General features: G+C 45.0%; 1 protein-coding gene across 1 annotated transcript; it reads left to right on the forward strand.

The window, feature by feature from the left end:
• Nucleotides 1–517: 517 nt before the first annotated feature.
• On the forward strand, nucleotides 518–12125 carry LOC147982707 (uncharacterized). The gene is made up of 4 exons (XM_087540535.1): nucleotides 518–1006; nucleotides 10214–10602; nucleotides 11170–11913; nucleotides 11960–12125. Exons 1-4 carry the CDS (start codon nucleotides 518–520, stop codon nucleotides 12123–12125), a joined length of 1788 nt encoding a protein of 595 aa, XP_087396661.1.
• Nucleotides 12126–72089: the final 59964 nt, after the last annotated feature.

Consider the following 72089-nt stretch of genomic DNA (forward strand, 5'->3'; position numbering starts at 1 on the left):
TGGGTACTCCGGTTCCTTCGCAGAAGTCGAAGGTGAAGCCATGGAGGGGACCGTTGCCAAAGGACGGGCCGTCGGCCATCATGTTGTCCGATTTTTTCCGTCCCGAGTGCTGGACGAGAGTGACCCGGCGAAAGAAGAAAGATGGTTCTTTGGTGTCACAGCGATCGCCGGCGGTGGCCGTGCCGTGTGACATTCGGGCGGCCAGATCTGAGCGTTTGAATGATCTATTGGGCTCAGTTGGGCTGCCTGTGGGTGCCTGCGACGTAGGCTTGGTCAGTACTGGGCTAGAGGCCCAGGGGCTGGTCAGGCAAGCGACGCAGCGGGTGCGGGCGACGTGCATGAGGAGGCCTCGGTTCGGTCGCCCCTACATGCACGTTCTCCCTCTCCCCCACCGCCTGTTTCTGCTAGGGTTCGGCACCACTGGAGAGTTGGTTTCCCATCCGCCTCCTCGCGCCGTTCTTCCCTGCGTTTTGCCGGAGCCGACCGGCGCCCGCCACCTGTTTCGCTTCTACTGGCCATGCCGCCCAAACCGCCTCCGCCGCGAGTGCCGCCGGTGGTGAGGAACCAGACCGGAGCCGCGGGCGGCTCGGCCACTCCGGCTGCGGGTGCTGCTGCGCCGGGCCTGCGCGTGCGGCACCTCCGCCCCGGGCGGTTCCACCGTCGCCTCGGGGGGCGCCTCCACCGCCGCCAGCTAGGGCCTTGCCTCCGCCGCCTCAGCAGCCTAGGGCTGATCCGCCGCCGCCTTGGGCCGAGCCGCAGCCGAACCAAAGGCCATGGCCGCGGCAAATGGCGGGCGGCCGCCGTGGCCCTGGCCAAGGCTCGATCGGCCGTGGGGCGGGTGCGTCAGCGGGAGATGATCGGAATCCTCCGCGTGGTCAGTGGGGTGATGATGGGTATGATGCTTACGGTGCTGGGCTGCATCGGGGTTCTTCGTCTTCCGGCGGTGGCCGTGGATATGTTTGGACGGACAACGGCAATGCCAAGCGGGGTTTTCAAGGGCCGCCCGGTAACTTTGTGGAGGGGGCGGTCGCCCCTAATAACCGCTCTTTTCGGGGCCGTTTCCGCGGAGGTCGGGGCGGGAACAGGCGGAACTATCCGCCTAGGCATCCGAAGACTACGGTTGAGACTGAGGTGGTGGCCGACGGGGGATCGGTTCTACCACAGGTGGCGGTGGAGACGGTTCAGGCCCTGGCCGAAGTCACGTTGCCGGAGCCCATGCAGACTGGTGATTCTGCTTCTGAGCAAGGTACGGATATATCAGAGTCTGACAAGGTGTCCATGTGGGCGGCGAAGAAGAAGAAGCTCACTTGTTTCCGCTGTGGTGACACGGGTCACTTTATGGCTGATTGCACTGCGGAATTATGTGACCTGTGCCGGAAACCTAAACATACCGCTGCCGAGTGTCCTCTTATGCTTGGGCCTAAGCCTACTGTTCAGATTTACGGGGTCTGCTGCTTAGAGTTGATGTTCTTCGAGTCTCTCAGTGTGGCACCCTTGGCACCAGCGGTAGAGACTGTTGGGGAACGTAGTAATTTCAAAAAATTTCCTACGCACACGCAAGATCATGGTGATGCATAGCAACGAGGGGGAGAGTATGATCTACGTACCCTCGTAGATCGCAACGGAAGCGTTGACACAACGTAGAGGAAGTAGTCGTACGTCTTCTTCCCGGTCCGACCGATCCAAGCACCGTTACTCCGGCACCTCCGAGTTCTTAGCACACGTACAGCTCGATGACGATCCCCGGGCTCCGATCCAGCAAAGCTTCGGGGAGGAGTTCCGTCAGCACGACGGCGTGGTGACGATCTTGATGTTCTACCGACGCAGGGCTTCGCCTAAGCACTTCAACGATATGATCGAGGTGGAATATGGTGGCAGGGGGCACCGCACACGGCTAAGGAACGATCTCAAGGATCAACTTGTGTGTCTTGGGGTGCCCCCTGCCCCCGTATATAAAGGAGCAAGGGGAGGAGGCGGCCGGCCAAGGTGTGGCGCGCCAAGGGGAGTCCTACTCCCACCGGGAGTAGGACTCCTAGTTGGACTAGGAGAGAAGGGGGAGAATAGGAGGAAGAGAGGAAGGAAAGGGGGGGACGCCGGCCCCCTTCCCTTGTCCTATTCGGACTAGGAAGGGGAGGGGCGCGCGGCCACCTCTTGCCTCCACTCCTCTTCTCCCTTAAGGCCCATGTTGGCCCAATAACCCCCCGGGGGGTTCCGGTAACCCCCCCGGTACTCCGGTAAAATGCCGATTTCACCCGGAACAATTCCGATGTCCAAATATAGGCTTCCAATATATCAATCTTTATGTCTCGACCATTTCGAGACTCCTCGTCATGTCCGTGATCACATCCGGGACTCCGAACTAACTTCGATACATCAAAATGCATAAACTCATAATAACTGTCATCGTAACGTTAAGCGTGCGGACCCTACGGTTCGAGAACAATGTAGACATGACCGAGACACGTCTCCGGTCAATAACCAATAGCGGGACCTGGATGCCCATATTGGCTCCTACATATTCTACGAAGATCTTTATCGGTCAGACCGCATAACAACATACGTTGTTCCCTTTGTCATCGGTATGTTACTTGCCCGAGATTCGATCGTCGGTATCCAATACCCAGTTCAATCTCGTTACTGGCAAGTCTCTTTACTCGTTCCGTAATACATCGTCTCACAACTAACATCTTAGTTATAATGCTTGCAAGGCTTATGTGATGTGTATTACCGAGAGGGCCCAGAGATACCTCTCCGACACTTCCAGTGACAAACCCTAATCTCGAAATACGCCAACCCAACATCTACCATTGGAGACACCTGTAGTACTCCTTTATAATCACCCAGTTACGTTGTGACATTTGGTAGTACCCAAAGTGTTCCTCCGGTAAACGGGAGTTGCATAATCTCATAGTTATAGGAACATGTATAAGTCATGAAGAAAGCAATAGCAACATACTAAACGATCGGGTGCTAAGCTAATGGAATGGGTCATGTCAATCAGATCATTCAACTAATGATGTGACCTCATTAATCAAATAACAACTCTTTGTTCATGGTTAGGAAACATAACCATCTTTGATTAACTAGTGACACTCTGTTTGTCTATGTATTCACACATGTATTATGTTTCCAGTTAATACAATTCTAGCATGAATAATAAACATTTATCATGATATAAGGAAATAAATAATAACTTTATTATTGCCTCTAGGGCATATTTCCTTCAGTCTCCCACTTGCACTAGAGTCAATAATCTAGATTACACAGTAATGATTCTAACACCCATGGAGCCTTGGTGCTGATCATGTTTTGCTCGTGGAAGAGGCTTAGTCAACGGGTCTGCAACATTCAGATCCGTATGTATCTTGCAAATCTCTATGTCTCCCACCTGGACTAGATCCCGGATGGAATTGAAGCGTCTCTTGATGTGTTTGGTCCTTTTGTGAAATCTGGATTCCTTTGCCAAAGCAATTGCACCAGTATTGTCACAAAAGATTTTCATTGTACCCGATGCACTAGGTATGACACCTAGATCGGATATGAACTCCTTCATCCAGACTCCTTCGTTCGCTGCTTCCGAAGCAGCTATGTATTCCGCTTCACATGTAGATCCCGCTACGACGCTTTGTTTAGAACTGCACCAACTGACAGCTCCACCGTTTAAAGTAAACACGTATCCGGTTTGCGATTTAGAATCGTCCGGATCAGTGTCAAAGCTTGCATCAACGTAACCTCTTACGGTGAGCTCTTTGTCACCTCCATATACGAGAAACATATCATTAGTCCTTTTCAGGTATTTCAGGATGTTCTTGACCGCTGTCCAGTGATCCACTCCTGGATTACTTTGGTACCTCCCTGCTAAACTTATAGCAAGGCACATATCAGGTCTGGTACACAGCATTGCATACATGATAGAGCCTATGGCTGAAGCATAGGGAACATCTTTCATTTTCTCTCTATCTTCTGCAGTGGTCGGGCATTGAGTCTGACTCAACTTCACACCTTGTAGTACAGGCAAGAACCCTTTCTTTGCTTGATCCATTTTGAACTTCTTCAAAATCTTGTCAAGGTATGTGCTTTGTGAAAGTCCAATTAAGCGTCTTGATCTATCTCTATAGATCTTAATGCCCAATATGTAAGCAGCTTCACCGAGGTCTTTCATTGAAAAACTCTTATTCAAGTATCCCTTTATGCTATCCAGAAATTCTACATCATTTCCAATCAGCAATATGTCATCCACATATAATATTAGAAATGCTACAGAGCTCCCACTCACTTTCTTGTAAATACAGGCTTCTCCAAAAGTCTGTATAAAGCCAAATGCTTTGATCACACTATCAAAGCGTTTATTCCAACTCCGAGATGCTTGCACCAGTCCATAAATGGATCGCTAGAGTTTGCACACTTTGTTAGCTCCCTTTGGATCGACAAAACCTTCCGGTTGCATCATATACAACTCTTCTTCCAGAAATCCATTCAGGAATGCAGTTTTGACATCCATGTGCCAAATTTCATAATCATAAAATGCGGCAATTGCTAACATGATTCTGACAGACTTAAGCATCGCTACGGGTGAGAATGTCTCATCGTAGTCAACCCCTTGAACTTGTCGAAAACCTTTTGCAACAAGTCGAGCTTTATAGACAGTAACATTACCGTCAGCGTCAGTCTTTTTCTTGAAGATCCATTTATTCTCAATTGCTTGCTGATCATCAGGCAAGTCAACCAAAGTCCATACGTTGTTCTCATACATGGATCCCATCTCAGATTTCATGGCCTCAAGCCACTTTGCGGAATCTGGGCTCACCATCGCTTCTTCATAGTTCGTAGGTTCATCATGATCTAGTAGCATGACTTCCAGAACTGGATTACCGTACCACTCTGGCGCGGATCTTGCTCTGGTTGATCTACGAGGTTCAGTAGTATCTTGTTCTGAAGTTTCATGATCATTATCATCAACTTCCTCACTTATTGGTGTAGGTGTCGCAGAAACAGTTTTCTGTGATGTACTACTTTCTAATAAGGCAGCGGGTACAGTTACCTCGTCAAGTTCTACTTTCCTCCCACTCACTTCTTTCGAGAGAAACTCCTTCTCGAGAAAGTTTCCGAATTTAGCAACAAAAGTCTTGCCTTCGGATCTGTGATAGAAGGTGTATCCAATAGTTTCCTTTGGATATCCTATGAAGACACATTTTTCCGATTTGGGTTCGAGCTTATCAGGTTGAAGCTTTTTCACATAAGCATCGCAACCCCAAACTTTAAGAAACGACAACTTTGGTTTCTTGCCAAACCACAGTTCATAAGGCGTCGTCTCAACGGATTTTGATGGTGCCCTATTTAACGTGAATGCGGCCGTCTCTAAAGCGTATCCCCAAAATGATAGCGGTAAATCAATAAGAGACATCATAGATCGTACCATATCTAGTAAAGTACGATTACGACGTTCGGACACACCATTACGCTGTGGTGTTCCGGGTGGCGTGAGTTGCGGAACTATTCCACAATTTTTCAAATGTACACCAAACTCGTAACTCAAATATTCTCCTCCACGATCAGATCATAGAAACTTTATTTTCTTGTTACGATGATTTTCAACTTCACTCTGAAATTCCTTGAACTTTTCAAATGTTTCAGACTTGTGTTTCATCAAGCAGATATACCCATATATGCTTAAATCATCTGTGAAGGTGAGAAAATAACGATATCCGCCACGAGCCTCAATATTCATCGGACCACATACATCGGTCTGTATGATTTCCAATAAATCTGTTGCTCTCTCCATAGTACCGGAGAACGGTGTTTTAGTCATCCTGCCCATGAGGCACGGTTCGCAAGTACCAAGTGATTCATAATCAAGTGGTTCCAAAAGTCCATCAGTATGGAGTTTCTTCATGCGCTTTATACCGATATGACCTAAACGGCAGTGCCACAAATAAGTTGCACTATCATTATCAACTCTGCATCTTTTGGCTTCTACATTATGAATATGTGTATCACTACTATCGAGATTTAATAAGAATAGACCACTCTTCAAGGGTGCATGGCCATAAAAGATATTACTCATATAAATAGAACAACCATTATTCTCCGATTTAAATGAATAACCGTCTCGCATTAAACAAGATCCAGATATAATGTTCATGCTCAACGCTGGCACCAAATAACAATTATTTAGGTCTAATATTAATCCCGAAGGTAGATGTAGAGGTAGCGTGCCGACCGCGATCACATCGACTTTGGAACCGTTTCCCACGCGCATCGTCACCTCGTCCTTAGCTAATCTTCGCTTAATCCGTAGTCCCTGTTTCGAGTTGCAAATATTAGCAACAGAACCAGTATCAAATACCCAGGTGCTACTGCGAGCATTAGTAAGGTACACATCAATAACATGTATATCACATATACCTTTGTTCACCTTGCCATCCTTCTTATCCGCCAAATACTTGGGGCAGTTCCGCTTCCAGTGACCAGTCTGCTTGCAATAGAAGCACTCAGTTTCAGGCTTAGGTCCAGATTTGGGTTTCTTCTCCTGAGCAGCAACTTGCTTGCCGTTCTTCTTGAAGTTCCCCTTCTTCTTCCCTTTTCCCTTTTTCTTGAAACTTAGTGGTTTTGTTAACCATCAACACTTGATGCTCTTTCTTGATTTCTACCTCCGCAGCTTTCAGCATTGCAAAGAGCTCGGGAATAGTCTTGTTCATCCCTTGCATATTACAGTTCATCACGAAGCTCTTGTAGCTTGGTGGCAGTGATTGGAGAATTCTGTCAATGACGCAATCATCTGGAAGATTAACTCCCATCTGAATCAAGTGATTGTTATACCCAGACATTTTGAGTATATGCTCACTGACAGAACTGTTCTCCTCCATCTTGCAGCTATAGAACTTATTGGAGACTTCATATCTCTCAATCCGGGCATTTGCTTGAAATATTAACTTCAACTCCTGGAACATCTCATATGCTCCATGACGTTCAAAACGTCGTTGAAGTCCCGATTCTAAGCCGAAAAGCATGGCACACTGAACTATCAAGTAGTCATCAGCTTTGCTCTGCCAGACGTTCATAACATCTGGTGTTGCTCCAGCAGCAGGCCTGGCACCCAGCGGTGCTTCCAGGACGTAATTCTTCTATGCAGCAATGAGGATAATCCTCAAGTTACGGACCCAGTCCGTGTAATTGCTACCATCATCTTTCAACTTTGCTTTCTCAAGGAACGCATTAAAATTCAACGGAACAACAGCACGAGCCATCTATCTACAATCAACATAAACAAGCAAGATACTATCAGGTACTAAGTTCATGATAAATTTAAGTTCAATTAATCATATTACTTAAGAACTCCCACTTAGATAGACATCCCTCTAATCCTCTAAGTGATCACGTGATCCAAATCAACTAAACCATGTCCGATCATCACGTGAGATGGAGTAGTTTCATCGGTGAACATCATTATGTTGACCATATCTACTATATGATTCACGCTCGACCTTTCGGTCTCCGTGTTCCGAGGCCATATCTGTATATGCTTGGCTCGTCAAGTATAACCTGAGTATTCCGCGTGTGCAACTGTTTTGCACCCGTTGTATTTGAACGTAGAGCCTATCACACCCGATCATCACGTGGTGTCTCAGCACGAAGAACTTTCGCAACGGTGCATACTCAGGGAGAACACTTCTTGATAATTTAGTGAGAGATCATCTTATAATGCTACCGTCAATCAAAACAAGATAAGATGCATAAAAGATAAACATCACATGCAATCAATATAAGTGATATGATATGGCCATCATTATCTTGTGCTTGTGATCTCCATCTCCGAAGCACCGTCATGATCACCATCGTCACCGGCGCGACACCTTGATCTCCATCGTAGCATCGTTGTCGTCTCGCCAATCTTATGCTTCCACGACTATCACTACCGCTTAGCAATAAAGTAAAGCATTACATCGCGATTTCATTGCATACAATAAAGCGACAACCATATGGCTCCTGCCAGTTGCCGATAACTTGGTTACAAAACATGATCATCTCATACAATAAAATCAGCATCATGCCTTGACCATATCACATCACAACATGCCCTGCAAAAACAAGTTAGACGTCCTCTACTTTGTTGTTGCAAGTTTTACGTGGCTGCTACGGGCTTAAGCAAGAACTCATCTCACCTACGCATCAAAACCACAACGATAGTTTGTCAAATAGACTCCGTTTTAACCTTCTCAAGGACCGGGCGTAGCCACACTCGGTTCAACTAAAGTTGGAGAGACAGTCGCCCGCAAGCCACCTATGTGCAAAGCACGTCGAGGGAACCGGTCTCGCGTAAGCGTACGCGTAAGGTTGGTCCGGGTCGTCTCGTCCAACAATACCGCCGAACCAAAGTATGACATGCTGGTAGGCAGTATGACTTGTATCGCCCACAACTCACTTGTGTTCTACTCGTGCAAATAACATCAAACCATAAAACCTAGGCTCGGATGCCACTGTTGGGGAACGTAGTAATTTCAAAAATTTCCTACGCCCACGCAAGATCATGGTGATGCATAGCAACGAGGGGGAGAGTCTGATCTACGTACCCTTGTAGATCGCAACGGAAGCGTTGACACAACGTAGAGGAAGTAGTCGTACGTCTTCTTCCCGGTCCGACCGATCCAAGCACCGTTACTCCGGCACCTCCTAGTTCTTAGCACACGTACAGCTCGATGACGATCCTCGGGCTCCGATCCAGCAAAGCTTCGGGGAGGAGTTCCGTCAGCACGACGGCGTGGTGACGATCTTGATGTTCTACCGACGCAGGGCTTCGCCTAAGCACTTCAACGATATGATCGAGGTGGAATATGGTGGCAGTGGGCACTGCACACGACTAAGGAACGATCTCAAGGATCAACTTGTGTGTCTTGGGGTGCCCCTGCCCCCGTATATAAAGGAGCAAGGGGAGGAGGCGGCCGGCCAAGGTGTGGCGCGCCAAGGGGAGTCCTACTCCCACCGGGAGTAGGACTCCTAGTTGGACTAGGAGAGAAGGGGGAGAATAGGAGGAAGAGAGGAAGGAAAGGGGGGGGGCGCCGGCCCCCTTCCCTTGTCCTATTCGGACTAGGAAGGGGAGGGGCGCGCGGCCACCTCTTGCCTCCTCTCCTCTTCTCCCTTAAGGCCCATGTTGGCCCAATAACCCCCCGGGGGGTTCCGGTAACCCCCCCCCCCCCCCCCCCCCCCGGTACTCCGGTAAAATGCCGATTTCACCCGGAACAATTCTGATGTCCAAATATAGGCTTCCAATATATCAATCTTTATGTCTCGACCATTTCGAGACTCCTCGTCATGTCCGTGATCACATCCGGGACTCCGAACTAACTTCGGTACATCAAAATGCATAAACTCATAATAACTGTCATCGTAACGTTAAGCGTGCGGACCCTACGGTTCGAGAACAATGTAGACATGACCGAGACACGTCTCCGGTCAATAACCAATAGCGGGACCTGGATGCCCATATTGGCTCCTACATATTCTACAAAGATCTTTATCGGTCAGACCGCATAACAACATACGTTGTTCCCTTTGTCATCGGTATGTTACTTGCCCGAGATTCGATCGTCGGTATCCAATACCCAGTTCAATCTCGTTACTGGCAAGTCTCTTTACTCGTTCCGTAATACATCGTCTCACAACTAACATCTTAGTTATAATGCTTGCAAGGCTTATGTGATGTGTATTACCGAGAGGGCCCAGAGATACCTCTCCGACACTCGGAGTGACAAACCCTAATCTCGAAATACGCCAACCCAACATCTACCATTGGAGACACCTGTAGTACTCCTTTATAATCACCCAGTTACGTTGTGACGTTTGGTAGTACCCAAAGTGTTCCTCCGGTAAACGGGAGTTGCATAATCTCATAGTTATAGGAACATGTATAAGTCATGAAGAAAGCAATAGCAACATACTAAACGATCGGGTGCTAAGCTAATGGAATGGGTCATGTCAATCAGATCATTCAACTAATGATGTGACCTCGTTAATCAAATAACAACTCTTTGTTCATGGTTAGGAAACATAACCATCTTTGATTAACGAGCTAGTCAAGTAGAGGCATACTAGTGACACTCTGTTTGTCTATGTATTCACACATGTATTATGTTTCCGGTTAATACAATTCTAGCATGAATAATAAACATTTATCATGATATAAGGAAATAAATAATAACTTTATTATTGCCTCTAGGGCATATTTCCTTCAGAGACCTCTTTCCCCGGGGTCGTGAAGGTAGTTCATGGACCGTTGACCGAGGCACAAATTATTCAGCAGCTGCGGGAACTCGCTCCAAGTAATTTTCAGTGGTCGTTGCTTAAGCTAAATGATACATCCTACAAAGTTGATTTCCCATCTAAGGAGGATCAGATGAGAATCCTCAAGTTCGGTATGAGCAGGGTCATAGGCACTAGTTTTGTGTTGCATTTTGATGAGTGGCAAAAGAAGGAGCCGCAGGGCACGCCGTTGCGGCAGATTTGGGTTCGTTTCTCCGGGGCGCCATCTGATCCCCTGGACAGCTTTTTGGTGACGTGGAGCTCGGGGTCTTTGATTGGCAAGACTGAGCAGGTGGAAATGCCCTTCACTCGGGTAAGGATGGCAATTTTACCCATGGGTACAGGTACCCACGGATACCATACCCGCATGGGCAGGGTATGGGCATAATTTTATACCCACGGGTAGTACCCATACCCTACACGTTAAGTTATGGGTAGGGCACGGGTATAACCTTTTACCCATGGATATACCCATACCCTACCCATTTCTACTGACATGTGAACCTTACCCGTGATTTACATATGTAACTATGTGAAAGTTGTGTCGTGAGTTTGTGAATCTATGTTAAAATTGTCACCAATTGTCAATTTGCATTGACATAATTGTCATGAGCTCAACTATCTATTATTGAGTTATGATCAATGTTATTTTGTCAAATGTGTTATAAATGAATGTAAAATTGTGAATAACGTGTGTACCGTTTGGTCTACCTGTTGGGTACCCAATGAGTATGGGTACCCGTCGGGTATGGGTACGGATACAATTTCATACCCATGGGTACGGGTATGGGTATAATTTTGTACTCATTGACTACATGGGTATGGGTATGGTATTGCTCTACCTACCCCATACCCTACCCATTGCCATCCTTACACTCGGGCTAACGGGGTGGCGCATTTACTTGCCAGTGTTGCTATTATTGAGTTCTTACCGAACGTGGTGCCTTGGACTTATGAAAGTGTTCTGTATCAGCTAGACGTTCAGTATGAGGATCCTAATTTGTTCGATGATTTTGAGGATGATAATCCTATGGACACGTCTGAGGGAGGAGGTGCCCCGGGGAACCAGGATGATTCGGCTAAGGGTGATGATGATAAGGCCAAGGAGCCGGCGGGTCCGTCGGATTCTAGTGACATTGCTCCTGTTCGGTCATCTAGTGCGGCTCCGACGTCCACCTTGCAGCTTGGGTCCTTGGGACCGTTCTTTGCTCCGCCTCAGCTTCGGGGTGTCTGTCCGGGTTCCGTGGATCCTGCGGTTCCCATTTGTGCGTCGGCGGTACTTGAGTTGGGAGATACCGAGGGGCAGGTGGCCCTTCCCACGTCTCCTACCTCTCCTATGACCACCGTGGATGGAGCTACGTTTGTGGCTATGGCTAGAGGTGACGGGCAGGAGGCCCGGTCCTCTGAGATGCTGACGCCGACGGCGCCCACGGCGGGCTCGGTGTTCCTCTCCACGTCACCGCACGCGTGCGGAGGAGTGGCCGTGCAGGAGGCCGCCGTCACACCGCGCCCCATTGCGGTGGGTGGGTCGGGTGGCGCGGCCATCTCACCGGCTTCCTCTCCGGAGCACCGCGCGATGGTTTCCCCGGTCCCTGCTGTCGGCGGGTCGCCCGTGGACAGGCCGCGGGAGTCGTCGTCATTTTCTTCTACTGCCCTGGTGGCTTCGGCCCGGGGCGCCGCTGTTGGGGGACACGCAGGAGGCCTTTTCCCTAGCAGAGCTTCACGCGAGGAGGTCATCGCCTTTGGCGGTATCCCGGATCCTATCTCCCAGGGGAGGCAGATCAGCGGGAGGCTGCAGGAGCAGTCTGACGTTGATGACATGCAGCTGAGATGTGCCATGAGGGCTGCCAAGTTGCGTGACGTCGAGATATCCACTGGTATGTCTGTTAATAAGTTGAATTCCATTTTGCATTTTACCGATGATGAAATTATTCATAATGCAAATCAAATAGGAGTTTCACTTGGTAATAATGATATTGAGATATCTAGGTCGGTTAACGACATTCTTGATTTGGAAGCTGAACGAGCGGTAGATATGATTCGTCACATTGCTGCCGTTAAACCTATGAACGACTCGGGGATCGATGCGCTTGGGGTTAGGGTTCTTGATGGCTTGTGTGCCGATCTTGACCCTGCGTTACCTGAGACGGAGGAGGACGAGGGGTGTACCAATCCTGAGATGTCTCTTCATGTAGATGAGTCATTGGTGATTGAAGCAGAGAATGAGTGTTGTGACCAGGTTGATGGTCACATTAAGCCAAAACGGACTTGGAAACGGAAGGTTTATCCAGTCTCGCCAGCGCGTAGGAGTGCTAGGATCCATACCGCCAAAAAAATTCATGATGAACTATGAGAGGCATTTTCTGGAATAGCAGAGGTCTTAGAGACTTGGCTAAAAGAAGGTTTCTAGCGGATGCTTCTCTTGAACATCATTTGGATTTTATTGCTTTGTCTGAGACTGGAAGAAGCAACTTCACTTCACAATTTCTTACCACTTTGTTCGGGGGGGGGGGGGGTAGATTTTGACTGGCATTGCCTCCCCCCCGAGGAAGATCCGGTGGGGTTTTACTTGGGGTTAAGTGCGAAACTTTGGAAGTTCCGAGTGTAGTTTTGGGAGAGTTTGCTGTCAAGTTTCGAGTTAGAACTAAGGCAGATGGGTTTGATTGGGCTTTGGTGGCGGTTTACGGAGCTGCGCAACCATAGCTCAAGCCAGATTTTTTGGCAGATCTGGTTCGCATTTGCGGTAACGAGCAGCTCCCTCTCTTAGTGGGGGGGGGATTTCAACATTATCCGAAGAAAAGAGGAAAAGAATAATGACAATTTTGACGGCAGATGGTCGTTTATGTTCAACACTATTATCGAAAGCTTGGATCTTAGAGAGATAGAGCTCTCGGGTAGGAAATTCACTTGGGCTAATTCGTTACCGGTACCGACGTTTGAGAAACTTGACCGTGTTCTAGCTAGTGTCAAATGGGAACAGAAGTTTCCTTTGATAACTGTGCAGGCATTGACACGAGGTGTCTCTGATCAGACACCGTTACTAGTCGACTCGGGCGTTCAAACATTTGTGGGCAACAAGAACATTTTCTTGTTTGAACTTGCCTGGTTTGAAAGAGAAGGGTTCCTCGAGTTGTTAGCTCGGGAGTGGGCTAAAGACTCAGGAGGAAGGACACCTATCGAGTGATGGCAATGCAAGATTCGTCATCTCCGAAGGTTCCTTCGTGGATGGGCTAAGCACACGCATGGTATTTATAAGGCGGAGAAGGAGAGACTTCTTCTACTTATTCAAAACCTTGAAGTTAAAGCAGAAACTTCTATCTTGGATTCCAGTGAGTTGGAAACGAAGATAGAGGCAGAGATGCGACTTAAAAAGCTTCTTCGCGAGGAGGAATTGAAGTGGGCGTTGCGAGCTAAGGTTCGCAAAATAGTACAAGGCGAGGATAATACTCAATTCTTTCATATGATTGCTAATAGGAAGCATCGTAAAAAGAGAATTTTCCAACTAGAACAAGACGAAGGGACGATAGTTGGTCAAGACAATCTGAAAGTCTACATTACCAATTATTATAAGCAGTTGTTTGGTCCCCCAGAAGAGAATTTTGTGTCGTTAGATGAGTCTAGGGTTGACGATGTTCCTCAACTTGAGACTGGCAAGAATGAGATCTTGTCTGCTCCTTTCACAGAGAAAGAGGTGTTTGAGGCCATTGCACAAATGGAGAATAATAAGGCTCCAGGACCGGATGGGTTTCCGGCGGAGTTCTATAAAAAGTGCTGGCATTTTATTAAGGGAGATTTGATGCCCATGTTTCAGGAGTTTTTTGAGGGACAGCTTCAGTTGTTTAAGCTGAATTTTGGAACGATAACTCTTCTTCCTAAGAAGACAGAGGCTGTTCGCATTGAGCAGTTCAGGCCTATATGTCTGCTTAATGTGAGTTTCAAAATATTCACCAAGGTCGGGAAGAACAGACTTACGCAGATTGCGCACTCTGTAGTTCATCCGTCCCAGACTGCTTTCATGCCTGATAGAAATATCCTTGAAGGGGTTGTTGTCTTGCATGAGACGCTCCATGAGATCCACTCAAAAAAGCTTGATGGCGTAGTTTTTAAAGTGGATTTTGAAAAAGCATACGATAAAGTTAAATGGCCTTTCCTCCAACAAGCTTTGCGTATGAAAGGTTTTGATCCGGCCTGGAGAAACCAGATTGATTCCTTTACGCAAAAAGGGAGTGTAGGGATTAAAATGAATGACGACATAGGACACTATTTCCAGACACACAAGGGGCTAAGGCAAGGAGACCCGATGTCACCGATCCTGTTCAACATAGTGGCTGATATGCTGACTATTTTAATAGGGCGGGCAAAAGATGCAGGGCAGGTAGGTGGCCTGGTTCCACATCTAGTTGACGGAGGAATTTCCATTCTTCAGTATGCTGATGATACTATCATCTTTATGGAGCACGACTTGGCGAAAGCAAGAAACATGAAGCTGCTGTTATGCTTATTTGAACAATTGTCCGGGCTCAAAATTAACTTCCACAAGAGTGAATTGTTTTGCTTCGAAAGAGCTAATGATGACCAGGAGGCGTATAAACAATTGTTCGGCTATGAATTGGGCTCATTACCGTTTACGTACTTAGGTATACCCATTCATCATCGTAAGCTGACTAACATAGAGTGGAAATGCATCGAGGATTGTTTTGAAAAGAAACTGAGCTGTTGGAAAGGGAAGCTCATGTCATACGGAGGACGATTGATTCTGATTAATTCGGTCCTTACCAGTATGCCTATGTTTCTCCTATCCTTTTTCCAGGTTCCGGTGGGTGTCAGGAAAATGTTAGACTTCTACCGATCTCGATTCTTTTCGCAGAGTGATGAGCTAGCTTAAACGAAAGTATAGGCTTGCTAAGTGGGATATAATCTGTAGGACGAAGGACCAAGGGGGTCTAGGTATTGAAAATCTGGAAGTCAAAAACATATGTCTCCTTAGCAAGTGGCTATTTAAACTTTCGTCTGAGACGGAGGCTACTTGGGCACAGATTCTACGTAATAAGTATCTTTATGCTAAAACCTTGGCCCAGGTGAATGTGAGGCCTTCCGACTCACCTTTTTGGAAGGGTTTGATGAGAGTTAGACAACTCTTTTTCAAAAAGACAAAATTTATTGTCGGGAATGGAGCTACTACGAGGTTCTGGGAGGATACGTGGCTTGGGGAGACCCCCCTTGCACTTCAATATCCTACTTTGTACAACATTGTTCGACGTAGAGAAGCCTACGTTGCAACTGTTTTACAATCCACTCCCCTCAATATTAGTTTTCGGAGGACGCTAGTTGGAAATCGTTGGGAGGCCTGGCTCCATCTTGTAAGACGTTTAATGGTAGTCCAGCTGCCCCAGCAGCCAGATCAGCTGTATTGGAAACTTACTAAGAACGGTGTGTCCTCTGTCAAATCCATGTATCTGGATGTCATTAACTCTAGCGTTATCCCTTCCTCGATACACGTTTGGAAAGTAAAGGTACCCTTACGAAAGTGTTTATGTGGTTTGTGCATAAACAAGTCATTTTGACTAAGGATAACCTGGCATAACGCAACTGGGTGGGTTCTTCTAGGTGTAGTTTTTGCGATCATAACGAAAACATCAAACACCTCTTTCTTGATTGTCCGTTGGCTAAGATTCTGTGGTGGTCGATTCATATTGCGTTTAATATTAATCAGCCCACCTCTATCGACATGTTATTTGGAACATGGCTTGATGGGGTTGATTCCGATGCTGCGAGACACATTCGTGTTGGCGTTTGTGCTTTATTTTGGGCAGTATGAAACTGCGGAAATGATTTTGTTTTTAACAGATCAACAAACATTCACTTCTTGCAGGTTATTTTCAGGACCACGGCGTTCATCCGTATGTGGTCGCTACTCACTCCGACGGAGGCCAGGGAGCGTTTGGTTACTGCGTCTACCCGATGGGAGATGGTAGCTCGGGATATTTTCAACCGATTTGAATGGCGATCATGTAATAGGATAGGCATGTAGCGCTCCTATTTTATTTGCCAGCCGGTTGTGGCTTTGGGCTTTAGCTCTTATGAGCTTTTGTTTATTTTTGCACTTCGATACTTGGAGACTTTGTTGCTGGATTTCCTTTTTAATAATATGAGCCGTATGCATCTTTCTGATGCAGAGGCTGGGGTAAACCCCCTTTTGGAAAAAAAACATTTGTATTTGACTAAAGTTTCAACGGTATAATCATTATGACATATGACTCATGTATTACTGCTTAAAGTTGAATCACAAAATATGAAAATGTAATGTAAACTATTGATGTTTTAGGCCAAGGCTTTGGTCAGCAATTGCTCTACTAACATGTATTAATTGATATATGATATATATGATGTCTCTTTGTTTTGGTGATCAGCAGGTACAAGTCATCAACTGAACTAATCACTGCCAAAGCAAACTAAGCGTGCATCCAAGAGTAAAAACAACAAGAGGCCAGCTGCAGGTCTCCCGCCGGTGGCAAGACCAAGCAAATTAAGCGTGCATTCTGTGAAGCAAAACCAAGAGTATAAACAAGACTAGACCAGCTGCTGGTATCACACGGTGGCGTTGCAGTCTTCAAGGCGCTGGCCCGCACAAGCGCACAAGGACATGCCATGTGTAGGAGCTTGGTAAGCGAGTTTTAAAGGGCAATGGGCGCTAGCACCTAGACTCAAGTTGATCATACTATACTTGAATTGACAGTAGGCACTAGGCAGCTGCACAAAGGCCAAAAGTAGTTTTTGTTCTGCAGTAGTAATTGATCATTTTAGCTCCACTTCTTGTCACACAGGTTGAAAAGCAAAACAAGGACAAGGGGCTGTCATCAGCTACAAATAACTAGTAATAACCAATACTAGAAACTACTCCCGTCGTCCCAGAATATACTCTATACTTACCGGGGAGAGACATGGTGGTCTTGTTGAGAAAATGCAACGAGTATTGATTTCGATTCGTGAGGCCAAGGCTCTGGTCGACAGTTGTTCTACTACCATGTAATCTATATCTATGAGATTTTACCATTCCATTGAAAACAGAGTAGAGAGAGCACGCTCATGTTTGTCAGTGCTAACAACAATGGGCATCCAGTCGACCTATGCCGCTATGCCTTGCCTGGTGTTGATACAAGAGCAGGATCACAGTTGGTTTGGCTGCTGGACGAGCAAGCAAATGGGCTCATTCAGTATTGAGGAGGTCTCTACTGATATACGTATGCCCATCTATACGTTGCTCCGACCAAATCTGATCAACCAAACATTTTTGGGGGTATTTAGTGAGGAAATGTGCACAACCACAGTTCATCAACCAAAGAGATGTGTACGTGTATATCTAGACATGAGCTGATTACTTTACATACTATGATATGATGTTTCTCAATCTGTATTGGTGATCAGCAGGTACAAGTCATCAACCGAACTAATCGCTGCCCAAGCAAATTAAGAGTGCATTCCGTGAAGCAAAACCAAGAGTATAAACAAGACTGGACCAGCTGCGGGTCTCGCGCGTGGCGTTGCAGTCCTCAAGGCGCTGGCCGGCACAAGCGCACAAGGACATGCCATGTGAACGAGCTCGGTAAGCGAGTGTTAAAGGGCACTGGGCGCTACCACCTAGACTCAAGTTGATCATATTATACTTGAATTGACAGTTTGACACTAGGCAGCCGCACAAAGCCAAAAGTAGTTCTGTTTTGCAGTAGTAATAATCAGGCTATTAGCAGCACTTCTTGTCACGCAGGTTCAAAAGAAAAAACAAGGACAAGGGGCTGTCATCATCTACAAACAAACCAGTACCAATCAATCAGACTACTCCAGTCGTCCCAGAAAATACTCTGTATGTATCGGGGAGAGGCTCCCTGGTTTTCTTAAAAAAATACAGTGTGTATTTTGATTCATTAGGCTCTAGTTAACAGTTGTTCTAACATGTACAGTAAGATTTTACTATTTCACAGAAAGAAAAAACTAAGTAACGTGCAAGGTTGCACAAGGCTCAAGCATTTGAGTCCTAATTAACAACCACTGGGCATCCAGTCAACCTGTGCCGCTATGCCTGGTGCTGATGCAAGGCCGGGATCAAAATTGGTTTGGCTGGATAAGCAAGCAAATGGGCACCTTCAGTATCTAAGCCTCTACTGATAAACTGCTAGAGACATGAAGGAGTCTCAGTTGTGGCGCACCTGAACAAGTGATCAAGCTCACTCGCTCAGGCGGGACGAGCCAGCGACATACTTGAGCCAAAGATGTGTATGTCCATCTACACATTGCTACCACCGAATCTGATCAACCGAACTAATCGCGTCCCATCCCTTGAAGCAAAACCAAGACTAGGCCAGCTGCGGATCTCACGCCGGTGGCATTGCAGTCTTCAAGGCGCTGGACAGAACAAGGACATGCCATGTGAATGAGCTTGGTAAGCGAGTGTGAAAAGACGGGCGCTAGACTCGATATGATCGTATTATACTTGAATTATCATTAACTCGTTCACACTGAGATATCACAACTTCTCCACCCACACAACAAAGAGAGAGAATATTGTGTTGTAGAAAAAACTCTCAAAAAGAGGGATGATATGGTACTATTAAAACTTGTTGAGAACTGTGCCGGTGTGTCGAAAAAGTACTTTGGAGCACTTGTTAATTAATTAGCTATTAAACAGAGCTAATGATACTATACATCTGCTTTGCCTGTAAAGCACAGCGAATGCACTAGGCAGGTGCACAAAGCCAAAAGTAGCTCTGTTCTGCAGTAGTAATAATCAGGCTATTAGCAGCACTTGTTACCACAGGATTGGAAAAAAAATGACGAGGGCTGTCATCAGCTACAAAATAACTAGTACTAACCCCATACTAAAATCTACTTGTGTCGTCCCAGAATATACTCTGTGCGTATCGGGGAGAGGCTCGCTGGTCCTCTTAAGAGTAAGAGGAATACAAAATGTATTCTGATACATTAGGCCAAGGCTCTGCTCAACAGTTGTTCTACTAACATGTGATCTACAGTATATGTTATAGATTTTACCATTCCATTAAAAACAGGCAAGTTTGAGAGTGGTCACAACACTGGACAGCCATTCGACCTCTGCAGCTATGTGTGGAGTTGATATGAGGGAGGGTGGGATCAAAGGATTACATTTGGTTTGGCTGCTGGACTTGGCAAGCGGATGGGCTCATTCAGTATTGAAGTCTCTAGTGATATAGTACTAGTGCTACTGAACTTAAGGAGCCTCTGAAGTGATCAAGCTCAGGGTCGGACGGGCTCAAGCTTGAGCCAAACATGTGTATGTGAGTATGTCCAACTACGCATTGCTACCACCAGATTTGATGATCGACCGAACTAATCGCATCCCATCCATTGAAACAAATCCAAGAGTAAAGACAAGGTTGCGGGTCTCGCGCTGGTGTCCTCGAGGCGATGGCTGGTGCAAGGACATGCCCAGTTTGATTCGTTTCAAGCTCAAGCTCGTCGTCTCTTGATGTATGGTGGCCATTACTAGTTAATTTTTGGGGACGCGCTGTATTCCACGCGGTCGGTTGGTGACCATGGTGCTCGAGCTAGCGGAAGGAACCTGGTGCTGGTGGGAATAAACGCAAGCACCTGCAGAGCAGCTGAGAGCAGCTGAGAGCTGAGAGCTGACCTCCTTGTGGGTGCCGCTTGCTTCCAGCTCCAGCTCCAGCTCCAGCTCCAGCGGACGGAGGAGAGGCCGGCTGGGAAGCAGAGCAGCTTGAAGACGAGGCGTCTCCTTGCCGTGCCGTCGCCGGCGTGGTCGGGAGCAGAGCAGAGGAGGAAGGAATGGTGGTGGTGCTGGCTTAGAGTGCCTTGTATTCCCTCCGCAAAAAACTCTAAAAACTACTGTAGTAGTGCATCCATTCGTAGGTGCTAGTTAAATAAACTACATACGGAGCAAAACGAGTTCATCTATATTTTAAAATACATTTATGTATATTTGTTTGTAGTTTGTACTGAAATATCTAAAAAGAATATATTTAAAAACAAAGGGAGTAGATAACACCTCGCCCGTTGTCGCAGGAAAACTAGTATACCAAGTTGTTAAAACTCACTATGCGTAGAACATCCCCGCGCGGACGGATACGGTCTTGGGTTTATGGGTTAGCGTTGAAGATGTCCTTAGTTCATTTTTAACAGATCTCATAAAAAACCCCGACCTGTATAATAACCGCCATTTTACAATATAAGGCGGAAAAAAAGCTCCATATCAGATGACCACAAAAAGTCCTCGTCTTGTAAAAATTATACAACCCTCTAATAAAGGGATCTCGTCCCATGGATTACCGAGATTGGAGGCAGTTTTTGCAGGAACCTATAAAACAAACAAAGAAAACGGTTGGGGGAGGGAACTTTCAACTCCCGCACCTTCCTTCCTCCCCCGCCGCCGCCATAGTCCAATCTCGATTCCGAACATCCTTGCCGGGAGGAGACCTCCAACCGATTCGACCCTGACGCACCGCCGCTGTTTGGGCTGGCGAACATTCGCCGCAGGCAGCTAGCTACTACTACTACCGCGTCCAGGCTGCTGGTGCCACGCAAGCTGCCGCCACTAGCATTACATGTCTCGTCTCAGAGGGGACGTTGTCGATGAACACAAAGTCGCCACTCTTTCTTGCACTCGCTGCGAGCTCGTGGGTCAGCTTCTTGTTGATTCCGCTATTGTCACCAGTAGAAAACAGAGCTTTAAAACCGGTTCGTAAGGGCCTTTAGTGTCAGTTCCATAACCGGCACTAAAGCCCCCCCCCTTTAGTACCGGTTCGGCACGAACCGGTGCTAAAGTGCCACCACGTGGCATGAGCTCGCGCCCTGGTATGGGGGACCTTTAGTACCGGTTGGTGACCGGTACTAAAGGTTTTTTGAATTTTTTTTTGAAAATTTTGGATTTTTTTTTATTTTTAATTTTCTGAATTATTTGATGATTTAGTCTCCAATCACCTCTCTTAACTGCTCAAGTTTGGATCACTCATTCCAAATTGCCTAACTTCCCGGCCGGTCACCCATCCTCTCAATCCCCCGGCCTGAGCACGCTTAACTTCGGAGTTCTATTCCCCCTACATTCCAAGTCTGCACTTTTTGTTTTCCCGGCAAATGTAAGCTGTCAATCCTATTAACCCTCAGCAGTTTAGCTTGAGCATTAGGTCACATGTTTCACCGTTTGAGTTTGAAACTATTATTCTAAAAAACAGTAATTATTTAGTAACACTAATATTTCTTGAATAAGTTTGACCATAGTTTGACCAGATTTGACCAAAATTCAAAAAATTGAAATAACTATTTAGTAACACTAATATTCTTGAATAATTATATAGTAACATTAATACTTCTTGAATAAGTAGTTTGACCAGATTTAACCAATTTTTTTAAAAAAACTGAAATTTGACCATATCGTTTTTTCCTTTTGGAATTTGAGGATTCTAAAAAATTGCAAATAGGCCATAGGCGGTCTCCATCGGATGCGGATTTTCGTGCTGAATTTTTTGATATATTATACATTTTTTCCGACATCGTATGCAAAAGTTATAGCCGTTTTACATTTTCCCTACACTTTTTGTAAAACATGTCCAAATTTAAGTTTTCAAATTTTCCTAACTAGTAGATGTAGTAATATAACTACCTCTCGAAGGATTTTATTTTTTGAAGTTTTTATCATTTACTTTTGATTTTTTCAGCGATACACGGGGGGGGGGGGGGGGGTAGAGTTTGAAAATTGCCCTATAGTCCCGGTTTGTATATCCAACTGGGTCTATAGGTCAGACCCCTTTAGTCTCAATTCGTGGCACGAACCGGTACTAAATGATAGCCCTTTAGTACCGGTTTGTGCCACGAACCGGTACTAAAGGTGATCGTGGGGCCCTGGCCTAACGCCGGCCTGCCATCACCCCTTTAGTACCGGTTCGTGGCATGAACCGGTACTAAAAGTTCAACACGAACCAGCATTAATGCATAGTCGTTCGAACCGGCATTAATGGTATCATTAGTATCGGATCAAAATTAAACCGGGACTACTGTGTCTCACGTTAGGTCCTTTTTCTACTAGTGTGTCTAACAGTTTAATAAAGTTTCTTTGGAAAAAGTAAACTATCGAGCTATCTAAAGCTAATTGAACGAGATTTTCATATGTCGTCTATTTGTCATTTACATCCCTGACAAGAAATGGTGGGTTAGATCGATGGTGGGGAAAGTACCCGGTGCTCCCATGCTTGGAGTACTCCTGGTGCTCCAAATTCAAAAAAGACATTCTTAAAATTTTCAAAAAAAATCCGGAAAAAATATGGATGTTCGCAAGTAATGTGAGTACAACTAGTAAAAATTCAGGTCCAAAGTGAAAATGTGCATTGAGAAAAAAAAGTGAAATCTAGATGTGAATAGTGTCCATGTTGCTTTTGTCCTTTTCTTTTACACTATTCATGCTAGATTTCACTTTTTTGTTTCTCAATGTGTGTTTTAAGTTTGGGCCTGAAATTTTTATGAGTTGTAGTCATATTCCTTGTCAACATTCACATTATTTTTCAGAATTTTCTGAAACATAAGAAAAATGACATTTTTGAATTTGGAGCACCGGGAGTACCTGATATTTTCCCATCGATGGTGGGCCACTCCGGTGCTGTAACTATGTTGAAGGGCCGATGATGTATAGACGCTGTCTGACCGCCCCCCACCCTCTATGTTTTTTTCTGTACATTGATGTACTCCATCCGTTCCTAAATATAAGTCTTTTTAGATATTTCAATATAGACTACATACAAAGCAAAAAATCTATACTCTAAACTATGTCTATATACACACATATGTATTTCATATTGAAATCTCTGGAAAGAGTTATATTTAGAAATTGAGGGAGTAGTATGTAGTAGTATTTGGATGCGTCAATACATGTATGACGTAAAACTTTTGTGTTTTCTTATCAATTATGAACAAATTTAATATTTTTCTAGAAAAATGTTAACAAGTTAGACAAGATATGAACATTTCGCAAAACTTTTGTGAACATTAAGAAAAATATGATAGTTTTTAAGAAAATGCATACATTTTTTAACACTTGATTAACATTTTCTAAAATTATTAAAGTTCGGTTTTGCCCAAAAGGTCCATAGGCCTTGTGTTTTAAAAAAAAGTTGTGGGAAGCGGGAGTCTGGCTGGCTTCATGGAGAAGTTCTGGACGACCCTCACGGCATCAAAGTGTCGACGAATTGCATAGGTGGGCTAGGCCAGTTCAGCGTCTGCGCTCGTTATAGGAGCTTTCCTGATTTCTCTGCTGGTTTCTTTCTTTTCTTTGGGTTTTTCATCTTTTCTCTATTTTTATTGAACATATTTAATAAGTTTTGAACATTTTTTTTTGAATATTCATTTTTTAAAAATAGTGAACAATTCTTTAAAACTTGAGAATATTTTTCAAAATTAGTAAATATTTTTTGAAATAAAACTTGAAAGAAAACCAAAACAAAGAAAAACCATTGTAAAAGGAAATGAAAAACAAAAAAAACTCTAGAAAAACTGTGAACCGGACCTCCACCAAACAAACTCGGAAAAATGTTGGAGGTGGAGACGCTTCCACAAATGCAATAGGAAAATCTAATATGCAGACACTGTGGACGGGTGCTGGGGTGTCGGTGACCAGGGAGAACCATATTGGCATAAACACAAGCAACTCATCGGTAGGCAGGCAGACAGACACATATATTCCATAGCATATGTAGCTCATACATAGGACAACATCAATCTTGTAGGATACCCTTAACATCTCAAATTTTTTTTAAAAAAATTGGAATGTTAATAAGTAAAGATAAGTTTTAAAATTGCTTGATTGTTTGATTTTTCTAGGATTTGAAGCTCTTGGAGTATGAAAATTAGATATAAAAAAGAAAGAATAAAAGGACCTCCCCAACTAATCAATTCAAAATTTATTTGCTTCTTCACGTATTCAAACCAACCCAAAATATAAATGATAGAAGACAACATTACCTTAATCAAATAATAATCTTGTACTCTTTAATATTTATTTGGATTTTCTTTGGTGCCTTTTAAAATATTTACAGCCATTTTACAATTTTAAATAAATTAGAAGGCTTAAAAAGTTGGACATGAACTAAATATTATTGGATTATTTATTTGGAGTTCAAAAATATTTTTGGGGGTATATAAACACTAGACTATTTTTAAAATTGTATTCTTGTATTATATTTAGCGTAAGAAAATTATTCCTAGATTCTAAATATTTGAGTTGGTTTTTAGAAACTTGCTCGTACATTTCCAAATTTGTGTTGAAGTAAATTTCCAAAATCACTTTCCAAACTCAAAAGCAGAAAATGAAACGAAAAGGAAAAACCATAAAGGCCCAGCCCAGATTGCAACTCACTGAACTATCCAACGCTCACGAATCACACAACCACTGCATGGCCCTGCCCAGTATCCCACGTCCCCACTTCACAGAACTATCTTTTTTTTTGAGAATTTTTATCATTCATATCATGAATCAGTACAAAGTAGTTGACTCACAAGCACACTGAAACGCAAACACAAAGGACCATGAACATCTAGAGTACCCTAAGACAACCATAAACAAGAAGATCTCCGGAGCCCTGTATTATCATCCCTGAATCTTGAGAGAAGACCCCTGCAGCAGAAGGATCTGCAACCAGTCCCAAGCAGGTCATCACCTTCGACCTCGGTACAATTGCCACCACGCTGCTTCCTCCTTTCTTGACACCAGCACTGAGAGGGCATGGACATCAATCTATCTTGAACAATTTTTTGAAACACTCGAACAAGTTTTGAACGTTGTGGACAAATGTTGGTCTGGCACAAAAAAATTAAATCGGCGAAAATGTTTTAGAAAAAATGAACAATTTTTAAGCCCGATTTATTTAAAACAATTATGGTCTTTTTTTAATTTTTTAACACGTTTTAAATTTGTGACCATTTTCAAAAATGGAAGCCCCTTTTTTTAAGTGAAGAATTTTTGAAATTACAAACATTTATTTTTGAAAAAGTAAGTAAACAATAAAAAATCAGAAGAAACAAAAAAAGAAGAAAAAAAGAATCAGAAAAAACGAGAAAGAATAGTAGAAAGCGTGCAGCGAGTTCATATGTGGTGTGGGGTTTTAAGGCAAAGAAAGAAATTTGGATAGATACAAATTTCATCTGTCTGGTAGAAGGTCCATACACTCCCGTCATGGCACTTATTTTAAAACAGAGGAAGTAGTTAGAAATTTCTCCGAATGCAAATAAGGGAAGAAATAATGTCCAGCTAGCCTTCTGATGCGTTGTCGAAATTAAACTCAGTTTTGTGATGGAGCAACAACACGCCCGTCAAAAGAGTTATGAAGAAGAAAAAACCAGTAGGCCGAAGCAAAGAGAACATGAGCACCTTTGGCAAATGTTGAGATGCATAGGGTGGCTATGTTGGAAATATGCCCTAGAGGCAATAATAAATTGATTATTATTATATTTCCTTGTTCATGATAATTGTTTATTATCCATGCTAGAATTGTATTGATAGGAAACTCAGATACATGTGTGGATACATAGACAACACCATGTCCCTAGTAAGCCTCTAGTTGACTAGCTCGTTGATCAATAGATGGTTACGGTTTCCTGACCATGGACATTGGATGTCGTTGATAACGGGATCACATCATTAGGAGAATGATGTGATGGACAAGACCCAAACCTAAGCATAGCACTAGATCGTGTAGTTCGTATGCTAAAGCTTTTCTAATGTCAAGTATCATTTCCTTAGACCATGAGATTGTGCAACTCCCGGATACCGTAGGAGTGCTTTGGGTGTGCCAAACGTCACAACGTAACTGGGTGGCTATAAAGGTACACTACGGGTATCTCTGAAAGTGTCTGTTGGGTTGGCACGAATCGAGACTGGGATTTGTCACTCCGTGTGACGGAGAGGTATCTCTGGGCCCACTCGGTAGGACATCATCATAATGTGCACAATGTGACCAAGGAGTTGATCACGGGATGATGTGTTACGGAACGAGTAAAGAGACTTGCCGGTAACGAGATTGAACAAGGTATCGGTATACCGACGATCGAATCTCGGGCAAGTATCGTACCGATAGACAAAGGGAATTGTATACGGGATTGATTAAGTCCTTGACATCGTGGTTCATCCGATGAGATCATCGTGGAACATGTGGGAGCCAACATGGGTATCCAGATCCCGCTGTTGGTTATTGACCGGAGAACGTCTCGGTCATGTCTGCATGTCTCCCGAACCCGTAGGGTCTACACACTTAAGGTTCGATGACGCTAGGGTTATAAAGGAAGTTTGTATGTGGTTACCGAATGTTGTTCGGAGTCCCGGATGAGATCCCGGACGTCACGAGGAGTTCCGGAATGGTCCGGAGGTAAAGATTTATATATGGGAAGTCCTGTTTTGGTCACCGGAAGAGTTTCGGGGTTTATCGGTAACGTACCGGGACCACCTGGAGGGTCCCGGGGGTCCACCAAGTGGGGCCACCTGCCCCGGAGGCTTGCATGGGCCAAGGGTGGTGAGGGACCAGCCCCTAAGTGGGCTGGTGCGCCTCCCACAAGGCCCAAGGGCAGCTAGGAGGAAAAAAAAGGAGGAAACCCTAGGCTTATATGGGCCTAAGGCCCACCCTAGGGGGCGCCTCCCTCTCTCCCCTCTTGGCCGCCCCCCTTGCTCCCCATCTAGGGCTGCCGCCCCCCTAGGGGTGGGAACCCTAGAGGGGGCGCAGCCCCTCCCCTTCCCCTATATATATGAGGCCTAGGGCTGCCCATAACACACACGTGATTCGATCTCTCGTTGGTGCAGCCCTGCGTCTCTTCTCCCTCCTCTTCTGTGGTGCTTGGCGAAGCCCTGCAGGATAGCCACGCTCCTCCATCACCACCACGCCGTTGTGCTGCTGCTGGATGGAGTCTTCCTCAACCTCTCCCTCTCTTCTTGCTGGATCAAGGCGTGGGAGACATCACCGAGCTGTACGTGTGTTGAACGCGGAGGTGCCGTCCGTTCGGCACTTGGTCATCGGTGATTTGGATCACGACGAGTACGACTCCATCAACCCCGTTCACTTGAACGCTTCTGCTTAGCGATCTACAAGGGTATGTAGATGCACTCTCCTTCCCCTCGTTGCTAGTCTCTCCATAGATAGATCTTGGTGACGCGTAGGAAAATTTTGAATTTCTGCTACGTTCCCCAACAGTGGCATCATGAGCTAGGTCTATTGCGTAGATTCTATGCACGAGTAGAACACAAAGTAGTTGTGGGCGTTGATTTTGTTCAATATACTTGCCGTTACTAGTCTTATCTTGATTCGGCGGCATCGTGGGATGAAGCGGCCCGGACCAACCTTACACGTACTCTTACGTGAGACCGGTTCCACCGACTGACATGCACTAGTTGAATAAGGTGGCTGGCGGGTGTCTGTCTCTCCCACTTTAGTCGGATCAGATTCGATGAAAAGGGTCCTTATGAAGGGTAAATAGCAATTGGCATATCACGTTGTGGTCTTTGCGTAGGTAAGAAACGTTCTTGCTAGAAACCCATTGCAGCCACGTAAAACATGCAAACAACAATTAGAGGACGTCTAACTTGTTTTTGCAGGGTATGCTATGTGATATGATATGGCCAAAAGGATGTGATGAATGATATATGTGATGTATGAGATTGATCATGTTCTTGTAATAGGAATCACGACTTGCATGTCGATGAGTATGACAACCGGCAGGAGCCATAGGAGTTGTCTTTATTTATTTATGACCTGCGTGTCAAAATAAACGTCATGTAATTACTTTACTTTATTGCTAACCGTTAGCTGTAGTAGTAGAAGTAATAGTTGGCGAGACAACTTCATGAAGACACGATGATGGAGATCATGATGATGGAGATCATGGTGTCATGCCGGTGACGATGATGATCATGGAGCCCCAAAGATGGAGATCAAAAGGAGCAATATGATATTGGCCATATCATGTCACTATTTGATTGCATGTGATGTTTATCATGTTTATACATCTTATTTGCTTAGAACGACGGTAGTAAATAAGATGATCCCTCATTAAAATTTCAAGAAGTGTTCTCCCCTAACTGTGCACCGTTGCTAAAGTTCGTCGTTTCGAAGCACCACGTGATGATCGGGTGTGATAGATTCTAACGTTCACATACAACGGGTGTTGACGAGCCTAGCATGTACAGACATGGCCTCGGAACACATGCAAACACTTAGGTTGACTTGACGAGCCTAGCATGTACAGACATGGCCTCGGAACACAGAAGACCGAAAGGTCGAGCATGAGTCGTATAGAAGATACGATCAACATGAAGATGTTCACCGACGTTGACTAGTCCGTCTCACGTGATGATCGGACACGGCCTAGTTGACTCGGATCATGTAATCACTTAGATGACTAGAGGGATGTCTATCTGAGTGGGAGTTCATAAGATGAACTTAATTATCCTGAACATAGTCAAAAGGATTTTGCAAATTATGTCGTAGCTCGCGCTTCAGTTCTACCGTTTAGATATGTTCCTAGAGAAAATTTAGTTGAAAGTAGATAGTAGCAATTATGCGGACAAGGTCCGTAAATTGAGGATTGTCCTCATTGCTTCATAGAAGGCTTATGTCCTTAATGCACCGCTCAGTGTGCTGAACCTCGAACGTTGTCTGTGGATATTGCGAACATCTGACATACACATTTTGATAACTACATGATAGTTCAGTTAAACGGTTTAGAGTTGAGGCACCAAAGACGTTTTGAAACGTCGCGAACATATGAGATGTTTTGAGGGCTGAAATTGGGATTTCAGGCTCGTGCCCACGTCAAGAGGTATAAGACCTCCGACGCTTTTCTTAGCCTGCAAACTAAGGGAGAAAAGCTCAATTGTTGAGCTTGTGCTCAGATTGTCTGAGTACAACAATCATTTGAATCGAGTGGGAGTTGATCTTCCAGATGAGATAGTGATGTTTCTCCGAAGTCATTACCACCAAGCTGCTAGAGCTTCGTGATGAACTATAATATATCAGGGACATATATGATGATCCTTGAGATATTCGCGATGTTTGACACCACCAAAGTAGAAATCAAGAAGGAGCATCAATTGTTGATGGTTGGTGAAACCACTAGTTTCAAGAAGGGCAAGGGCAAGAAGGGATACTTCATGAAACGGCAATTCAACTGCTGCTCTAGTGAAGAAACCCAAGGTTGAACCCAAACCCGAGACTAAGTGCTTCTGTAATAAGGGGAACAACCACTAGAGCAGAATTACCCTAGATACTTGGTAGATTAGAAGGCTGGCAAGGTCGATAGAAGTATATTGGATATACATTATGTTGATGTGTACTTTACTAATACTCCTAGTAGCACCAGGGTATTAGATACCGGTTCGGTTGCTAAGTGTTAGTAACTCGAAATAAAAGCTACGGAATAAACAGAGACTAGCTAAAAGGTGAGATAACGATATGTGTTGGAAGTATTTCCAAGGTTGATCAAATATCGTACGCTCCCTCTACCATCGAGATTGGTGTTTGCGTTGAGCATAGACATGATTGGATTATGTCTATCGCAATACGGTTATTCATTTAAGGAGAATAATGGTTACTCTGTTTATTTGAATAATACCTTCAATGGTCTTACACCTAAAATGAATGGTTTATTGAATCTCGATCGTAGTGATACACATGTTCATGCCAAAAGATATAAGATAGTAATGATAGTACCACCTACGTTGTGGCACTGCCACGTAAAGTCATATCGGTGTAAAACGCATGAAGAAGCTCCATGTTGATGGATCTTTGGGCTCACTCGTTTTTGAAAAGTTTGAGACATGCGAACCATGTCTATTGGTGTATATGCATGAAGAAACTCCATGCAAATGGACCGTTTGACTCACTTGATTTTTGAATCACTTGAGACATGCAAATCATACCACATGGGCAAGATGACTGAAAGCCTCGGTTTCAGTAAAATGGAACTAGAAAGCAATTTGTTGGAAGTAATACATTTTGATGTGTGCAGTCCAATGAGTGATGAGGCATGTAGTGGATATCGTTATTTTCTTACTTCACAGATGATTTGAGTAGATGTTGAGTATATTTACTTGATGAATCATGAGTCTGAATTATTGAAAGGTTCAAGTAATTTTAGGGTGAAGTTGAAAGATCGTCGTGGCAAGAGGATAAAAGATCTATGATATGATCATAGAGATGAATATTTGAGTTACAAGTTTGGCACAGAATTAAGACATTGTGGAGATTGTTTCACAACTGATACAGTCTGGAACACCATAGTGTGATGGTGTGTCCGAACATCATAACTGCACCCTATTGGATATGATGCATACCATGATGTCTCTTATCGGATTACCACAATAGTTTATGGGTTAGGCATTAGAGACAACCGCATTCACTTTAAATAGGGCACCACGTAATTCCGATGAGATGACACCGTATGAACTATGGTTTAGAGAAACCTAAGCTGTCATTTCTTAAAAGTTTGGGGCTGCGACGCTTATGTGAAAAAGTTTCAGGCTGATAAGCTCGAACCCAAAGCGGATAAATGCATCTTCATAGGACACCCAAAACAGTTGGGTATACCTCCTTCTCAGATCCGAAAGCAATAAGGGATTGTTTCTAGAATCGGGTCCTTTCTCGAGGAAAAGTTTCTCTCGAAGGAATTGAGTGGGAGGATGGTGGAGACTTGATGAGGTTATTGAACCATTACTTCAACTAGTGTATAGCAGGGCACAAAGAGTTGTTCCTGTGGCACCTACACCAATTGAAGTGGAAGCTTATGATATTGATCATGAGACTTCGGATCAAGTCACTCCCAAACCTCGTAGGATGACAAGGATGCGTACTACTTCAGAGTGGTACGTAATCCTGTCTTGAAAGTCATGTTGCTAGACAACAATGAGCCTACAAGCTATGGAGAAGCGATGGTGGGCCCGGATTCCGATAAATGGCTCGAGGCCATAAAATCCGAGAGATGATCCATGTATAAAAACAAAGTATAGACTTTGGAAGAACTACTTGATGGTCGTAAGACTGTTGAGTACAGATGGATTTTAAAAAGGAAGACGGACAATGATGGTAAATGTCACCATTAAGAAAGCTCGACTTGTCGTTAAGATGTTTTCCGACAAGTTCAAGGAGTTGACTACGATGAGATTTTCTCACTCGTAGCGATGCTAAGAGTCTGTTGGAATTATATTAGCAGTCACTGCATTATTTATGAAATCTTGCAGATAGGATGTCAAAACATTGTTTCCTCGATGATTTTCTTGAGGAAAGGTTGTATGTGATACAACCGGAAGGTTTTGTCAATCCTGAAAGATGCTAATAAGTATGCAAAGCTCCAGCAATCCTTCTAAGGAATGGAGTAAGCATCTCGGAGTTGGAATGTATGCTTTGATGGGATGATCAAAGATTTTGGTGTATACAAAGTTTATGAGAAACTTGTATTTCCAAAGAAGTGAGTGGGAGCACTATAGAATTTCTGATGAGTGTATGTTGTTGACATATTGTGAATCAGAAATGACGTAGAATTTCTGGAAAGCATATAGGGTTATTTGAAAGTGTTTTTCAATGGAAAGCCTGGATTAAGCTACTTGAACATTGAGCATCGAGATCTATAAGGATAGATCAAAACGCTTAATGGTATTTTCAAATGAGCACATACCTTGACATGATCTTGAAGGTGTTCAAGATGGATCAGTCAAAGAAGGAGTTCTTGCCTGAGTTGTAAGGTATGAAGTTAAGACTTAAAGCTCGACCACGGCAGCAGAAAGAGGAAGGACGAAGGTCGTCCCCTATGCTTTTGTCACAGGCTCTCTACAGTATGCTATGCTATGTGCCGCACCTGAAGTGTGCCTTGCCATGAGTCATTCAAGGGGTACAAGAGTGATCCAGGAATGGATCACAGGATAACGGTCAAAGTTATCCTTAGTAACTAGTGGACTAAGGAAATTTTCTCGATTATGGAGGTGGTAAAAGAGTTCGTCGTAAAGGGTTACGTCGATGCAAGCTTAACACCTATCCGGATAGCTCTGATAGAGATACCGGACACGTATAATGGAGCAACAATTTAGAATAACTCCAAGTAGAACAGTTATTTGGAATAGCTCCAAATAGAACATGGTAGCTACACCTAGGAGATGACATAGAGATTTGTAAAGCACACACGGATCTGAAAGGTTCAGACCCGTTGACTAAAACCTCTCTCACAAGCAACAAGATCAAACCCAGAACTCATTGAGTGTTAATCACATAGTGATGTGAACTAGATTACTGACTCTAGTAAACTCTTGGGTGTTAGTCACATGGCGATGTGACCTGTGAGTGTTAATCACATGGCGATTTGAACTAGATTATTGACTCTAGTGCAAGTGGGAGACTATTGGAAATATGCCCTAGAGGCAATAATAAATTGATTATTATTATATTTCCTTGTTCATGATAATAGTTTATTATCCATGCTAGAATTGTATTGATAGGAAACTCAGATACATGTGTGGATACATAGACAACACCATGTCCCTAGTAAGCCTCGAGTTGACTAGCTCGTTGATCAATAGATGGTTACGGTTTCCTGACCATGGACATTGGATGTCGTTGATAACGGGATCACATCATTAGGAGAATGATGTGATGGACAAGACCCAAACCTAAGCATAGCACTAGATCGTATAGTTCATATGCTAAAGCTTTTCTAATGTCAAGTATCATTTCCTTAGACCATGAGATTGTGCAACTCCCGGATACCGTAGGAGTGCTTTGGGTGTGCTAAACGTCACAACATAACTGGGTGGCTATAAAGGTACACTACGGGTATCTCTGAAAGTGTCTGTTGGGTTGGCACGAATCGAGACTGGGATTTGTCACTTCGTGTGACAGAGAGGTATCTCTGGGCCCACTCGGTAGGACATCATCATAATGTGCACAATGTGACCAAGGAGTTGATCACGGGATGATGTGTTACGGAACGAGTAAAGAGACTTGCCGGTAACGAGATTGAACAAGGTATCGGTATACCGACGATCGAATCTCGGGCAAGTATCGTACCGATAGACAAAGGGAATTGTATACGGGATTGATTAAGTCCTTGACATCGTGGTTCATCCGATGAGATCATCGTGGAACATGTGGGAGCGAACATGGGTATCCAGATCCCGCTGTTGGTTATTGACCGGAGAACGTCTCGGTCATGTCTGCATGTCTCCCGAACCCGTAGGGTCTACACACTTAAGGTTCGATGACGCTAGGGTTATAAAGGAAGTTTGTATGTGGTTACCGAATGTTGTTCGGAGTCCCGGATGAGATCCCGGACGTCACGAGGAGTTCCGGAATGGTCCGGAGGTAAAGATTTATATATGGGAAGTCCTGTTTTGGTCACCGGAAGAGTTTCGGGGTTTATCGGTAACGTACCGGGACCACTAGGAGGGTCCCGGGGGTCCACCAAGTGGGCCACCTGCCCCGGAGGCTTGCATGGGCCAAGGGTGGTGAGGGACCAGCCCCTAAGTGGGCTGGTGCGCCTCCCACAAGGCCCAAGGGCAGCTAGGAGGAAAAAAAGGAGGAAACCCTAGGCTTATATGGGCCTAAGGCCCACCCTAGGGGGTGCCTCCCTCTCTCCCCTCTTGGCCGCCCCCCTTGCTCCCCATCTAGGGCTGCCGCCCCTCCTAGGGGTGGGAACCCTAGAGGGGGCGCAGCCCCTCCCCTTCCCCTATATATATGAGGCCTAGGGCTGCCCATAACACACACGTGATTCGATCTCTCGTTGGATCAGCCCTGCGTCTCTTCTCCCTCCTCTTCTGTGGTGCTTGGCGAAGCCCTGCAGGATAGCCACGCTCCTCCATCACCACCACGCCGTTGTGCTGCTGCTGGATGGAGTCTTCCTCAACCTCTCCCTCTCTTCTTGCTGGATCAAGGCGTGGGAGACGTCACCGGGCTGTACGTGTGCTGAACGCGGAGGTGCCGTCCGTTCGGCACTTGGTCATCGGTGATTTGGATCACGACGAGTACGACTCCATCAACCCCGTTCACTTGAACGCTTCCGCTTAGCGATCTACAAGGGTATGTAGATGCACTCTCCTTCCCCTCGTTGCTAGTCTCTCCATAGATAGATCTTGGTGACGCGTAGGAAAATTTTGAATTTCTGCTACGTTCCCCAACAGGCTATAACAATCAACATAGGCAGAGATAGTTTAGTAGTCCAAGTAATTAAGCAAGCATTCATCGGATATGTATGATTGGGAAGCAGAGCGGCACCATTTGCCAAACAGTTTCGTAGTTGCAAGGCTTCCATCAATGATCATCTCCGACGTCTTCTAATCCAACGAGCTCGAGTAAGCAGGCGGCAGGATACAAGTGAAGGATGGGACTTGAAGCCATGACGCTCACCATTTCGCTTGGATACATCACCATTCCTTTGTTGGAATGAAAGCATCAGCAAACGAACACCTCCTTTGATTTGTTGTAATTTTCTAGGACGTTACAAAACCACAGGCTTGAGATATACTACCACCTACCTAGCTGCAGGCTATATACGCTTCCACCAGCCTAGCCAATTAATGTGTCTACTCCATGGGCTTGCAACAACTCAATTCATAACCCTCCTCGGCACCCAATTCTAAAAAGTTGTTTTTTTACAAAGGATGGATTTTATTAACTCAAAATGAAGCATCAAGTGATACAAACACAATGAGAACACACCCGGTCTCTGCATAATCAGGATGTACACAGTCAACACCAACACACACAAACATAAATACCACATTTACAACTAGCAAAGTCAAACATAACCAAAGCTATGCCTTTACGTAGAAAAAGAGAAAAACTCTTCTTGATTTTTCTTTCACAATGTTGCAGCAGCACGGGGTCACCTTCGAAAACTCTTCTGCAACAACAACCTGATCTGTGCCTGGAAGGATACTATTGGCAATGACTGCAACAATTCCTGAGCAACCATCGTGCTTAAGATGGATTTGGTAGATTGCATCAGAGAGAGAATAGAATGAGGGGCAGGGTGTCAAGGATGTCACAAGAAACAGTTGATAGTTAAAACTGCATCCACTCAATAGCAGCATTCTGGTGCGGCCGTTGCAGTGTCACAAGACCGCCTCAGTCAACCACAGCTTCCCCAACTCAATTAGTTGCTTCCGAGGAGATTGGTCTACAAAACGAAGTCACGTCATAATTTAGATTAGCTACCAGCAATACATGCATATCTGACTGAAAAGGTAAAAGTCAATCAAATCGACGTACTTGCAGCTTGAGGGAAAAAGTTTGCCCTAACCGCGATTTATGAGGGGAAGGGTTGACAATTAATGACCATGACTCACAAAAATTTCTTGTTTTATGGATATTTCTCGGTTCTAGGATTTTAGGCGTATGCTAGAAGATTTAATAACCACTGGTTACACCTCTCACTCGCAGTGGGATCGAAATACTTCTGTCGGAACATGAGTGAAACATCAAAAAGGATCAATGAAGACAAACTTACATCCAGAAGCAAGATGAACGGCAAAGATGAAGTGTAGCATGAGGCATGGAGCCTAACAATGGAAACCATTGTCTTATATCTGGGCTCATTTCGATGATTATAATAAATCTGGCTTATCTAAACCAGCGTGAATGTGTGTCGCGCGCTTTGTCATTTGTTTAGGCAGATTTTTGCAAAATAAGTTGCGCACAATTAATATATGGATGTGTCTATAGCTCATCTAGATCTGACATATTATGTCACGTCTAAGATGACATCATCAACTGTTTGTTATTTTTTGTTATTGTTTGTTTTTTATTTGTCTTTATTTTTTCCTTGTCACCCATGCACGAACCGGACTAGAGTAAAATTAATTTTCTGCACACTAGGCTGCGTTGAGTCGCTGATTATGAGCCGCAGTGCTACAATGTAGTCTACAGTAACACACGATTTGCTACAGGAATTTTGCGTCAACGACGTACTAGTGTGTTGACTTCCTTTCCCAGTGGACACAAACATCCTATACTAGGGATCACTTAACACATTAACAAGCACTCGAGTGACAATGTAAACATTTTAAAAAAATCAATGAATAAATTGTAGAACGAGGTGAATATATTTTTAGAAAGAGGTGAATATATTTTTTTAGGATGAGGTGAATATACTCTTACTGGTTTTTGTCTGTTTGTCGTGCACGAAAAAGTCACGCACCCACTATGTCGCAACTCGGACAAAAAAGGATCGGACCCCAGTTACAAGTTCACAGTGGACTTGCAATTGGGACGAAAAAAGTCGTGCTCACATTAGTAGAAAAAGGGTCAAATGTGCGACACATTAGTCCCGGTCTGTAACAGAACCGACACTAATGTGTCCATTAGTGCCGGTTCCAACGGCTAGGCGGGAGGAGCTCTTTAGTACCGGTTCGTGGCGAACCTTTAGCATAGGTTCGTGCCACGAACCGGTACTAATGAGGGTGATGGCAGGATGTTGTCAGAGTGGGGCCCCTCCAGCACCTTTACTATCGGTTCGTGCCACGAACCGGTACTAAAGGTCGTCCTATATAAACCCTTTGTCCACCAGCACTCTGTTCTTCCCCCTTTCCCCACTCCCTCTCCTCTGTTCTTCCCTTCTTCCTCTCGAGTTCATCACAAAATTTGCCCCAAATTTGTCAAGATTTGCAGGCCCCCATCCATTCAAATGATCACAAAGGTTAGCAACTTTGTCCTTTCATCTCTCATTGCTAGATTAGCTCTTGCATTGGTTTATATAGTGATTAATTGTGGGTTTTAGTAATTTGGGAGGAATTATATGTGGTAGTATTTGAATTATATGCAAATTGAGGTCAAAATAACACTTAGTTTGCATATGTAGGTGTGGTTTACTTAGTGCCTTCTAAATCTCTGTCGTAACCACCGTCGATCGCCCGCACCGTCCCGTTGCCGGCACCACCTTGTGGTGAGCCTCTTGTTCATGAAATTTTATATAAAAATTGATGTTTGTGTGATTTGGATATATAGTTACTCATATAATTATCTCACCCGTACGTTGTTTGTTATACATAGTGCCATGGTTTTGATATCCATCCCCGCCGGCCCTCGCCCTTGTTATGATTCGGATGTGGTACATTCTCTTTTAAAACTATTTGTTGCATTTCGTGTTTATGACAAATTATGCCCATCAAGCTGACATAGATATTTGTATGTAGGAGGTAGTTGAACCGGAAATTCCAACCGACCCTATTGTCGAGAGGTTAAATTTAGTTGAAAGAGAAAATGAGGATTTGAAAGAAAAATTGAAAAGAATTGAGGGGGAGAAGATGGAATTGGAGTTGCATGTTGCCGATGTCGTTGATGATCACAAGATTAAGATGGAGAAAATGCGCTTGAAGATTAGAAAGATTAGAAAATATGCCATTCATAGTGAGGCTTGGTATCATTATGCTGTTGGATCAATTGTTACCTTAGTTGCGATCTTGATCGCATTTGTTGTTGCATTTAAATTCTTTAGCTAGAGAGTTATTTGTTTGTTGCATTTAAGTGCTGTATGAACTTTATGTATTGTATTAATTTGGTGTTTTCGGTGTTGTGTATTGAAGATGAGCTGGCAATGGATGTACCATGACCGATGCTCTCCCGAGTTCATTAATGGCGTGCATACTTTTCTGCTTGCGGCTGAGGCAAACAAGTGGGCGGATGGTTTTATGCCTTGTCCATGTGCTGGCTGTAAGAATGGTCACAATTACTCTACGTCAAGAACCATTCACGTCCACCTGTTTGAGTCCGGTTTTATGCCCCACTATAATGTTTGGACCAAGCATGGAGAAAGAGGGGTTATGATGGAAGACAATGAAGAAGAAGAGGACGACGACAGCTATCCTGGCCATGGGTTCCCTGAATACGATGATACAACAATGAGGGAAGAAGCTGAGCCGGTAATGCGGGAAGAAGCTGAGCCGGCAATGCGGGAAGAAGCTGAAGAAGAGGCATCAGATGAGCCCGTTGATGATCTAGGTCGGGCCATTGCCGATGCAAAGAGAAACTGCGCAAGTGATTTGGAGAAGAAGAAGTTGCAGCGCATGTTAGAGGATCACAAAAAATGGTTGTACCCGAATTGCGTAGGTGACAAGAAAATGTTGGGCACCACACTGGAATTGCTACAATGGAAGGCAGAGAATGGTGTATCTGACAAGGGATTTGGAAAGTTGCTGGTAATGATAAAGAATATGCTTCTAAAGGACAATGAATTACCCGAGAGTACGTACGAAGCAAAGAAGGCTGTCTGCCCTCTAGGGTTAGAGGTGCAGAAGATACATGCATGCCCTAATGATTGCATCCTCTACCGCGGTGAGTACGAGGATTTGAACGCTTGCCCGGTATGCGGTGCATTGCGCTATAAGATCAGCCGCGATGACCCTGGTGATGTCGAGGGCGAGCGCCCCAGGAAGAAGATTCCTGCCAAGGTGATGTGGTATGCTCCTATAATACCACGGTTGAAACGTTTGTTCCAAAACAAAGAGCATGCCAAGGCGATGCGATGGCACAGAGAAGATCGTAAAAAAGACAGAAAGTTGAGAGTACCCGCTGACGGGTCGCAGTGGAGAAAAATCGAAAGAAAGAACCGAAAGGAGTTTCCAGATGACGCAAGGAACGTATGGTTTGGTCTAAGCGCATATGGCATTAATCCTTTTGGAGAGCAGAGCAGCAACCATAGCACCTGGCCTGTGACTCTATGTTTGTATAACCTTCCTCCTTGGTTGTGCATGAAGCGGAAGTTCATTATGATGCCAGTGCTCATCCAAGGCCCTAAGCATCCTGGCAACAACATTGATGTGTACCTAAGGCCATTAGTTGAAGAACTCTTACAACTGTGGAATGGAACAGGTGTACGTGCGTGGGATGAGCACGTGGGGGGAAGAATTTGACCTAAAGGCGTTGCTGTTCGTGACCATCAATGATTGGCCTTCTCTCAGTAACCTTTCAGGACAGACAAACAAGGGATACCACGAATGCACGCACTGTTTGGACGATACCGACAATATATATTTGGCTAATTGTAAGAAGAATGTGTACCTGGGATATCGTCGATTTCTTCTGAGCAGGCATCCCATAAGAAAGAAAGGCAAGCATTTCAAAGGTGAGGCGGATCACTGGACGAAGCCTCGCCACCGTACTGGTGCTGATGTACATGATATGGTCAAGGATTTGAAGGTGGTATTTGGAAAGGGTCCTGGTGGACAACCTGTTCCGAATGACGCTGATGGACGCGCACCCATGTGGAAGAAGAAATCTATATTTTGGGACCTGCCCTATTGGAAAGACCTAGAGGTCCGCTCCGCAATCGACGTGATGCACACGACGAAGAATCTTTGTGTGACCTTGCTTGGCTTCTTGGGCGTGTATGGGAAGACAAAAGATGCACCTGAGGCACGGGAGGACCAGCAACATATGCACGGAAAAGACGGCATACATCTGGGTCATGCAAGCTATGCTCTTACCAAAGAAGAGAGGGAAATCTTCTTTGAATGCCTGCTCAGTATTAAGGTACCATCTGGCTTCTCGTCGAATATAAAGGGAATAATAAACATGGCAGAGAAAAGTTCTAGAACCTAAAGTCTCATGACTGCCACGTGATTATGACGCAACTGCTCCCGGTTGCATTGAGGGGGCTTCTACCGAAAAACGTTCGATTAGCCATTGTGAAGCTATGTGCATTCCTCAATGCAATCTCTCAGAAGGTAATCGATCCAGAAATCATACCAAGGTTAGAGAATGATTTGGTGCAATGTCTTGTCAGTTTCGAGTTGGTGTTCCCACCATCCTTCTTCAACATCATGACGCACGGCCTAGTTCACCTATGCGAATAGATTAACATTTTGGGTCCTGTATTTCTACACAATATGTTCCCCTTTGAGAGGTTCATGGGAGTCTTAAAGAAATATGTTCATAACCGTGCTAGGCCAGAAGGAAGCATCTCCAAGGGCCATGAAAATGAGGAGGTCATTGAGTTTTGTATTGACTTTATTCCTGACCTTAAGCCGATTGGTGTTCCTGAATCGCGGCATAAGGACAGACTGGATGGAAAAGGCACGCTAGGAGGGAACCAAATAATATGTATGGGCGAACATTCTCTCACTGAAGCACACTACACAGTTCTACAGAATTCCGCCTTGGTGGCTCCGTATATGGATGAACACAAGAATTTGCTACGCTCCAAACACCCGGAGCGGTCTGATGACTGGATTACACTTGAACAAACCAGGAGTTTCGCCAGCTGGTTGCAGACACGTACCATGCATGACGCCTCTATTGAAGATGACGTGTACTTGCTGTCCCAGTTACCATCTTCGAATATAATGACTTTCAAAGGGTACGAGATAAATGGTAATACATTTTACACGATCGCCCAAGATAAGAAGAGCACCAACCAAAACAATGGTGTCCGCTTTGATGCAGAAACCAAGACGGGAAAGGACACACATTATGGTTATATACAGGACATATGGGAACTTGACTATCGACGTAGTTTGAAGGTCCCTTTGTTTCGGTGCAAATGGGTCAATATGACACGAGGCGGGGTAACGGAAGACCCGCAGTACGGAATGACAACAGTGGATCTCAACAATCTTGCGTATGCAGACGAACCATTCGTCCTAGCCAATGACGTGGCACAGGTTTTCTATGTGAAGGACATGTCTACCAACCCGAGAAAAAGAAAAGATAAGGAAGCGAATGCATCGTACGATGAGCCAAAGCGGCACATAGTTCTTTCTGGGAAGAGAAACATCGTGGGAGTGGATGACAAGACAGACATGTCAGGAGATTATGAAAAGTTTGATGAAATTGCTCCATTCACAGTGAATATTGACCTGAGCATCCCGTTAAATGATGAAGATTTTCCACGGTTACGGCGCAAAGGGACACACGCGAAGAAAAAGTTTCACACCCAAAGATCTGGGATGTGATGGGCTTCACTATCATCACTTTCTTCTGTGTTTCACACCCAGGAGGGAATCTCTGTAATAGTTAGGGTAGCTATGTGTTTTGGCATTTGAAACGCGAAGAAATTTTATGTGCAAACAAATTCTTTCATGCCTTTACTGATTTTTTCAGCTAAAAAGGCATTTCGTTTTTTAAATAACCTAAGGATTACCAAATTAAATATAATGATATAACACAATAATATTAAACATAATAAAAAAGAATCACTGAAAAATGTATTTTTAAAGTTAAGTTATTCACAAACTAGTGATTCACACAAATTTCAAATAATTCAAAATTTAAACTACTCAAATTTAAAAACTACCGGCACTAACTGAAAGTTTCTAAAAACTATCAAAAATATTCACAAAGAAACTCTAAATACAGCAAAAAACAACTAAACATAAATAAAACAAAATAAATAAAGCAGAAAAGAAAAAACTAAATGAAAAAAAGCCCACCTACCGGTCCACATGTAACGCCCCATATGTAACCATCCCGAATTGTACTCCAACTCTTGCCGTTTCCGGCATTAAGTTATATTTAATTCTCGGGTTCGGGTCTTTGTCTCCGTGTGTTGTTTTTGTTTTTCGTGCATCTCATATCATGTCATCACGTGCATTGCATTTGCATACATGTTCATCTCATGCATTCGAGCATTTTCCCCGTTGTCCGTTTTGCATTCCGGTGCTTCGTTCTCCTCCGGTGGCCATTTCTAGCTTTCTTTCGTGTGTGGGGATTAAACATTTCCGGATTGGACCGAGACTTGCCATGCGGCCTTGGTTTACTACCGGTAGACCGCCTGTCAAGTTTCGGGTCATTTAGACTTCGTTTGATACTCCAACGGTTAACCGAGGGACCGAAAAGGCCTCGTGTGTGTGCAGCCCAACACCCCTCCTTTTTGGCCCAAAACCGACCAAACTCAGCTCCATCGTCTCGGTCGTTCGATCATGATCGTGTGGGCGAAAACCGCACCTCATTTGGACTCTCCTAGCTCCCTCTATGCCTATTTAAAGGCCCCCCATTTTTCGGATCGTCTTCCACCCCCGAAACCCTAAAAATCGCATCGCGCCGCGCCGGACATGTCCGTCCCCGGCCGGACACGCCGCGCCGCCGCGCCCAGCCAGTGAGAGCCCGCCACGTGTCCCGCCGGGTCAACCCGCCGCCGCGGCCCGCCCGGCCCGCGTTGGGCCCTCCTGGCCCATGTAACCGCGCCCCGCCGCCAGAGATCTCCGCCGCCGCCTCCCTCTACTCCGGTGGCTGGAGCCACGCCGCGCCACCGCGGGCTCGCCGGAGCTCTCCGCGCCGACCTCCCCGGCTGCCCGACCGCGCCTCGCCGAGCTCCTCGCCGACCCCGCCGCCTCCACGCCGCCGTCTCGCCGCCACCGGCCGGCTCCGCCGCGGGCCACCGCCTCCGCCGGGCCGGAGCAAGGTCCGGCCACCGCCCTCGTCGCCGGCCCGCCGCGCCATCGCCGGATCCCGCGAGCTACAGTGCTGCCGCCGTCGATGAACAGTGTTTTCGCGAGATCCAGATATGTGCTACAGTGAAACCCTAGGGGGTTGACTTTTTCCCTCTCCCGTTAATTTTTCATGCTACCTTTGACCTGCCATATCTTTGCATCCGTAGCTCCGATTTGGGCATATGATATGTCAAAATCTTCGTCTCGACGAGTACATCATTTCATTCCATTGCATCATTTGCATTTGGGGTCATCTTGGTGCCAAAAATGCTGTTGGAAGGAGGCATGATGAGTTAAATTGCAGATCCGTTAGTTGAACATGCACTTTTGTCATTTTTGCCATATTTAATCCGTGCATGATATGCCTATGCCCCTTTGGGATGAATTGTTAAGCATGTTGTCTTCTTTCCAGAGGTGCCTTCCATGTATTTTTTTAGGATGTGTGTGTTGTCTTGTGCAAGCTTGCGAAGAGGGCTACCTGAGTTTACTGATTTCAGGGACTTAGTGAAAATCACTAAGTCTGGGATGTTTTAGTTCACGATGCTATATGTCCGGCTTGTTTCCTAGTGATCCGTGCCTCTTTTGAGGATGATCAGTTAGAGTGATTTGTTATGCTTGTTGTGCTTAATCCATCCATGTCTTTACTTGTTATGTTGGAGCACCCTAGGTTGACTCAATCGAGCTCAACTTTTGGATAGTTGTTGTTTTGGGCAGATCGTGAACTCTTTTGCGATTTTGCCGGAGTTATTGCTAGTGATCCATGCATGCTATGCCATTGTTCTTGCCATGTCTAGCTAGAATTTTGTGCCTTATTTATGGATATATGCTTGCCTTGCCATGACTTGCACCGTAGTGAGTGCATCGAGCTCGTTTACATGCCTCCGTGAGTTATTATTTCAGCATGTCCCAGTTTTCACTAAGTCTGAAAACTGATTGTGTTTCATCGATGTTCGTGTGCTTGGTAGAGTATTTTGTGAACCCTTTTGGCCCCAGGTCATTTTGGGTGTTTTGTTAAGCTTGTTGAGTAGCTCTATGCCATGCTATTGCTTGCCATGTTCAGGTTTTCCTTCATGTTGTTTTGCTGCTCCGAAGAGAGCATCGTGGTCTGAAATTCCAGACTAGCGTTAATTTCGCTAAGTCTGAAATCTGTTTTGCTTATTCAGTTTTGTCATGCTTGTTTGAAGCCCTTAATGGATGAATTTGCCTATGCCTCAGTCCTGATGATTTGTTAAGCTTCTTGATTACATCACTTCCATGCAATTTGTTTTCATGTTTGGTTGCTGTAGCATGTTCATTTTGTTGCATTTAGGAGCCTACTTGCTGTAAATCGCAGATCGGTTCGTTTAGTAAATCGCTTGCCATTTCTAAACCGTAGCTCCGATTGCCATGATCTTTATATCGTTTTCAGGGGATTTCTTCCCCTCTATCCAGTGGCACACTTGGTTTTACAAGTTGAGGCCAGGTTCATGCATTTCCTGTTACATCTTGCATTTTGCATCCCGCATCGCATCCCGCATAGCATATCATCTTTGCATCTTATTGGTTGCCTTTGCACGTGGTTGATTGTATCCTTGTTGCTTGTTTGTGTTGTTGGATAGAGCCGGGAGACGAGTTCGCTAACGAGGAGCCCGTTGACTTTGCTTTTGAGGATCCAGTCAATTCTGATAACTGTGCAGGCAAGATGATCACACCCTTGAAATCACTACTATCTTTGCTATGCTAGTTTGCTCGCTCTTTTGCTTTGCCAATGCTACGATGCCTACCACTTGCTTGTCAGCCTCCCAATTGCCATGATCGAGCCTCTAACCCACCTTTGTCCTAGCAAACCATTGATTGGCTATGTTACCGCTTTGCTCAGCCCTTCTTATAGCATTGTTAGTTGCAGGTGAAGATTGGAGCCGTTCCTTGTTGGAACATTTATTTACTTGTTGGGATATCATTATATTGCTATGTTATCTTTACTCATCTATATACTTGGTAAAGGGTGGAAAGCTCGGCCTCTCGCCTAGTGTTTTGTTCCACTCTTGCCGCCCTAGTTTCCGTCATATCGGTGTTATGTTCCCGGATTGTTGCGTCCCTTACACGGTTGGGCTATATGGGAACCCTTTGATAGTTCGCCTTGATTAAAGCTTTTCCAGCAATGCCCAACATTGGTTTTACCATTTTCCACATACCCTTTTCTTTCCCTTGGGTTTCCGGAGCCCGAGGGTCATCTTATTTTAACCCCCCCGGGCCAGTGCTCCTCTGAGTGTTGGTCCAACTGTCAGCTGCCGGTGGCCACTAGGGGCAACTCTGGGCTGGCCTACCCGTACCTAGGACAATCTGAGTGTGCCCTGAGAAAGAGATATGTGCAGCTCCTATCGGGATTTGTCGGCACATTCGGGCGATGTTGCTGGACTAGTTTTTGACCTGTCGAATCATCTTGTTGTACCGGGATACCGAGTCTGATCGGTGGGTCCTGGGTGGAGGTCTATTCCTTCGTTGACCGTGAGAGCTTGTTATGGGCTAAGTTGGGACCCCCCTGCAGGGATTGATCTTTCGAAAGCCGTGCCCGCGGTTATGGGCAGATGGGAATTTGTTAATGTCCGGTTGTAGATAACTTGAACCTTAAATAAATAAAATGAATCAACTGAGTGTGTTGCCGTGATGGCCTCTTCTCGGCGGAGTCCGGGAAGTGGACACGGCGTTGGAGTTATGTTTGCGTAGTCTGCTCTATTTAGTTTCCGCTCGTGCTTTGCCTTCTCTTCTCGCTCTCCTTTGCGAATAAGTTAGCCACCATACATGCTAGTCGCTTGCTGCAGCTCCACTTACATTACCCCTTTCCTACCTATTAAGCTTAAATAGTCTTGATCGCGAGGGTGCGAGATTGCTGAGTCCTTTGTGGCTCACAGATTACTATTACACCAGATGCAGGGACCGATGATACTTCTCCGGATGGCGCGCTCGAGCTGATGTGGGAGTACGACGAGGACTCTCGCGATACTATGTGTCTTTTCCTGATGATCAGTAGTGGTGCCTATTCGGGGTTCGATTCAGGGTTTAGTCGCTTGTTGGGGGTCTTTTCTATTTTGGCGCCGTAGTCGGGCCATGAGTGTTTGTATGATGGATGTTATTTATGTACCTTGACGTGACGTGGCGAGTGTAAGCCAACTATGATATTTATTACTCCCCTTTATATTATATTGTACATGGGTTGTGTAATGATTCCCGACTTGCGACATTGCTTTCAATGCGCCTATGTCTCTAAGTCGTGCCTCGATACGTGGGAGACATAGCCGCATCGAGGGCGTTACACCACAGTGGCCTGCATACGACTAGAAACCCAACCTGTTGTTGGGCCCGGATGCAGGCCCGCAAGCCCAATAGGCCCCACAGGGCAGAGTAGCAGAGGTAGGCCCAGAAGGCCTGCTTTAGAGAGGAGCTCGAGACAGCAGCGGCGGCGGGGCTTATAAGCAGGTGCGAGCGCCCTTCGGCTAGCGAGGTGGGACTAAATTTTTGCGCCCCTCGCCTGGCAGTGCACCCCCTTTAGTACCGGGTCGTGGCATCAACCGGTACTAAAGGGGGGGGGGGGGTCTTTAGTATCGGTTGGAGCCACCACCCGGTACTAAAGGCCTGCCCTTCCCGCCGCTTGGCCTGGCCAAAACAGGCCTTTAGTGCCGGTTGGTGGCTCCAACCGGCACTAAAGGTGCCTTCTATATATACATCACTTCGAAAAATTTCATCCTCCCTCTCTTTTTTCCTCTGTTTCCCCATTGAAGCACCGCCCGCCCCGATCGATCGACGCCGTCGCCGCCCCCGTCCCGCGCTGCCCTCGTCGCGCGCCGTTGCCGTCGCCGCCCCTATCCCCGTCGCTGCCCTCATCCCCGTCGCCGCCCCCGTCCCCGTCGCCGCCCCCATCCCCGTCGCCGCCCTCGTCTCCGTCGCCGCCCCGGGCCCGTCCCCGTCGCGCCGCCCCCGTCACGCCCTGGCCCGTCGCCGCCCCCGGCCGTCGCCTCACCGTCGCCGTCGCCCCGCTGTGAGCTCTCCACCCCTAACCCCTCTCTCTCGCCCCCAGCGACCACCGGGCGCCGCCCCTCCCCGAGCCCATACACACACAAAAGCATGATGAACACACACACACACATTTCCTTAAGTTAATTAGTATATACGTATTTTGTATGTTTAATTAGTTTAGATTTTTTAGATTATTATTTTTTCACTAGTATATATGTATGAATGCATGTTAGATGGATATAATTAGTGTTTAATTAGTATGGAATTTTTTTATATAATGTTGTTTTTCTGTTTTTTAATGGATGTATAGAAGTTGTTTTTTCTGTTTTTAGTGTTAGATGCTTAATTAGTATGAAATAGCATATAGAATTTTGACATATGCAATGATAGCATAATTAGTGTTACATTTGCATATAGTATTTGTTGTCGACGATGCCCGGCCCACATCCTCGCCATCGACCCGTTCGCGACGACGTCCTACTTCAGAGGACCCATATCCGGGACTGGGCTCCGCCGGGCTGGCACTGGGAGGTGCTACCTTCAGGGGTGCGACGCTTGGTGAGGAACCCGGCCCCGGGTCCCGTTGTCGACCCTGATCTCCTTTGGTGGCGTTCGCGTGGGCCACCTTCGGTGCGGAGGGAGCCGGCCCCGCCGGAGGTGGTATGTCGCCGTGTCAGGGAGGAGGACGAGCACGTCCATCGCTACATGGCTGCTATGGACGTCAGGTTCTCCAATACCTGGCAGTTTCTTTGGGGAGATCACCCGAGCTATGATCCAGTGATGGTTCCTTCACTTTGGTTGTCCACCGCCCGCACCTCAGGAACCGCAAGTGGCCTAGATTACTCTTTAGTATTCGATCTTTATTAGCTGCTAGATAGCTAGCTAGCTAGTGATGTATACGATATATAATATTCAAGATGATTTATTCGAGATTATATATATTATTCAAGACGATGTATTCGAGATTATATCTATTATTCGAGACAATGTATTCGAGATTATATTTGATTATGCTTATTATGTACTATGATTGATTCAGTTTTTCCTTATTAATTGATTGCATCCATGCATTGTAATTTGAATACTAAATTGTTTTATATTTCTTTTGGATTAGTTAAATAAAAGCTATGGCGGACAATACTGGCAGAGAGGGAGAAGAGACCCTGTTCGATATCATACGCCATCCTCGCGGGCTAGATGATGATCAAAATGAAGAAGATTATGACGGCTCCGAATTTCTAAACAACACTGGGGAGGGTGATATGATATTCCATGGCAACGACCGAATTGATGAAGTCATGAAATATGATTATGATGTTGATGAAGAAAATGTTGATCTTGAAACAACAAAGACCGGCGAGGTATATATATTTATATAAGAAGGCATCTGGTGATCATCACATGTTTTAAATGACTTGAAGATATATTAACGAATCGATCTTTCTTCTTTTAGCCATCCAGATCGAGAAAATCTTCAGGCAACAGGAAACGAGGCCCGAAGAAAAAGTTGAAGGAGGGCGTAAAGTACAATATCGAGGCCATCGAACCTAACGGCGAACCATTAGCGCCTAAGAATATTGCGGACAAGTTCATTCGTCAGTGTGGGGTTCTTGTGAAGGACCAACTCCCGATCTCCCTTGGAGCATGGAGAGAGCCAGCAAAGCCACGTCGAGATGTTACTTTTGTTGACGATAGACAAAAAGGTCTGCTTTGGGAAACTCTCATGGAACATTTCACCCTACCAGATCATTTCACAGATGCAGATGCGGAGAAAGTCAAGGACGCTACTCTTAGGAAGATGGCAGTTGCATTCAACAACCACAAGAATCGTGTATGGGACAAGTACGTCAAGGGAGGAAGGAAGACTCCAGTATTCGAGGGAACACTAGAGAAGAAAAGTGCTCATTGGGACGATTTCGTGAAATTCAAGGATTCAGAATTAGCTAAGGAACGGTCGAGAATAAACAAGAAAAATGCCAAAAAAAGGATAAGTTACATAAGCTGGGGCCAGGTGGCTACGCGGTGGCAATGCCTAAGTGGGATAGGTCTGAGAAAGAGATGGAGGATGCAGGTGTCACTCCAGTTACTAGGAGCTGGCCCCCAGGTGCAGGACTTGGTTCTATGCGCATGGGGGGGGGGAGGTTGGATCTAAAGACATGCAAAGTTTCGAAGAAGGCATGTCTGAACGGAGCCGAAGATAAGCTACTTGTTGCAATAGAAGAGGCTCGATTGGCGGTGTTCCAGCCCAACAGAGAGAACGACGAGCTTACGCGTGCCCTGGGAAATCCTGAACACCCGGGAAGAACACGAGGCAAGGGCGCTATTCCATGTTATGAGGGGTTTTCGGACTGGAACGCCGACTACCGAACCTGTGCGAGAAAGAAGATTGCGGAGGAGAAGAAGAGGAAGATGGAGGAGGAGCAGAGGAAGATGGACTATGAACGCCTTCAAGATCTAAAATCAGCGCACGCGGACTTGGCAGTCAAATTCCAGTGGCAGCAGGAGCAGATCGACTCACTTAGCCAACAAAGGGGGTCTCAGCAGCTGCAGCAGCTAGCAGATGATCCAGCATTGGATAGCACCACCCCATCCATGCCAAGAAGCAGCGTGGGTTCCGCCCCGGGCGATTGCTACGTCTTGAGCTTGTGTTGGTTTTCCTCGAAGAGGAAGGGATGATGCAGCAGAGTAGCGTAAGTATTTCCCTAAGTTTTTCAGAACCAAGGTATCAATCCAGTAGGAGGCCACGCTCAAGTCCCTCGTACCTGCACAAAACGATAGCTACTCGCAACCAACATGATTAGGGGTTGTCAATCCCTTCACCGTCACTTACGAGAGTGAGATCTGATAGATATAATATTTTTGGTATTTTTGGTATAAAGATGCAAAGTAAAAAGTAAAGGCAAAGTAAAAAAAGCAAAGCAAGATTAAAGTGATGGAGATTGATATGATGAGAATAGACCCGGGGGCCATAGGTTTCACTAGTGGCTTCTCTCAAGAGCATAAGTATTCTACGGTGGGTGAACAAATTACTGTTGAGCAATTGACAGAATTGAGCATAGTTATGAGAATATCTAGGCATGATCATGTATATAGGCATCACGTCCGTGACAAGTAGACCGAAACGATTCTGCATCTACTACTATTACTCCACTCATCGACCGCTATCCAGCATGCATCTAGAGTATTAAGTTAAAAACAGAGTAACGCCTTAAGCAAGATGACATGATGTAGAGAGATAAATTCATGCAATATGAAATAAACCCCATCTTGTTATCCTTGATGGCAACGATGCAATACGTGCCTTGCTGCCCCTTCTGTCACTGGGAAAGGACACCGCAAGATCGAACCCAAAGCTAAGCACTTCTCCCATGGCAAGAACTACCAATCTAGTTGGCCAAACCAAACGGATAATTCGAAGAGACTTGCAGAGATAACCAATCATACATAAAAGAATTCAGAGAAGATTCAAATATTATTCGTAGATCGACTTGATCATAAACCCACAATTCATCGGTCTCGACAAACACACCGCAAAAATAAGATTACATCGAATAGATCTCCACAAGAGAGGGGGAGAACTTTGTATTGAGATTCAAAGAGAGAGAAGAAACCATCTAGCCACTAACTATGGACCCGAAGGTCTGAGGTAAACTACTCACACTTCATCGGAGAGGCTATGATGATGTAGAAGCCCTCCATGATGACGGCCCTCTTCCGGTGGAGCTCCGGAACAGGCCCCAAGATGGGATCTCGTGGATACAGAAAGTTGCGGCGGTGGAATTAGGTTTTAGGCTCCTGTTCTGATCGTTTGGGGGTACGTGTGTATATATAGGAGGAAGGAGTACGTCGGTGGAGCACCGAGGGGCCCACGAGGCAGGGGGACGCGCCCCCACCCTCGTGACCTCCTCTTTGACTCCTTGGAGTAGGGTCCAAGTCTCCTGGATCACGTTCGGTGAGAAAATCACGTTCCCGAAGATTTTATTCCGTTTGGACTCCGTTTGATATTCTGTTTCTCCGAAACACTAAAATAGGCAAAAACATCAATTCTGGGTTGGGCCTCCAGTTAATAGGTTAGTCCCAAAAATAATATAAAAGTGGAAAATAAAGCCCAATATAGTCCAAAACAGTAGATAATATAACATGGAGCAATCAAAAATTATAGATACGTTGGAGACGTATCAGGCATCCCCAAGCTTAATTCCTGCTCGTCCTCGTGTAGGTAAATGATAAAAAGAGAATTTCTGATGCGGAGTGCTACTTGGCATAATTTCAATGCAAATCTTCTTAATTGTGGTATGAATATTCAGATTAGAAAGATTAAAGACAAAAAATTATATTGACATAAAAATAATAATACTTCAAGCATACTAACAAAGCAATTATGTCTGCTCAGAATAACATGGCCAAAGAAAGTTATCCCTACAAAATCATATAGTCTGGCTATGCTCTATCTTCACCACACAAAATATTTAAATCATGCACAACCCCGATGACAAGCCAAGCAATTGTTTCATACTCTAACTTTTTCAAAACTTTTTCAATCTTCACGCAATACATGAGCGTGACCATGGACATAGCACTATAGGTGGAATAGAATGGTGGTTGTGGAGAAGACAAAAAGGAGAAGATAGTCTCACATCAACTAGGGGTATCAACGGGCTATGGAGATGCCCATCAATAGATATGAATGTGAGTGAGTAGGGATTGCCATGCAACGGATGCACTAGAGCTATAAGTATATGAAAGCTCAAAAAGAAACTAAGTGGGTGTGCATCCAACTTGCTTGCTCATGAAGACCTAGGGCAATTTGAGGAAGCCCATCATTGGAATATACAAGCCAAGTTCTATAATGTAAAATTCCCACTAGTATATGAAAGTGATAACATGAGAGACTTGAAGGAAATATGCCCTAGAGGCAATAATAAAGTTATTATTTATTTCCTTATATCATGATAAATGTTTATTATTCATGCTAGAATTGTATCAACTGGAAACATAATACATGTGTGAATACATAGACAAACAAAGTGTCACTAGTATGCCTCTACTTGACTAGCTCGTTAATCAAAGATGGTTATGTTTCCTAACCATGAACAAAGAGTTGTTATTTGATTAACGAGGTCACATCATTAGTTGAATGATCTGATTGACATGACCCATTCCATTAGCTTAGCACCCGATCGTTTAGTATGTTGCTATTGCTTTCTTCATGACTTATACATGTTCCTATAACTATGAGATTATGCAACTCCCGTTTACTGGAGGAACACTTTGGGTACTACCAAACGTCACAACGTAACTGGGTGATTATAAAGGAGTACTACAGGTGTCTCCAATGGTAGATGTTGGGTTGGCGTATTTCGAGATTAGGGTTTGTCACTCCGAGTGTCGGAGAGGTATCAATGGGCCCTCTCGGTAATACACATCACATAAGCCTTGCAAGCATTATAACTAAGATGTTAGTTGTGAGATGATGTATTACGGAACGATTAAAGAGACTTGCCAGTAACGAGATTGAACTAGGTATTGGATACCGACGATCGAATCTCGGGCAAGTAACATACCGATGACAAAGGGAACAACGTATGTTGTTATGCGGTCTGACCGATAAAGATCTTCGTAGAATATGTAGGAGCCAATATGGGCATCCAGGTCCCGCTATTGGTTATTGACCGGAGACGTGTCTCGGTCATGTCTACATTGTTCTCGAACCGTAGGGTCCGCACGCTTAACATTACGATGACAGTTATTATGAGTTTATGCATTTTGATGTACCGAAGGTAGTTCGGAGTCCCGGATGTGATCACGGACATGACGAGGAGTCTCGAAATGGTCGAGACATAAAGATTGATATATTGGAAGCCTATGTTTGGACATCGGAAGTGTTCCGGGTGAAATCGGGATTTTACCGGATTACCGGGAGGGTTACCGGAACCCCCCGGGAGCCAAATGGGCCAACATGGGCCTTAGTGGAAAGGTGAGAGGGCAGCCCACATAGGGCTGCGCCTCCCCCCTCTCCCTAGTCCTATTAGGACTAGGAGAGGGGCCGGCCACCTCTCTCTTTCTCTTCCCCTTTGGGGAATCCTATTAGGAATAGGATTGGGGGGGGGGGGTCCTACTCCCTGTAGGAGTAGGACTCCTCCTGCGCCTCCTAGCTTGGCCGGCCAGCCTCCCCCCTTCATCCTTTATATACGGGAGCAGGGGGCACCTCTAGACACACAAGTTGATCCTTGAGATCGTTCCTTAGCCGTGTGCGGTGCCCCCTGCCACCAAATTCCACCTCGATCATACCGTTGTAGTGCTTAGGCAAAGCCCTGTGTCGGTAGTACATCAAGATCGTCACCACGCCGTCGTGCTGACGGAACTATTCCTCGACGCTTTGCTGGATCGGAGCCCGAGGATCGTCATCGAGCTGAACGTGTGCTAAGAACTCGGAGGTGCCGGAGTAACGGTGCTTGGATCGGTCAGATCGGGAAGACGTACGACTACTTCCTCTATGTTGTGTGATCGCTTCCGCAGTCGGTCTGCGTTGGCACATAGACAACACTCTCCCCTCTCGTTGCTATGCATCACCATGATCTTGCGTGTGCGTAGGAAATTTTTTGAAATTACTACGTTCCCCAACAGTGGCATCCGAGCCTAGGTTTTATGGTTTGATGTTATTTGCACGAGTAGAACACAAGTGAGTTGTGGGCGATACAAGTCATATTGCCTACCAGCATGTCATACTTTGGTTCGGCGGTATTGTTGGACGAGACGACCCGGACCAACCTTACGCGTACGCTTACGCGAGACCGGTTCCCTCGACGTGCTTTGCACATAGATGGCTTGCGGGCGACTGTCTCTCCAACTTTAGTTGAACCGAGTGTGGCTACGCCCGGTCCTTGAGAAGGTTAAAACGGAGTCTATTTGACAAACTATCGTTGTGGTTTTGATGCGTAGGTGAGATGAGTTCTTGCTTAAGCCCGTAGCAGCCACGTAAAACTTGCAACAACAAAGTAGAGGACATCTAACTTGTTTTTGCAGGGCATGTTGTGATGTGATATGGTAAAGGCATGATGCTGATTTTATTGTATGAGATGATCATGTTTTGTAACCAAGTTATCGGCAACTGGCAGGAGCCATATGGTTGTCGCTTTATTGTATGCAATGCAATCGCGATGTAATGCTTTACTTTATTGCTAAGCGGTAGTGATAGTCGTGGAAGCATAAGATTGGCGAGACGACAACGATGCTACGATGGAGATCAAGGTGTCGCGCCGGTGACGATGGTGATCATGACGGTGCTTTGGAGATGGAGATCACAAGCACAAGATGATGATGGCCATATCATATCACTTATATTGATTGCATGTGATGTTTATATTTTTATGCATCTTATCTTGCTTTGATTGACGGTAGCATTATAAAATGATCTCTCACTAAATTATCAAGAAGTGTTCTCCCTGAGTATGCACCGTTGCCAAAGTTCGTCGTGCCCAGACATCACGTGATGATCGGGTGTGATAAGCTCTACGTCCATCTACAACGGGTGCAAGCCAGTTTTGCACACGCAGAATACTCAGGTTAAACTTGACAAGCCTAGCATATGCAGATATGGCCTCGGAACACGGAGACCGAAAGGTCGAGCGTGAATCATATAGTAGATATGATCAACATAACGATGTTCACCATTGAAAACTACTCCATCTCACGTGATGATCGGTTATGGTTTAGTTGATTTGGATCACGTGATCACTTAGAGGATTAGAGGGATGTCTATCTAAGTGGGAGTTCTTAAGTAATATGATTAAATTGAACTTAAATTTATCATGAGTCCTGGTAGTATTTTGCAAATTATGTTGTAGATCAATAGCTCGCGTTGTTGCTTCCCTGTGTTTATTTTTGATATGTTCCTAGAGAAAATTGTGTTGAAAGATGTTAGTAGCAATGATGCGGATTGGATCCGTGATCTGAGGTTTATCCTCATTGCTGCACAGAAGAATTATGTCCTTGATGCACCGCTAGGTGACAAACCTATTGCAGGAGCAGATGCAGACGTTATGAACGTTTGGCTAGCTCAATATGATGACTACTTGATAGTTTAGTGCACCATGCTTATTGGCTTAGAATCGGGACTTCAAAGTCGTTTTGAACGTCATGGACCATATGAGATGTTCCAGGAGTTGAAGTTAATATTTCAAGCAAATACCCGAGCTGAGAGATATGAAGTCTCCAACAAGTTCTATAGCTAAAAGAAGGAGGAGAATCGCTCAACTAGTGAGCATGTGCTCAGATTGTCTGGGTACTACAATCGCTTGAATCAAGTGGGAGTTAATCTTCCAGATAAGATAGTGATTGACAGAATTCTCTAGTCACCATGACCAAGTTAGTAGAACTTCGTGATGAACTATAGTATGCAAGGGATGACGAAAACGACTCCCGAGTTTTTCATGATGATGAAATCGATGAAGGTAGAAATCAAGAAAAACATCAAGTGTTGATGGTAGACAAGACCACTAGTTTGAAGAAAAGGGCAAAGGAAAGAAGGGGAACTTCAAAAAGAACAGCAAGCGAGTTGCTGCTCAAGTGAAGAAGCCCAAGTCTGGACCTAAGCCTGAGACTAAGTGCTTCTACTGCAAAGGGACTGGTCACTAGAAGCGGAACTACCCCAAGTGATTGGCGGATAAGAAGGATGGCAAAGTGAACATAAGTATATTTGATATACATGTTATTGATGTGTAGTTTACTAGTGTTTATAGCAAACCCTCAGTATTTGATACTAGTTCAGTTGCTAAGATTAGTAACTCGAAACGGGAGTTGCAGAATAAGCAGAGACTAGTTAAGGGTGAAGTAACAATGTGTGTTGGAAGTGGTTCCAAGATTGATATGATCATCATTGCACACTCCCTATAATTTCGGGATTAGTGTTGAACCTAAATAAGTGTTATTTGGTGTTTGCGTTGAGCATGAATATGATTTGATCATGTTTATTGTAATACGATTATTCATTTAAGTAAGAGAATAAATTGTTGTTCTGTTTACATGAATAAAACCTTATATGGTTACACACCCAATGAAAATAGTTCGTTGGATCTCGATCGTAGTGATACACATAATCATAATATTGAAACCAAAAGATGCAAAGTTAATAATGATAGTGCAACTTATTTGTAGCACTGCCGTTTAGGTCATATTGGTGTAAAGCGCATGAAGAAACTCCATGCTGATGGGCTTTTGGAATCACTTGATTATGAATCAGTTGATGCTTGCGAACCATGCCTCATGGGCAAGATGACTAAGACTCTGTTCTTCGGAACAATGGAGCGAGCAACAGATTTGTTGGAAATCATACATACTAATGTATGTGGTCCGATGAATATTGAGGCTCGCGACAGGTATCATTATTTTCTGATCTTCACAGATGATTTGAGCAGATATGAGTATATCTACTTGATGAAACTTAAGTCTGAAACATTTGAAAAGTTCAAAGAATTTCAGAGTGAAGTGAAAAATCATCGTAACAAGAAAATAAAGTTTCTATGATCTGATCGTAGAGAAGAGTATTTGAGTTACGAGTTTGGCCTTCAGTTAAAAACAATGTGAAATAGTTTCACTACTCACGCCACAAGGAACAGCATAGTGTAATGGTGTGTCCGAACGTCATAACCGTACTTTATTAGATATAGTGCGATCTATGATGTCTCTTACCGATCTACCACTATCGTTTTGGGGTTATGCATTAGAGACAGCTGCATTCACGTTAAATAGGGCACCATCTAAATCCGTTGAGACGACACCATGTGAACTATGGTTTGGCAAGAAACCTAAGCTATCGTTTCTTAAAGTTTGGAGTTGCGATGCTTATGTGAAAAAGTTTCATCTCGATAAGCTCAAACTCAAATCGGATAAATATGTCTTCATAGGATACCCAAAAGTTGCTGTTGGGTACACCTCCTATCATAGATCCGAAGGCAAGACTTTTGTTGCTAAATTCGGAAACTTTCTGGAGAAGGAGTTTCTCTCGAAAGAAGTGAGTGGGAGGAAAGTAGAACTTGATGAGGTAACTGTACCTCCTCCCTTATTGGAAAGTAGTACATCATAGAAACCGGTTTCTGTGACACCTACACCAGTTAGTGAGGAAGCTAATGATGATGATCATGAAACTTCAGATCAAGTTACTACCGAATCTCATAGGTAAACCAGAGTGAGATCCGCATCAGAGTGGTACGGTAATCCTGTTCTGGAAGTCATGTTACTAGACCATGACGAACTTGCAAACTATGAGGAAGCGATGATGAGCCCAGATTCCGCGAAATGGTTTGAGGCCATGAAATCTGAGATATGATCCATGTATGAGAACAAAGTTTGGACTTTGGTTGGCTTGCCCGATGATCGGCAAGCAATTGAGAATAAATGGATCTTCAAGAAAAAGACTGACGCTGGCGGTAATATTACTGTCTATAAAGCTCGACTTGTCGCAAAAGGTTTTCCACAAGTTCAAGGGGTTGACTACGATGAGACCTTCTCACCCGTAGCGATGCTTAAGTCTGTTAGAATCATGTTAGCAATTGCCGCGTTTTATGATTATGAAATTTGGCAGATGGATATCAAAACTGCATTCCTGAATGGATTTCTGGAAGAAGAGTTGTATATGATGCAACCAGTAGGTTTTGTCAATCCTAAAGGTGCTAACAAAATATGCAAGCTCCAGTGATTCATCTATGGACTAGTGCAAGCATCTCAGAGTTGGAATACACGCTTTGATAAGTTGATCAAAGCATGTAGTTTTATACAGACTTGCGGTGAAGCCTGTATTTACAAGAAAGTGAGTGGGAGCACTACAGCATTTCTGATAAAGTATATGTGAATGACATATTGTTGATCGGAAATAATGTAGAATTATTCTGTAAAGCATAAAGGAGTGTTTGAAAAGAGTTTTTCAAAGAAAGACTTCGGTGAAGCTGCTTACATATTGAGCTTCAAGATCTATAGAGATAGATCAAGACACTTGATAAGTTTTTTCAATGAGTACATACCTTGACAAGATTTTGAAGTAGTTCAAAATGGAGCAGTCAGAGAAAGAGTTCTTGCCTGTATTATAAGGTGTGAAGTTGAGTAAGACTCAAAGCCCGACCACGGCAGAAGATAGAAAGAGAATGAAAGTCATTCCCTATGCCTTGGCCATAGGTTCTATAAAGTATGTCATGATGTATACCAGATCTATTGTATACCCTGCACTGATTTGGCAAGGGAGTACAATAGTGATCTAGGAGTAGATCACTGGACAGCGGTCAGAATTATCCTTAGTGAAATAAGGATATGTTTCTCGATTATGGACGTGATAAAGGTTCGTCGTAAAGGGTTACGCCGATGCAAGTTTTGACACTAATCTAGATGACTCTAAGTCTCGGTCTAGATACATATTGAAAGTGGGAGCAATTAGCTAGAGTAGCTCCATGCAGAGCATTGTTAACATAGAAATTTGCAAAATACATGTGGATCTGAATGTGGCAGACCCGTTGACTAAGATTCTCTCACAAGCAAAACATGATCACACCTTAGTACTCTTTGGGTGTTAATCACATAGCGATGTGAACTAGATTACTGAATCTAGTAAACCCTTTGGGTGTTGGTCACATGGCGATGTGAACTATGGGTGTTAATCACATGATGATGTGAACTATCGATGTTAATCACATGGTGATGTGATCTAGATTATTGACTCTAGTGCAAGTGGGAGACTGAAGGAAATATGCCCTAGAGGCAATAATAAAGTTATTATTTATTTCCTTATATCATGATAAATGTTTATTATTCATGCTAGAATTGTATTAACCGGAAACATAATACATGTGTGAATACATAGACAAACAGAGTGTCACTAGTATGCCTCTACTTGACTAGCTCGTTAATCAAAGATGGTTATGTTTCCTAACCATGAACAAAGAGTTGTTATTTGATTAACGAGGTCACATCATTAGTTGAATGATCTGATTGACATGACCCATTCCATTAGCTTAGCACCCGATCGTTTAGTATGTTGCTATTGCTTTCTTCATGACTTATACATGTTCCTATAACTATGAGATTATGCAACTCCCGTTTACCGGAGGAACACTTTGGGTACTACCAAACGTCACAACGTAACTGGGTGATTATAAAGGAGTACTACAGGTGTCTCCAATGGTAGATGTTGGGTTGGCGTATTTCGAGATTAGGGTTTGTCACTCCGAGTGTCGGAGAGGTATCTTTGGGCCCTCTCGGTAATACACATCACATAAGCCTTGCAAGCATTATAACTAAGATGTTAGTTGTGAGATGATGTATTACGGAACGAGTAAAGAGACTTGCCAGTAACGAGATTGAACTAGGTATTGGATACCGACGATCGAATCTCGGGCAAGTAACATACGGATGACAAAGGGAACAATGTATGTTGTTATGCGGTCTGACCGATAAAGATCTTCGTAGAATATGTAGGAGCCAATATGGGCATCCAGGTCCCGCTATTGGTTATTGACCGGAGACGTGTCTCGGTCATGTCTACATTGTTCTCGAACCCTAGGGTCCGCACGCTTAACGTTACGATGACAGTTATTATGAGTTTATGCATTTTGATGTACCGAAGGTTGTTCGGAGTCCCGAATGTGATCACGGACATGACGAGGAGTCTTGAAATGGTCGAGACGTAAAGATTGATATTTTGGAAGCCTATGTTTGGACATCGGAAGTGTTCCGGGTGAAATCGGGATTTTACCGGATTACCGGGAGGGTTACCGGAACCCCCCGGGAGCCAAATGGGCCAACATGGGCCTTAGTGGAAAGTTGAGAGGGCAGCCCACATAGGGCTGCGCCTCCCCCCCTCTCCCTAGTCCTATTAGGACTAGGAGAGGGGCCGGCCACCTCTCTCTTTCTCTTCCCCTTTGGGGAATCCTATTAGGAATAGGATTGGGGGGGGGAGTCCTACTCCCGGTAGGAGTAGGACTCCTCTTGCGCCTCCTAGCTTGGCCGGCCAGCCTCCCCCCTTCATCCTTTATATACGGGGGCAGGGGGCACCTCTAGACACACAAGTTGATCCTTGAGATCGTTCCTTAGCCGTGTGCAGTGCCCCCTGCCACCAAATTCCACCTCGATCATACCGTTGTAGTGCTTAGGCGAAGCCCTGCGTCGGTAGTACATCAAGATCGTCACCACGCCGTCGTGCTGACGGAACTCTTCCTCGACGCTTTGCTGGATCGGAGCCCGAGGATCGTCATCGAGCTGAACGTGTGCTAAGAACTCGGAGGTGCCGGAGTAACGGTGCTTGGATCGGTCGGATCGGGAAGACGTACGACTACTTCCTCTATGTTGTGTGATCGCTTCCGCAGTCGGTCTGCGTTGGTACGTAGACAACACTCTCCCCTCTCGTTGCTATGCATCACCATGATCTTGCGTGTGCGTAGGAAATTTTTTGAAATTACTACGTTCCCAACAAGACTCTCTACTATGAAGATCATGGTGCTACTTTGAAGCACAAGTGTGGTAAAAGGATAGTAACATTGTCCCTTCTCTCTTTTTCTCTCATAATTTTATTTATTTTTTATTTTTTTATTTGGGCCTTTTCTCTTTTTTTATGGCCTCTTTTTTCATTTGGGCTTCTTTGGCCTCTTTTATTTATTTTTCGTCCGGAGTCTCATCCCGACTTGTGGGGGAATCATAGTCTCCATCATTCTTTCCTCACTGGACAATGCTCTAATAATGATGATCATCACACTTTTATTTTTCTTACAACTCAACAATTACAACTAGATACTTAGAACAAAATATGACTCTATATGAATGCCTCCGGCGGTGTACCGGGATATGCAACGAATCAAGAGTGACATGTATGAAAGAATTATGAATGGTGGCTTTGCCACAAATACGATGTCAACTACATGATCGTGCTAGCAATATGACAATGATGGAGTGTGTCATAATAAATGGAACGGTGGAAAGTTGCATGGAAATATATCTCGGAATGGCTACGGAAATGCCATAATAGGTAGGTATGGTGGCTGTTTTGAGGAAGGTATATGGTAGGTGTATGATACCGGCGAAAGGTGCGCGGTATCAGAGAGGCTAGCAAAGGTGGAAGGGTGAGAGTGCGTATGATCCATGGACTCAACATTAGTCATAAAGAACTCATATACTTATTGCAAAAATCTAGAAGTTATCAAAGCAAAGTATTACGCGCATGCTCCTAGGGGGATAGATTGGTAGGAAAAGACCATCGCTCGTCCCCGACCTCCACTCATAAGGAAGACAATCAATAAATAAATCATGCTCCGACTTCATCACATAACGGTTCACCATACGTGCATGCTACGGGAATCACAAACTTTAACACAAGTATTCTTTAAATTCACAACTACTCAACGAGCATGACTTTAATATTATCACCTCCATATCTCAAAACAATTATCATGCTTCAATCTTTTCTTAGTATTCAACACATTCAAAAGAAAGTTTCACAAATCTTGAATACCAAGCATATTATTATTAAGCAAATTACCATGCTATTAAGAGACTCTCAAAATAATTTAAGTGAAGCATGAGAGATCAATAGTTTCTTTAAAACAAATCCACCACCGTGCTCTAAAATATCTAAGTGAAGCACATAGAGCAAAATTATAACGCTCAAAAGATATAAGTGAAGCATATAGAGCAAAACTACTTAGCTCAAAAGATATAAGTGAAGCACATAGAGTATTCTATCAAATTTTAATTCATGTATGGCTCTCTCAAAAGGTGTGTACAGAAAGGATGATTGTGGCATACTAACAAACAAAGACACAAATAATACAAGACGCTCCAAGCAAAACACATATCATGTTGGTGAATAAAAATATAGCTCCAAGTAAATTACCGATGGAAGTGGACGAAAGAGGGGATGCCTTCTGGGGCATCCCCAAGCTTTGACTTTTTGGTGTCCTTGGATTATCTTGGGGGTGCCATGGGCATCCCCAAGCTTAGGCTCTTTCCACTCCTTGTTCCATAATCCATCAAAAGAATTCACCCACAACTTGAAAACTTCACAACACAAAACTTAAAGAAGAAAACTCATGAGCTCCGTTAGAGAAAGAAAACAAAAGACCACTTCAGGGTACTGTAATGAACTCATTATTTATTTATATTGGTGTTAAAACTACTGTATTCCAACTTCTCTATGGATTATAAACTATTTTACTAGCCACAGATTCATCAAAATAAGCAAACAACACACGAAAAACAGAATCTGTCAAAAACAGAACAGTCTGTAGTAATATGTAGCTAGCGCAATATCTGGAACCCAAACAATTCTAAAATAAATTTCTAGACGTGAGTAATTTATCTATTAATCATCTGCAAAAATAATTAACTAAATAGTACTCTTCAAATAAAAATGACAGCAGTTCTCGTGAGCGCTAAAGTTTCTGTTTTTTACAGCAAGTTCAACAAGACTTTCCCCAAGTCTTCCCAACGGTTCTACTTGGCACAAACACTAATTAAACACAAAAAAACACAACAAAAATAGAGGCTAGATAATTTATTTATTACTAAACAGGAGCAAAAAGCAAGGAATAAAAATAAAATTGGGTTGCCTCCCAACAAGCTCTATCGTTTAACGCCCCTAGCTAGGCATAACAAGCAAGAATAGATCTAGGTATTGCCATCTTTGGTAGGCAATCCATAAGTGGCTCTCATGATAGTTTCATATGGAAATTTTATTTTATTTCTTGGAAATTGTTCCATGCCCTTTTTAATGGAAATTGAAATCTAATATTCCCTTCCTTCATATCAATAATCGCACCAACCGTTCTAAGGGAAGGTCTACCAAGAATAATAGGGCAAGAAGGATTGCAATCTATATCAAGAACAATGAAATCTACGGGCACATAATTCCTATTTGCAAAAATAAAAACATCATTAATTCTTCCCATAGGTTTCTTAATAGTGGAATCTGCAAGATGCAAGTTTAGAGAGCAATCATCAAAATTACGGAAATCTAGCAAATCACACAAAGTCTTGGGAATAGTAGAGACACTAGCACCAAAATCACACAAAGCATAAAACTCATGATCTTTAATTTTAATTTTAATAGTTGGTTCCCACTCATCATAGAGTTTTCTAGGGATAGAAACTTTCAACTCAAGTTTTTCTTCATAAGATTGCATCAAGGCATCAACAATATGTTCGGTAACGGCTTTATTTCGACAATAAGCATGTGGAGAATTTAGCACGGATTGCAACAAGGAAATACAATCAATTAAAGAGCAACTTCCATAATTAAATTCCTTGAAATCCAATATAGTGGGTTTAGCAACATCTAGATTTTTATTTCTTTCAATCCCACTTTCATCAATTTCACCATTAAGATCTAAATACTCCGAATTTTTAGAACGCCTTCTAGGTAAAGGAAGATCATATTCAGTTTCATCAAGATTCATATTGCAAAACAAAGATTTAATAGGAGAACACGCTTTAATAAAGGCATCTTTGGAAGCACGCATCCTAGCGGTTCTTTCCCTACACTCATCAATTGAAATTCTCATGGCTTTGAGAGACTCATTGATATCATGCTTAGGTGGAATAGATCTCAACTTTAAAGAATCAACATCAAGAGCAATTCTATCAACGTTCCTAGCCAAATCATCAATCTTAAGCAATTTTTCTTCAATCATAGCATTAAAATTCTTTTGCAAAGAAATAAATTCTTTAATATTCGATTCAAAATCAAAGGGCATCTTATTATAATTTCCATAAGAGTTGTTGTAGGAATTCCCATAATTATTAGAAGGATTACTAGGATATGGCCTAGGATTAAAATTCCCTCTATAAGCGTTGTTACCAAAAATATTCCTACGAACAAAATTCACATCCATAGATTCATTGTTATTCTCAATCAAAGTAGACAAAGGCATATCATTAAGATCAGAAGAAACACTCTTAGTAGCAAATAATTTCATAAGTTCATCCATCTTTCCACTCAACACATTAATTTATTCTATCGCATGCACTTTTTTACTAGAAGATCTTTCAGTATGCCATTGAGAATAATTAACCATAATATTATCTAGGAGTTTAGTAGCATTTCCTAAAGTGATTTCCCTAAAAGTGCGCCCCGCGGCTGAATCTAAAAGATTTCTAGAAGCAAAATTCAATCCGGCATAAAATTTTTGTATAATCATCCACAAATTCAAACCATGAGTAGGGCAATTACGTATCATTAATTTCATTATCTCCCAAGCTTGTGCAACATGTTCATGATCAAGTTGTTTAAATTTCATAATATCGTTTCTAAGAGAGATGATCTTAGCGGGAGGAAAATACTTAGAGATAAAAGCATCTTTACACTTGTTCCATGAATCAATACTATTCTTAGGCAAAGACGAAAACCAAGCTTTAGCATGATCTCTAAGCGAAAAAGGAAATAGCTTCAATTTAACGACATCATTATCAACATGTTTTTCCTTTTGCATATCACATAAATCAACGAAGCTGTAACGCCCTCGATGCGGCTATATCTCCCACGTGTCGAGGCACGACTTAGAGGCATAACCGCATTGAAAGCAATGTCGCAAGTAAGGCAATCTTCACAACATCCCATGTAATATAGATAATAAAAGGGGAGATAACATAGTTGGCTTACACTCGCCATGTCAATCAAGTACATAAATAGAAGTACAACATTCAAACACTCATGGCCCGACTACGGTGCCAAAATAAAAGATAACCCAACATGCGACATGGTCCCGATCGCCCCAACTGGGCACCACTACTGATCATCAGGAAAAGAAACATAGTATCGCTGAGAGTCCTCGTCGAACTCCCACTTGAGCTCAAGCGCGCCATCTGGAGCGGAATCATCAGGCCCTGCATCTGGTGTAATAGTAATCTGTGAGCCACAGGGACTCAGCAATCTCGCACCCTCGCGATCAAGACTATTTAAGCTTAATAGGTAAGGCAAGGTAAATATGTGGAGCTGCAGCAAGCGACTAGCATATATGGTGGCTAACCTGTTCGCAAAAGAGAGCGAGACAAGGAGGCAAAGCGCGAACGAGAAACTAGAGAGAAACCTGCGCAAGCATTACTCCAACACCGTGTCCGCTTCCCGGACTCCGCCGAGAAGAGGCCATCACGGTAACTCACACAGTTGATTCATTTTAATTAAGTTAAGGTTCAAGTTATCTACAACCGGACATTAACAAATTCCCATCTGCCCATAACCGTGGGCACGGCTTTCGAGAGTTCAAATCCCTGCAAGGGAGTCCCAACTTATCCCATGACAAGCTCTCACGGTCAACGAAGGAATAGACCTCCTCCCGAGACATTCCGATCAGAGTCGGCATCCCGGTTCTTCAAGACAACTCCGACAATGGTAAAACAAGACCAGCAACACCACCCGCTGTGCCGACAAATCCCGATAGGAGCTGCACATATCTCATTCTCAGGGCACACCGGATAAGCTAAGCGTACGGGAGCCAACGTAACCCAAGTTGCCAAGGGACGGCCCCGCACGGTGCTCTAGGTTGGACCAACGCTCAGAGGAGCACTGGCCCGGGGGTTTAAAATAAGATGACCCTTGAGTCGATGAAACCCAAGGGAAAAGGCTAGGTGGCAAATGGTAAAACCAAGGTTGGGCATTGCTGGAGGAGTTTTATTCGAGGCGGACTGTCAAGGGGTTCCCATTATAACCCAACTGCGTAAGGAACGCAAAATCCGGGAACATAACACCGATATGACGGAAACTAGGGTGGCAAGGGTGGAACAAAACACTAGACGAGAGGCCGAGCCTTCCACCGTTTAGCAAGTATATAGATGCATTAAGATAACATGGCAATATAATGATATCCCAACAAGTAAATAATGTTCCAACAAGGAACGGTCTCCAATCTTCACCTGCAACTAGCAACGCTATAAGAGGGGCTGAGCAAAGCGGTAACATAGCCAATCAACGGTTTGCTAGGACATGGTGGGTTAGAGGTTTGACATGGCAATTTGGGAGGCTTGAAAGCAAGTGGTCGGCATCGTAGCATGGCATAGCAAAAGAGCGAGCATCTAGCAAAGCAAAGATAGTAGTGATTTCGAGGGTATGATCATCTTGCCTGCAAAGTTGTCAGAGTTGACTGGATCCTCGAAAGCAAACTCAACGGGCTCCTTGTTAGCGAACTCGTCTCCCGGCTCTACCCAAACAAGACAAACAAACAAACAGAACACAATCAACCACATGCAAAGCTCAAACAATATGATGCAAGGATGGTATGCTATGCGGGATGCAATATGTGATGCATATGCAAGATTTGACAAGGAATGCATGAACCTGGCATCAACTTGGAAAACCAAGTGTCCCACTGGAAAGATGAGATGAAATCGCTCGAAAACGATATAAAGATCACCGGAATCGGAGTTACGGTTTGGAAATGGCAAGCGATTCAAAAATGACCACGTTCTGCGATTTACAACAAGTAGCCATCTAAATGCAACAATATGAACATGCTACAGCACCCAAACATAGCATCAAAATACATTGCAGGGATGCATTCAAGATACTTAACAAAAGTCTAGCACTGAGCTACGGCCAATTCATCCATTAACAGGTTCAAACAAGCATGGCAAAAATGCATATGGTAAACAGATCTTAGACTTAGTGAAATTAACACTTGTCTGGAATTTCAGATCAGATAGCACTCTTCGGAGCAACAAAACTACATGCTATAGGACCTGAACATGGCAAAGTAAAGCATGGCATGGAGCTACTCAAAGAGCTTAACAAAAGTCCCTTAGTGACCTTGAGCCAAAAGGGCATAGAAAATACATTTGCAAGAATGTGAACATAGCAAAAGCATAATCAGTTCTCAGACTTAGTGAAAACTGGAGCATGCTGAAAACAGATATCAAGTAGGCATGTTTACGAGCTCGATGCACTCACTACGGAGCAAGTCATTACAATCTAAGCATACACCCATCAAGAATACACAAAATACGAGCTAGACATGGCAAGAACAATAACATAGCATGCACGGATCAACTACAACATCCTCGGCAAAATCGCTAACAAGTAGACAATCTGCCCGAATTCACGAAGTAGCAAAGGTAGAGCTCGATTGACTCAAGCTAGGGTGCTCCATAATTGCAAACAAAGACATGGATGGATAGAGCACTACAAGATTAACAAAACATCCTTACTGATCATCCTCAAAAGAGGCATGGATCACTAGGAAACAACATGAACATATGGCCATATGAGATAAACAGGTCAAGGACTTAGTGGAAATGCTAAGTCCCTGAAATCAGCATTACCAAGTGCCTCACTTTGCAAGCTTGTGCTAGTCACCACACACATTACAAGAATACATGGGTTGCACCTCTGGAAAGATAGCAAAACCCTTAACAAAACACATGTAGAGATCATGGGCATATCATGCGCACAATAATTATGGCAAAAATGACAAATATCTAAATGGAGCAGCAAATCTGACAATTATCTCAAGTAGCACTCTTCTAATAGCATTTCGGGCATCAAGATGAACTCAAATGAAAATGATGCAATGAGATGAAATGATGTACTCTCTCAGACGAACATTTTGATATGCTATATGCCCAAAACGGAGCTACGAATGCGGAGTTATAGCACGATGAATAGGGCAATATGAACTAGGGTTAGGGATAAAAGTCAACCGAATCTCAGATCTGGATCGGGTTTGCCGGGTACTGTAGCAGCTCGAGCTCACCTGAGAAAAATGGCTGCGGTGGCCGGCGTGAGGGAGTGAAGCCGCTCCGGCGAGGGAAGACGAGGCGGTGGCCGAGGGAGGCGGAGGCCGGCGCGGCGGGGTGGCACGGTCGTCGGTGGGGCGCCGAGGTGCGCTCACCGGCGCAGGGCGGGGCGGCGAGCTCCTGTGGCGGCGGTGGCCGGCGAGAAGGTCGCGGCGGCGTGGCGGCACCGGCGCGGGAGCGGGGCGGAGCGGGCGACAGCGTCGGGGAAGGAGGGCGGCGCGCGCGGGCGGCAGCAACGGGCCTCGGGGGCCCCTCCTGGGCCTCCCGGGCCGGCGATGTGGGGCGGCCGGCGGGCGAGTGGCGGAGCGCCACGTGGCAGCGGCGGGCGGATCGGACGTGTCCGGCTTCGTCCGGACGTGTCCGGCGGCGGCGAGATCCGATTTTTTAGGGTTTAGGAGAGGGGATCCGCGAATTTGGAGGAGGGGGTCTATATATAGAGGTGGAGGGAGCTAGGAGAGTCCGAATGAGGTGCGGTTTTCGGCCACGCGATTGTGATTGAACGCTCTAGATGATGGAGAGGGTTTAGGTGGGTTTTGGGACAACTTGGAGAGGTGTTGGGCTGCAACACACACGAGGTCTTTTCGGTCCCTCGGTTAACCGTTGGAGCATCAAACGAAGTCCAAATGGTACGAAACTTGACAGGCGGTCTACCGGTAGTAAACCAAGGCCGCTTGGCAAGTCTCGTCCCAATCCGGAAATGTTTAATCCCCACACACGAAAGAAAGCTAGAAATGACCACCGGAGGAGAACGAAGCGCCGGAATGCAAAACGGACCACGGGGAAAATGCTCGGATGCATGAGACGAACACGTATGCAAATGCAATGCACATGATGACATGATATGAGATGCGTGACAACGACAACAACACACACGAGACAAAGACTCGAACCCGAGAAAATAAAATAACTTAAAGCCGGAAACGGCAAGAGTTGGAGTACAAATTGGGTAAATCATATCCGGGGTGTTACAGAAGCTATTCAGATGAGTAGCGGTATCTTCACTAGGAAGGCCGGCGAATTGATCTTTCATAACAAGATTCAACAAAGCAGTATTAATTTCACAAGATTCAGCATCGGTAAGAGGAGCAATCGGAGTGCTAAGGAAATCATTATTATTGGTATTGGTGAAGTCACACAATTTAGTATTATCTTGAGCCATCGCGACAAACAAGCAATCTAACACACGAGCAAACAAAAAGCAAGTGGGCAAGAAGAGGCAAATAGAGAGGGAGGATAGAGAGAGAGAGGGAGAATGTGATGGGATAGTGTGACGCCCCCGATTCAATCGTACACTAATCATACACGCAAACGTGTACGATCAAGATCAGGGACTCACGGGAAGATATCACAACACAACTCTACAAATAAAATAAGTCATACAAGCATCATATTACAAGCCAGGGGCCTCGAAGGCTCGAATACAAGAGCTCGATCATAGACGAGTCAGCGGAAGCAACAATATTTGAGTACAGACATAAGTTAAACAAGTCTGCCATAAGATGGCTAGCACAAACTGGGATACAGATCGAAAGAGGCGCAGGCCTCCTGCCTGGGATCCTCCTAAACTACTCATGGTCGTCGTCAGCGGGCAGTACGTAGTAGTAGGCACCTCCGGTGTAGTAGGAGTCGTCATCGACGGTGGCGTCTGGCTCCTGGGCTCCAACATCTGGTTGCGACAACCAGGTAGAAGGGATAGAGGGAAAAGAAGGAGAAAGCAACCGTGAGTACTCATCCAAAGTACTCGCAAGCAAGGAGCTATACTACATATGCATGGGTATCAAATGGAATAACGGTATCATATGTGGACTGAACTGCAGAATGCCAGAATAAGAGGGGGATAACTAATCCTGTCGAAGACTACGCTTCTGGCAGCCTCCGTCTTGCAGCATGTAGAAGAGAGTAGACTGAAGTCCTCCAAGTAGCATCGCATAGCTTAACCCTAACCAATGATCCTCCCCTCGTTGCCCTGGGAAAGAGCGATCACCGGTTGTATCTGGCACTTGGAAGGGTGTGTTTTATTAAGTATCCGGTTCTAGTTGTCATAAGGTCAAGATACAACTCCGGGTCGTCCTTTTACCGAGGGACACGGCTATTCGAATAGATAAAACTTCCCTGCAGGGGTGCACCACATACCCCAACACGCTCGATCCCATTTGGCCGGACACACTTTTCTGGGTCATGCCCGGCCTCAGAAGATCAACACGTCGCAGCCCTACCTAGGCACAACAGAGAGGTCAGCACGCCGGTCTAAATCCTATGGCGCAGGGGTCTGGGCCCATCGCCCTTTGCACACCTGCACGTTGCGTACGCGGCCGGAAGCAGACCTAGCCTAGTGGCTTTCCAGTCCAATCCGGCGCGCGCCACTCAGTCGCTGACGTCACGAAGGCTTCGGCTGATACCACGACGCCGGGATACCCATAACTACTCCCGCGTAGATGGTTAGTGCGTATAGACCAAATGGCCAGACTCAGATCAAATACCCAGATCTCGTTAAGCGTGTTAAGTATCCGCGAACACCGACCAGGGCCAGGCCCACCTCTCTCCTAGGTGGTCGGAACCTGCCCTGTCGCTCCGCCTGAAAGATCCACTTGCGGGTGCTCCTACGAGCCTACCCGTCTTTAGCCACCACATGTATCATGTATAAAGTATATAGTATATACCCGTGATCACCTCCCGAGTGATCACGGCCCGATAGTATAGCATGGCAGACGGATAAGAATGTGAGGCCACTGATGATAAGCTAGCATCCTATACTAAGCATTAGGTTTGCAGGTAAAGGTAACAACAGTAGTAGCAAGGACAGGCTATGCATCAGTATAGGATTAACGGGAAGCAGTAACATGCTACACTACTCTAATGCAAGCAGTATAGAGAAGAGTAGGCGATATCTGGTGATCAAAAGGGGGGCTTGCCTGGTTGCTCTGGCAAGAGAGAGTGGTCGTCAACACCGTAGTCGATCACAGGGGTACCGGCAGCGGTCTCGGGGTCTACCGGAAAAGTAACGGAGGGGAACATAATAAATAACATAGCAATCAAAGCAACACAAAGCATAACATGGTGATACGCCGCGCTAGGGGTGACCTAATGCAGTAGGAGGTGACACCGGCGGAGGGGGAAAACATCCGGGAAAGTATCCCCGGCGTTTCGTGTTTTCGGGCAGAGGAGCCGGAGGGGGAGAGTTGCGAGTTGGATAGGTTAGGGATGCGTGGCGGACGAACGGGCTGCGTATCCGGGTTCGTCTCGTCGTTCTGAGCAACTTTCATGTTGAAAATATTTTCATTTGAGCTACGGTTTATTTTCTATTAATTTTAAAAGATTTAAATCATTTTCAGGATTTATTTAATTAATTTAATCAACATTATCTAGAATAGTGTAGGATGACATCAGCAGTCAACAGGGCGTTGACTCGGTCAATCTGACGTGTGAGTCCCGCATGTCATACTCTGCTTATTCTAATTAAGGTTTAACTAATCTAAATACTGTTTAATTAATTAATAATAGTTAATTAGGTTAACAAAACATGCTTAATTAGGTTAATTAATTAATTAATTAATTAATATTATTATTATTTTTTTAGGGGCAGGCCCCATGTGTCATAGGCACAAGGGCCATAGTGGATTCGGGCAGCGGTTAACGGGGCGGGCGCTGGTTGCGGGCGCTCGTGCCCGAGGCCACCAGGGACGGGGAACAACCGCCCGCCCAGGAGGGCGCACGCCGGCGGCCACGGCGCAGCTGGAGCCGCGGGAGGGGGGGAAAGGGGGGAGACCAGTGGCCGGAGGCAGCGCAGAGGGGCGAGGTGGGACTGGCGGCAGAGGTAGGTGAGGGTGAGGCGCAGGTAGCGCGCGGGCCGCACCAGCAGGGGCGGTGCGGTCACGGGCGGCGTGTGGGCGCGCGCGGCTGCGGGGAGCCGCAGCTAGGGAGGCTGCGCGGGGGTGCAGGGGAGCGCCCGGGCGACGGCGGCCATGGGCGTGGGCGGAGGGCGACTACGGCTTCGATCACGGCGGCGACGACAACTACGAAACGACGGCGAGGGTGCTCGAGCTCGAATCCGAGCTCGGGAAAGTGGCGGAGCTCACATTGAGCCTGCAGATGTGCTTAGTGGGCTCGAGGAAGGCTCGGAGGTGCCGGAATCGACGGCGAAGCTCGACGGGGCGGACGACGAAGAAGGCGGTGCGGGGCTCGACGCGGTGGCTTCCGGGAGGGAGATTGGCGTCCGCGAGGTGGTGGTGGGACGAGGCGGTGACGCAGCGGCGGCGGTTGGCGTCGGTGCGACGAGCACGACGTCCTGCGGAGCTCGGGGAAGACGGGCGCGGTGCCGGAGGGTGAGGAAGAAGGCCGGGAGAGGGCGGCGAGCACGAGGCGTTCGGCGAGGTCCCGCGACGGGGCCGGGGCGGCACCAGGCGGCGGCGTTGGGGGCGAGTGCGATGGCGCCGGGGACGCGTTGGGGGCGGGCATGAGCACCCTGATCCCGATCTAGATCGGGGAAGGGAGGGAGAGAGACGTGGGAGAGAGTGGGGGGTTCGTGCGGGGTGAGTGGGTGTCGGCGCTAGGTCACGGGGAGGGGAGGAGGCCTAGGAGGCCAGGGGGTGCGGGAGTGGGTCGGCTGGGCCGGCCTGCTGGCTAG

Source organism: Triticum urartu, chromosome 2A (genome assembly GCF_056163025.1).
Source record: "Triticum urartu cultivar PI428250 chromosome 2A, HENAU_Tu73, whole genome shotgun sequence".
NCBI classification, from domain to species: domain Eukaryota; kingdom Viridiplantae; phylum Streptophyta; class Magnoliopsida; order Poales; family Poaceae; genus Triticum; species Triticum urartu.

Excerpts from the sequence above, each read along its gene's own strand:
- LOC147982707 (XM_087540535.1), top strand. The coding sequence starts at position 518 with ATGCCGCCCAAACCGCCTCCGCCGCGAGTGCCGCCGGTGGTGAGGAAC. Across the intron at positions 1,007-10,213 it reads GGGTTTTCAAGGGCCGCCCG|GGCATATTTCCTTCAGAGAC; the intron begins GTAACTTTGTGG and ends TATTGCCTCTAG. Across the intron at positions 10,603-11,169 it reads GAGCAGGTGGAAATGCCCTT|CACTCGGGCTAACGGGGTGG; the intron begins CACTCGGGTAAG and ends TTGCCATCCTTA.